Source organism: Spermophilus citellus, assembly GCF_964194105.1.
Source record: "Spermophilus citellus genome assembly, chromosome: 5".
In the NCBI taxonomy this organism is placed as follows: domain Eukaryota; kingdom Metazoa; phylum Chordata; class Mammalia; order Rodentia; family Sciuridae; genus Spermophilus; species Spermophilus citellus.
The window spans coordinates 64,915,410-64,987,498 of NC_138186.1; the positions used below are offsets into that span (position 1 = coordinate 64,915,410).

Genomic DNA, 72,089 nt, shown 5'->3' on the forward strand with positions numbered 1-72,089 from the left:
TAGTAGATAAATAAAAGAGTGAATGAATAACTGACATCTTTGAAACTTTATGTTTTCAGATAATCATTCCTGGTGACATAGGACTGGTAAGAACCAAGTGACCATAAATGTCAAATCTGCCATTTTATGAGTAAGAAAATTGTAATTCAAAGAGGTCAGGGATTTGGTGAGGATCGGATAACTCCATTTTTTAAGAGATTTTTTTTAAAGGTGAATGCAATATATTTATTTTATTTATTTATTTTTATGTGGTGCTGAGAATTGAAACCAGTGCCTCACATGTGCAAGGCAAGAGTTGTACAGCTAAGCTATAACCCCAGCCCCTCTGATAGCTACTTTTTAACAGAGGTGCAATTAAGTTCACTCCTCCTACAGTGCTCCTCAGACCACTTGTATTTACATAATACTAAAAGTTTTATAGTTTGAAGACTCCACTTGAGATGATCTTGATAAACTTCTCTAAAGATACTGATGATAATTTTCTTGAGCCAAGTCTTGAACATTTGAATAGTGTAAGAGAGGGGCAGCTACTGGGACAAAACAAAGGGCAGTGTTTCTTTGCATAGAAAATGACTGTTAGTCTCAAAGCCATCTTCCTAGTGACATTTATATTTAATAGTGTTGCAGGGAAATAGGATCATTTTTCAAGACAAAGAACAGAGGAAGAAGCAAAGAGTTCAATCAGACAAATGGGAACGTGATAGGAGTTAAATTACTTGCAATCAATTCCTTCAAATTGTTATATAATAAGAGGTAATACTGTAATAACAGGTCCTAGTCATGCCATTATTATTCCAACACTACAAATGTGGAAGCTCAGACTTTAAGAAGTTAAGTAATCTGGCCCAGATCACATAATTGGTAAGTAAAGAACTCAAGTGTGCCTGACTCCAAAGCTTTTAATCTGTCATGTGTTGCTAATTCCAGATGTTGGTGATTCACATGTCTGGCTTTCATTAACATAGCACCTAAAATTTGATTATAGCTGACTAACAGCCCCAAAATGTAGTCATAAATGTTTCTTATTGATGTACTTTTGAATATTTAAGGATAATTGTTGGTTATAGTCACCATTATTTTCTGACATATGAGTTAAGAAAATTAGGTCTTTTTATCTGCTATTAATTATTGAGAGAAGAATAATGAAATCTTTGAGTTCTCTGTCTTTGCATTTCTACATATTTTTACTTCATGATTTTGAGGTTTTGACATTAGAGGAGTATCTATTATTCTGTCCTTCTGAATAATTAACCATTTTATTATTTTGAGATTACATTTAATATTCCTGTTTTCTATTTTTAATCTAATTTGCCTCCATTAATATAGCTTTCCCAACTTTTAGTGACTAATATAAACAGGGCACATATTTTCCCTACTAATTTACTTTTAACCTATTTTTGTCTTTATATAAAATGCTTCTTTGAAGGCAGCACAGAGTTTGGTCTTGCAATTTTTTTTTATTCCATCCAACAATCTCTGTCTTTTAATTCAAATGCTTAGACCATTTATATTTAATGTGACATGGTTAAGTCATTTGTTTCTTATTTAGCTCATCTGTTCTTTCCTTTCTCTCTCTTTCTTTCTCATTTCTACCTTCTTGAGTATCTCTTTTTGGCTTCTTAGCTATAACTCTGTTTTGTTATTTTAGCAGTTGCCTTGGAGGTTTAGCACACAATATTAATTTATCATCTATCTTTTAGTGACATTATATGGGTTTTATATAGCAGAAGAACTTTAAAATAGCCTCCCTTCCTGGCCTTATGTTACCATAACTTGTTTATAAATCCCTTTTTTATTTAAAGAATCGAATTATACCATTAATAATAGCAACATCTGTTAGGAAGGACAGGGCATCTGGATGGTGTTTAAGGAAAGGGAAACTATCATTTGTTATTTAGAAAAAAATTAGTACTCTTAGATTTTTTTTTTGCCAAATACTTGTCATTTATGTGAATTATTTTTATAATTTTAGAAAAAGTTAGAAAGTTAAAAATCTTGTCATAGAGTTAAGAAAGCCAGAGAGAAAACTCATTAGTTTCCTCTGTAAATATCTGTAAATATATAAATATGTACCATTATTCATAGTAAATTAGGACTTTCCTTATATATCTGAGTGGATGGATTATGTTGCAGGTCAGAGATGAGGTATTAATTCTGGACAAGTAATATATATGCTACCATGCCTGAAAATTGATGGGTATAGGTGGTCATTGCTCAAGGCAGATGATTGGGGTAATATGTGATATTATTGCTTATGGTTACCATGATGATATTTACAGAGTTTACCATGTATTTACTGTATTATAACTATTGATGTGTATATACAGAATAAATAGAGTAAGCGCATGAGAACAGGTAATATTTTCACCATTCTTGGTAGAAAAACAAAAAAATATATTACATAAGAACTGGGCGTGTGTGGATGTGTGTCCAAATTTAGTCAGTCTGGCTCCAGAATTCACACTTTCTTATACTGAAGTACTATTGTCATAATCGAACCATAATCATACAACCTTACCAGCCTCCATTTCATCTTAGCTCTTGGGTGCTAAGACTAGTCTTAGGTGCAGAGTTAGTTATATATTACGAGCAAAAACTGTCATTTGACCATGTGCCTTAGAGGCTGAAGAGCCAACCCAAGTAGCTGATTCTGCAAGACAAAATGAGTTCCCAGCCTATTCAAGGGCCTTATAACCAAGACACTGTTACACAAAGTTCTGAGAGGGAAACACACAGTGAGAGACAACAGGATGAAAATACAGTAAACCTGGTAGCAGTAAGATGGAGAAAAGAAAGAGGCAGTGAGTGAGGAGAACCTGGAGCAATTCCCAAGTCAGAGAGGATGCATGTTAATTTTCTAGGGCTGCTGTAAAAAAAGTATGACAAAATGAGGAAACGAAACAACAGACATTTATTTTCTCACAATACTGCAGGCAAGAAGGTCAAGATCAAGGTGTCCACAAAGTTGGTTTCTCTCCTTGACTTATAGATGGCTCTCTTTTTTATATGTCTCCACACAGGGTTTCCTTTGTATGCATCCATGTCCTAATCTCTTCTTATAAGAACACTAGTCCTATTGTAATAGGGCCTATCCCAAGATTTCAGTTAATTTTAATTACCTGTTTAAAGTTTTATCTCTGAATATAAACATCATCACACCCTGAGATAGTGGAAGTTAAGACTTCAGCTTATGAAATTTGGAAGACACAATTCAGACTATAACAGATGGTTATAGAAAATTTAGGCACAAACAAGTAGAAAGTAATGGGTGGGGAGAGGGGAGTCATAGACCAGCCTGGACACAAACCACCAAGCTAAAAATTTCAGGGCAAAGTTGATGAATTAGGGCTGGGGATGTGGCTCAAGTTGTAGTGCGCTCGCCTGGCATGTGTGTGGCCTGGGTTCGATCCTCAGCACCAAATACAAATAAACATGTTGTGTCCAGTGAAAACTAAAACTAAAACTAAAACTAAAAATAAAAATAAAACAAAGTTGATGAATTATATGAAATGGCTCTAATTAGCTCTTTTCCTTTTCTTCATATTTAGGTATGTAAAAATGATCTCAAAGTTCTGTTTGAATTTCCTTATTTTCAAACAATGCAAGAACACTAATTATGCCTTTCTGATTGTATAATATACATATAAAGTTCATATATCAGCTATATCTCAAGCACTAGTACTTTTTAAAATTTAAATTATGTTAGTATAATAGTTAAATATTTGTAAAATTTAAATAGTATCTATTTTCTTATTACGTATTTTATATAGCTATGAAGTCAAAACAAATTTAAAAACTAGATTAAACAAAAAATCAGAAATATAAACTGCTTGCCTTAATATAACTTAATGAAAGTTAGACTTTTGCTGAAAAATACAACTCCCTTTTGCAAACTTAAATTCTTGAATATCACCAAAAATTCTTCTCCCTCAATCTTCACATATGATACTATAGTAATTAATTTCTGGACTTAAGGAGGGTCTGATATAGCACAATGATTAAAAGAGTTTGACCTTTGGCACTAAACAGATCTGAGTTTAAATTTAAGTTCTGCCTTTTATTAGTTTGCTTGTGGAAAGCTACTTAAATTCTCTGTGTCTCAGTATATAGTATTATCCATCTAGCATGTTTATTAAGGTTGAAATAAATATATGGAAATAATAAGATTCATTGATCAGTTGTCTCTTTGTTAATGATGGAGGGTGTTTTCTACCATTATAGAGAATCAGATTACCAAACTTCTAATTTTACAAAAGGACAATTTGACTCCCCAAATTTGATCTACTTTGGTGGGTTGTGGTAGAATTTATTATATAAATAGTTAATTTTTTAATAAAATGTGCTATTATTATTAATCTGTGTGTCTCCCTCCCAAGATTGTTCCTCAAAACTAAAATATAATTAGAATTTGGATTATCCATTAATCTGTGAATAGAGAAATATGTACCATTATTCACTAAGAAGGCAACTTGGTCAATAAATTGGAATCCCAATTATATTTATTGAGTCTTAGAAATATAGAGAAAAGTAAACAGATTAGGAAGAGTTGGGTCTGTAGGATGAAAGATTGGCATAAATGGATAATAAATCAGGGAATATTTTAGCCGGACCGGCCTATTGTCTGGAGAGGTTTCATGCTGGCTTGGGCTGAGGGTGGAGAGAACATTAACTAATTTGGTTAAGATTAACCAGAGGGGATAAGTAGCTCAGCTAATCATTTATGAAAGAATTTGAAACACCTGTGGTTGGCCTTGTCATAGGTAAGCCAGGGGACATCTGTGAATACAATTTAGGTCAGGTAGGAAGGGTGTATTTTGCTGAAAGCCATTTTCTGGAACACAGCAGGGTTGGGTGGATTCTTTTCACCCCTCACTATTTTTACAAGGGGTCAGGTAAAATTCAACATTGTTAAATCTCTGCCATCTAAAGTCTGGCATTTTAATTGAAAAACTTATTTAAAATCAATGAAAAGGACATAGGGAATAAAGGTACACATGTATGCATTTATTTACCAATCTCGTGTTATAAAAACGAAGTGTGTTCCTTTGAGTCTACTGATTAAAATTTACTATCTTTCTTCTGGCATGAACTACATAAAATTGGCATTGGCTATAAGGTCCCATTCCAAGTTCTTAAAAGAAGATAAAGCAACTTGATAGTATGAGTGAAGATTCTTTCTGGAGTTGTGTGTTTACTTTCTAAACATAGCACTTTACCTTGAAAAGGACCTGAAGTTTGCTTGTGAAAGTGGACTTCAGAAAGTTTGCAACTTGTGAGTTATTGTGAAGTGGTAAAAGGAGGGTTACTTGTAATCAGAAAGTTGTGACCCAGATGAAATGGATGTGGTTCTTAATACAAGAGATAAACGGATGGAGCTGGTTAGAGGTTTGTGTGCATATACATGCATAGGCACATTTGTGGACTGTCTTGTTCAGCAAGGTGCAGTTTTCTGTGTTCACTTTGTTTTTCTTGCAAATGAAATCATGCATATGTAATCATGAAATTTATGCCATGATTAATATGTTCCTTAAGATATCAATTGTACTGGAACAAATTCACATTTTCAAAACAAGTGTTATAACAATCCTCATTGTATATAGAATATTTATGTCAATGAAGAAATTATAATAGATGTAAATCTATCTATTCAAACACACATTTGTATTCCCTATCTCTGACAACAATAGAGAGGCCCAAGAAGAGGCAATGAGCACATCTACCTTGTAGAAAGAAAGCAGGACTCAAAGAAATGGCTGATGCCAGAGCTGGAGCAGACAAAGCACAAAGTGAAGTACATGTCAAAAAGACAAGAAACCAGCTGGAATAGACTTGTATGGGCCAAGTCTGGGACAATTTTCTCATCACAACAATCTTGTATTGTATTTTATATAATTTACTAAAATAAAAATCATGAGACTATAGTGATATAAATTAGTAAATGAATACATTTCAAGATTGAGGAGGAATAAGACATTGATATAGAACACTTCACATTGCTTCCCACAAAATAATATTAATTACGAAGGTAGAAAGAAGACTTTTTAAAGAGAAGAAATATGCTACCTTAATCAGTGAGCTAAGTGAGCAATCATCAATAACACAACAAGTTCAAAATCTGCTCCAACAAATAGGATATGGTCCAGCAATTACATTTCTTTTTGCAACACGGCTGGTAAATTCATATAAACTGAATCTAATGAGGAAACATCAGACAAATCCAGACTGGAGACATTTTGCAAAATAAGTGGCCTATCGTCTTCAAAAGGGTCAATGTTATGAAAAGTTAGAGAACCTAGAGAAAGGTTGAGAACTTGATCATTTTTGTATTTATAGAATCTGGAACAGAGAAGAACAAAAATTTAAAATATGTCCCTTTGCTTCTTTTTTATTTTATTATTTATTCACTCACCTACTAAACAAGCATCTAATTTATGTGCTTTATTCCAAATGTAAAGGTTATGGAAAAAAAATGAGTGTGTCAGTTCTTAAGAAATTTATTTTTCACACTAAAATGCCATAAGAAACATTTTTAAATTGTAAAATACATGAAATCTTTATATTTTATTTAAGTGGGGGAGATGGGAGCTTGAATGTGTCTCTTTTGATCTCATTCCGTAATTCTAATTGAACTATAGGATCTCTCCTGAGATAAGCAGCAACCATGCCTGGAAGATGTAAAAGTTTGGATTCTGTTGGCCATTTGTATGGATTCTGGGGAAACAAAAAACTATGTTGATAGAGAACTTTTCTCCTTTGTGTGGAGGAGAGTTTGGAGGCTGGAAGCTGTTGAAGGAGACCCATGAGGTAAAGATCTGGGTATTATTAGTTCTCAGAGATTTGTGAATGCCAATGGGTTGTTGATTTATCTTCTCAATTGATGTTTCTGGATTGGTAGTAAGTATTCCTGGTCCCCCAGGAGCTGCAGAAGGTCTTAAAAGAGACATTAAGTCACTTTCAGCCACAATTCTAGGAGAATGCTAAGCTTTGCTTGTAGAAAAAACTAGAAAACAGATTTTCTTGAGGTGTCAATCCAGAGGAAGTGAATTATGACCCCCAGGAAATCTCTCAGCATTCATTCAGAAATTGCTGTGCCTCTCTACTTTTTTTTTTTTTTTCTTGTTGCTGGGGATTGAACCTAGGAGCAAATGGAATGTGACTTATGACTGAGCTAAGTTACCAACCTTTGAGCTGGGATCTCACTAAATTGGTTAGGCTTTGCTAAGTTACTGAGGCTAGCCTCAAACTTGCTATCTTCCTGCTTCAGTTTCCTGAGCCACTGAGATTAAAGGTGTGGGCCACTATACCTGGTTTACATTTTCAAGACTTTTGCCCCCCTCCGGTACCCATACTTCAGCGCAGGAACTTAACTTCTAGTGAATAGATAGAAGAAATGGACAATCTACCTAGTAGGGTTCCAGCACTCAGAGTGTAAAGAATCAAGAGACTAGTAAGAGTTTGTTTTAAACGATAATGATTTCGAACAAAATAGAGCTTGTGGAGACTCCCTTTGACCCCATCAACAAAGCTTTCTTATCTAGTGCAATAAACAGCTTAAAGACTATGAAAACAAGGGCTGGAATAAGCCGGAAACTATCTCAGCTTTCACAAAACTTTCTGAAATTGCAGTTAATAATTATGGGCCAATCTTTCAGATTTAGACAAAGGAGCAAAGAATAACGAAAGCTTCCTGAAACCGATCATCTAGGTAGAACTTGAGATTTTAAATCAAAGCAAACAGCTAACAAACTGGTATTACTTGACATCTTAATATTTGCAGGGAATAGATAAAAAATAAATAAATTTAAGAGCAGGATTAGACTTTAAAAGTGAACAAAAATAAACCCCTCCCAATAAACAAAATTATGAAAGAAATTAAGGAAATTTAAGAACAGCACATATATACCTGTGCACATACACACAAAACTTTCTTGGATCTATAAAAATGGACAACAATTTTCAAACATGCAAACAAGCAAAAATGAATTAAAGCAGTAAATGAAGTGAACTAATGAAATAAAGTGAGAAAGATTTGGATAACAGATCCAACAGACTTTCCATGAGATTGATATAGTGATAGCAGAACAAAAATGAATAGAGGAGAGGAATTTTATTAAGTAGTAAGATAATTTATCTAAGAAAAAGATTCAGCTCTTCAGATTAAAGTGATTCAGTAAATCCCAGGCAAGATAGAAATAAAGAGGTGATATACTACTGTGAAAAAAGGATGTTAACTCCAAATTTAAAAAATAAGGCTTTGTTGTTGGTAAAAACTGCATTGCAGGGAGGCAGATCTGAGTGTTCTCAACCCAGAACGTGATGGCCTTCATGACTTAGTTCTTGAGCAAATAAAAATAATAGTTTTTTTTTTTTTCCTAGACCCGAGTATAGCCAAGACCCTCTGAGATCTGCCTTGTGATCAGCAGGGACTCAGGCAGTCTCAAAAGCCTTGCGATTATTAGCAAGGGAGGGAATAGTGGACTTACTTGTAAGACAGCACACTTAGAAGAGTTGTTTGAAGGAGGTCCTGGGTGAAAGAAGTCACCTGAATAGCCAGTGCAATGTAAGTAAATGATAATATATTTTCCCTGAAATAAAATATTAAGCAATCTACTCCTAGCTGTAATTTTAAAGTCCTAGCAGTCAGAAACTAAAGTTCTGTTAATTATGGTGGCGCTCAATTCCTCATTGATACACATTCTGGCAAAATTTCAGGACTTCAGGGATACAAGATAAATCTTAAAACTTTCCAGACAGAAAAAAAAAAGTTTTTTGATTTTCCTGAAAGTTTTCTTTCTTCATTTCTTCTTTTCTTTTTTTGTTTTAGATTGCTGGGAATCAAACTCCTGCCTCACATACACTGGGCATGTGCTGCATCACTGAGCCATATCCCAAGCCCTAAAACTGATTTTAAAAAACTTATCCTATAAGACAATTACTTGGTTTTAAAATACATTAGCAATACATTTAATTAAGTATGGATAAAATATGAGGGGGTAAGTGTGTGTGTTCGTGCATGTTACTAAAATGAATTTTTAACCAACAAAAAGGAGATTTAAAGACTAATGCTTTATTTTATAATTTTTAATTCTTTGAAATTTTATACAAAATGGATGGTGATAATATAGCATTTGAACTCTTTCTGAAAATACTAAATTTGCTAAAGGAATTAAAAATATTCAAGATATAATATTACTAATGTGATCTATTAAAATAACAAACACTACCCCCAAACAATAATATCACTGCTTATTTACAAGCACTTCTTTCATTTTTCTTATGTAGATTCCTTGTACTTATTGTTGTTTCATTGGCTTCCCTTTTATAATCATAAGGATTGAAGGAATTATATCAATTGTATTTACATTAAAAGTCTGACATGACTACTTCTTTGGGAAAAATTCAAGAATATACATCAATTGTCATTCTGAACCTACTTACTGGCAAAAGCATACTAAGTTCTGGATAGAAAGCGTTGACCATCTGTTTTATGAGCCATATCCCTTCAATTAAGCAATCATTCTAATATCAAGAGACAGCATCAGATATACAGACATTTTTACATTGGCTATTTGGGGATTAGCATCGGTCCACTCTGGTCCATATTCTCTTCACATGCTGCCTTTTTCTTTATTTAACCTTGACTGTATGTGATAGAAAAGAAAGCTGGAGCACAGCAATGGTATTAGGCTTCAGGTTCCAGCAGGTTGTGGAGTTGGAAGTGTCTGTCATATTCTTTCTCTGGAGGGACCTTTAAAGAAAACAAGATTCTTTCACTGGGTCTGACAGACATTGAGTATTGAAACAATGGTATTTTCTTAATTATTATCTGAAGTTAGAAAGATCTGGGAATAAGTTGGAGTTGAGGAAAAAATTAAAGAACAAAACTATTTATCTCATCCACTTTGACTACACTTCCTCCTTTCCCAAGCCTCTTCTCCCTGGAAGTCCTGCTGAAAAACGCAAACATCTATCTCACTTGAGTTTTATAAGAAACAGTAGAACAAAATGTCAATGGAGTAAATAGGCAGAAAGTGGAGAATAGAAAGAAGCTGATTTTGTTATTATAGGGCCTGTTGATGTGTACTCACTCAAGGTCTTCAACTTTACACATTCCATTTGCTTCTGCCTACTTTTACCTTTGGAATAATGTCTTACACTCTTGCTCAGGACTTATTTCTTTTTATAAGTAGCTCTTTTTAATTGTTATCAGAGGAGTTACAAGACACTTGTCAACTAAATTTTGTCTTTTCTTCATAAGTTTCTGCTTTGGAAAAAACTCATAAATTCTGATTTTATCTGGCTGGATGTACAGTCTCTATTTTTGTCTAAACGGGGATATCATCCATTTTCATCTTATGGATGCCACACAGACATGTATGCTTAAGATGAGCAAAACTTTTTACTAGTGGAGCTATCATTTACATTCTTTTTCTTTTAATTTTTATTTTTTGATACTGGGGATTGAACCCAGGAGCACTAACCACTGAGTTATATCCCCAGTCCTTTTTATTTATTTATTTTTTTTAATTTTTAATACATGGTTTCACTAAGTTGCTGATGGTCTTGCTAAATTGCTGAGGCTGGTCTTGAATTTGCAATGCTCCTGCCTCAGCCTCCTGAGTTGCTGGAATTAAAGGTGTGTACCACAGTTCCCAACTACATTGTTTAGGATTCTGTACAGTACCTCCCAATAAACAGAATCATCATAGCAATTCTGGTCAGATGGCTGTTCCCAGAAAGGTATCTTTAGAATTAAACCTGTGAAGGTAAAGGGAAAATAAATCATATTGTGAGGCTGAAGAGGAAATAGTAATTAAAACACTGTTACAAAATCACCTCCTTAAACTGACATAATTATTTTACAGCCAGAAGCTTAGAATACTCTGAATTTACCATTTGACTTGCTTATTAACCAGCTATTATCCAGAGACCATAGGGTACAGGGAAGTACTGACTTTTTTACTCACCTGTAAGAATACCTCCAACAATTGCTGTTCCAACGGAAGAACCCAAGGCAGCTGCTTGCATGGCTATGGTAGACCTAAGAAGACAAAAGAATTTTGTCTTTCCTGGATACCAGCCAAGGAATCTCACCTGCTGACAGTGGGGGATCCTGCCATCTTCAGGACAGAGTCCAGAATTACACACTAGCAAACAGACCAATATTTTCCTTTTGTACTTTTGATTTCTTTGAGACTTTTGAGTAGTGGTAGAAAATTCTTAAATAAACTTAAGAATCATCTTTTAATGCATCTTCAGGAATGATAAAAAGGTCTTCCCTAGAAAGAGTTTAGCACTCTCAAAAATTGATCCCTGATTTAATTTATTCAATAAATATTTATTAAGTACTAGCTCTGTGTCAGCTTCTCTTCTAGACAGCAATTAACATATTAAAAAAGCAACTGTTTCTCCATCACATTCTAAAGAAACTTATAACAGAATTAGAAGATCTATTAAAAGGCTAAATAATGCTAATTTTAGCATATGTGAGAGAACTCATTGAAGATTCTTTAGTAAATATCTGTGATCTTATAAGTAGTTACCTCAAAATAAAATTGATGAAAAAAATACCTTATAATTTTGGGAACAGAGAATGTGATAAAAGGTGACTGAAATGCTTCAGGCTGTTATATGAGTGACAAAGGAATTAGGAATGTGGGCGTCTCCTGGGCCTCTCTCATAGAAGGCAATTAATAGAGTTGTTGAAAGATGATATGAGTAATTGCAGGAAAACAAACAACTGAAAAATGAGAGTTTATTGGTGTTTCAGCTTCATGATCCAAGGGGAAGAATACACTAAACTCATTTTTTTCCTTTATTTGAAAAGTTTAAAAAATTTTCTTCTACATAAAAAATTGTGCAAGGAACAATATATCAATCTAAATATTAGAAACCACAAATGAATAAAAAGGAAAAGAAGACATTTAATATTCCTCAAACCCTATCAGAATAAAAATATAACGAATTAAAAAAATATATCAGTCCTGGTACTGTGGCACATGCCTGTATTTTCAATGGCTTGGGAAGCTGAGGCAGGAGGATCACAAATTCAAAGCCAGCCTCAGGAACTTAGCAAGGCCCTAAACAACTTAGTGAGATCCTGTCTAAAAATAAAAAATTTGGGGATGGGGCTCAGTGGTTAAGTGCCCCTGGCTTTAATCTTCAGTGCCAAAAACAAATAAATAAAATAATAAAATAAAAATGTATATAGCACTGATTTTCCCATTAAATGTCTGAAATATCCTTTCATGTTATCAAATGTAGAGCTGGATCATAATTTGAATTGCTACAGCATACTACTGCATAAAAGCCTATAATTATAGTCCCATAAGTTGATATTTAGTTTCCTCCCAGAGTTTCATATTTTCAAAATGTTGTAAGAACATATCCTCCTCTGAATATGATCTCAAACTTGTCCAAATATTTTCCTAAAATAAAATCCATTTTAAAAATGCTATTATCAAATATATATATATATATATATATAATGGATTTTTCCAAACAGATAAGTGTATAGTTTATATCTCCATTTCTCTTCTTTGACCACCTTTCAATATTATTATTCATTTATTCTTTATCAACTTGATTTGTGAAAAAACTGGTAACTTGTTTTAATTTGCATTTCTCTGATCACTAGTGAGGTTGAATATTTAATACATACTATTTATTTGATTTCATTCTTTCTAATTTATGTGCTAATTTTACAGGAATTTGCTAAGATCATTTACAGAGCTAAAAGGTATTTTTGATGAAAATTATTCTTTTATCAAATAGGTATGGAAAACAATGAGTTAAACAAAATTAATAACATCATTGGAGTTAGGCTGCCATCATCTGCAAAAATGTCTCTTAAGAATATTAACTTCCCTTTGTTTTTCACACACCAAAACCTGATTTGAATTTTAATATTCCAAATGGACACTTGTGATTGTCTTGTCTCTCAGGAAGGTTTTTATTTTAAATGTGAATTTTAGCCAGGTACATGAGCCTTCAAGGCTTGCTCCTTTCAGTTCCTTTGCCATTGTCCCCCCTCCTCCATAAATAAATGAAGAAGATATTACTAAACCTGTATATGCAAAGTCTAAACCCTTAACCAGGAGACTAACCCAATGTTTGGCCACCCAGTGAGGCCCAGCTCTCAAGAGCCGGATAGACTTGTTTTATTACATCTATGTTACAGGTCTGGGCATGATGATCAAGAATTCCCAATCAGGAGGCAGCTCCTAATGTTTTTACACCGTGTATAACACTTAGGAGTTGAGCTCATTGGCACATGCTTTTATCATGCTTGATTTGCAAAAAATATTTTTTTTTTAAAGAGAGAGTGAGAGAGGAGGGAGAGAGAGAGAGAGAGACAGAGAGAGAGAGAGAGAGAGAGAGAGAGAGAGAGAGAGAGAGAGAATTTTTAATATTTATTTTTTAGTTCTCGGCGGACACAACATCTTTGTTGGTATGTGGTGCTGAGGATGGAATCCGGGCCGCACGCATGCCAGGCGAGCGCTCTACCGCTTGAGCCACATCCCCAGCCCAGCAAAAAATATTTTCATGTTCATTCTCAATAGCTTGTTATGTCTTGGAGAGAAATGAAGCAAAAGAGTGAATATTTTGGGGGTTGTCTTTCGAATTTCAGAAGGGACTAAAAAATAACATGTAGATGAAAAGGGTCAACAATATGTGTAAATTTGGAAGCACAGTTTCTACTCAGAAAAAAGTATGATTAAATTTTAAAAAAACTTATTGCTTGTCTCAATAGGGTTAAATTTTAATTTGCTAAAATTGAAGAGATTTTTTTTCTTTTCCAATTATGCAACTCTAGTCAGTAGTTATCCTGAGACATTTCTAGATACGTGTTCACTTTTTCTTCATGCTTCAACTGGCTTTTATATTTTTATTTTATTTAATTTATTTTTTGGTACTGGGGATTGAACCCAGGGGTGCTTAACCACTGAGCCACATTCCCTGCCCTTTTTTATATTTTATATAGAGACAAAGTCTCATTGAGTTGCTTAGGGTCATTCTAAGTTGCTGAGACTGGACTTGAATTTGACTCTCCTGCCTCAGCTTCCTGAGCCACTGGGATTACAGGCATGGGCTACTGTACCTGGAAAAACTGGCTTTTAAAACTGAGAATTCTGCTTTTTTACTTACTTTCTGAGTGATCATATCAAATTATTCCAGTCTTGTTGCCTAAAAGTGGCAATGATAGCCTTTAGTATCACTTCCATTCTGGGCTTGACTGCTATTTTCCCTCTGGCCATTTAAATAAACATTTATGCCCCCTTTGGGTGAATCTAAGTCTGTTAGAGCTAGAAGAGATTTTAGAGATGAAATAGTCCTGTCTTCTTATTTTATAGAGGAGGAAATGGGGAACCAGAGAGGTTGAGCAACATGTTAAAAGTCACATAACTTGTTGGTAGCAGTCTTGGGGCCACACACTGCCTTCCAGGTTTGCTAGATCCAACATTAGGCTAACTCATCCTTGGTTGTGTAAATTTCCTGGAAGTGACTGCTTCAACTCACCACATGTGCCTCTCCTCCATTTTGGTGGGACCCCCCAAAAAGAGTAAGCCTACTGCGATCCAATTGTGCTTATCATATTGACTAATCTGTCTGGTGACAGTTGTCTATGGTACAGAAATTTAAATTAACATCATTAATTTTTAAAAAAGGGCATTAATAATTTGTTAAGTTGCATCTTTCAATACAATTCTGTTCTCTCATTTTGTCTCTTCGAACTCGGTAGAAACAATACAGATTTGGGCCTGAAATGCTAGAAAAACAAAAACCAACCAACCAACCAACCAAACCCAACCCAAACAAAATCCCCAAACAACCTTATTCTTCCATTAAAGGATATCTCAAAGAAGGAGAGAAAACAAGATAGTACCAGGAAGAGAACAAGCCATTCTTTGACTCACTTTTTAGATTTTCCCATGACTATGGCCACAATGCTTGCGAGGCCTCCTATCACGCCAGGTAAGCCATGCAGGTTGTGCACCCCGCAGGTATCATGGATCCTCAATTTAGCAGCAAAACAAGGCTATGATTATAAAAGGAGAAAGGCTTATTATTTTGCTAGATATGTTACATATGAAATAACCATGCAGAATAAAGATTTTATAAATTAATTTTTATTGTGTATCTTTAAAATACACGGCATAATGTTATGGAATACATATGAACAGTAAAAAAGTTACTATTGTGAAGTGAATTAACATCTCCATAGTTATCCCCCTTTTTTTGTGGCATGAGAACTAAAAACCACTCATTTACCACGAATTTTGCATATAGTACATTTTAAATTCTGTTTCACTCATGCTGTATATTAGATTTCTAAAGTTCTTTTTCCTACATATCTGCTACTTTGTATTCTCTGATCTATATCTTTCTCATTTCCTCCCTTGCCTCAGAAAAAGAAATCTTCTCTATAATTTGGTTCTCTATCCATATCTGAAATCCACCAATGTCAAATAATTTGAGGATATTGGTGGCAAAACCACCATTTCCATCTTTAGTGGGTGAGTTGGAATGGGAGTGATTTTAGATCCTACTCCTTCTCACTTTCTGATGATACCCTAAAGGAGTCTAGAATCCTTAATTATACAAAATCAACAACAACAACAACAACAACAACAACAATAACACAGTGGAAATTCTGTGGAGGAAAGTCACACACAAGCACCTGACATTAAATTCATACTAAATTATAAGTAACTGATGTCAGACTTTCTCCAGCTTCCACAGAGAGGTCAGGAAAGAGTAGAACCACTGGACACCTGAAATGTGGGTGGTATTTCTGAAAGGATGGCAAACATCCTCCAGGCAAGGAAAGGTACTTATGAAAGGAAACTTTGTGCCTTTTCTCTGCTGATGGGATAAGAGAAGATAACAACACAGATTCCAGATTTGGCTTAGAATATCTGCCATACTTACAGTCAGGAACTTGTATCCAAGCACGGAGACAACTCCTGCAATGCTTCCAATGATCATAGCCACATATGGGCTAATATCCATGTCTGCACAAGTGCCCACAGCAACTCCTCCTGCGAGGGTAGCATTCTGAATGTGCACCTGTGTGGAGAATCATGAGTGAGTGAGCGGAATGAGGGAGGGTTCAGAAGGACTACAGAAATGTGGAGTTCAGTGCTCACAGACACAGTCTTCAGCTGCAAGGGATACTGATACATACATACATATATATGCGTGTGTATGTGTGTGTATATATATACACATATATATTAATATTAATTGAGAGAATCATGTGTGTAAAAGATTAAAACAGAAACCACAGAATAACATGATTCATGTTAAAAATAAAAGAGGTAACTACAGACTTTTTCTCAAGTCTTCTACATTTGATCTTTCCAGGGTCCTTTGGTAGCAGAGGGGACCAGAGGTGGGAGGGATGTGAGAAAACCAAAATAATTTGTAGAAGGAGACAGGGTACATAGAGTTTAAAGTAAATATTCTAGCAGTGTTTTGCCCGTTTATGCAGATTTTGGAAAACATCTGTGTTTACCTCAATCCAAAAGAGTACTATGGCTGCAATGTGCCAATATTCAAACATTCAATATTCATTGTAGAAACATGGAAATATACACATTACATTGGAAAGACAACAGCATTTGCAAGTAACACTGTAATGAGAACATTTGGGGATGCAGAGAGGGGAATCAGTTTCTCCTTATTAGGATTTCTCCTAAACCACAATCTCGTCGTTTGCCTGAGGAAAAGAAATTATCCGCACATTTATTTATTTATTTATTTGGTACTGGGAATTGATTTAGGAATGCCTAACCACAGAACCACATCCTCAGGCATTTTTATTTATTTATTTTACAATTTTGAGACAGGGCTCAACTAAGTTGCTTAGGATTTCTCTTAGTTGCTGAGGATGTCCTTGAACTTGTGATACTCCTGCCTCAGCCTCTCAAGTTAGGGGTATTTTTTTTTTTGTTTGTTTTGGTGGTACTGGGGATTGAATGCTAGGATTTGTGCACACGAGGGCGCTCTGTCACTGATCTATATCCCCAGGATGATCTGTATGTTTTACAGTGAGCTGTAAATGTGTGATGTTTTTTCTTCTCATGGTTTCTAATTGCTTAGGGTTTGTAAAGAATTGAACTACATGACTTAATTCATGCTTTAAGAAATAAATTCTAATACCCTTTTCCTCCCCAGGCTAATGAGAAAGGAAGGTAGACCATCCATAGGCAGATAGGATAAGGGCCTTGGAAAAGGGAAAGAGGGAATGGGACCTTGACATCCCAAAAGAGACATTGGGTCTGGGGAACACCCTGTCACTGCTGCTGACAACTTCAATTGCAACAGCTCTTCCTTAGTTACACCTACTCCCAACCCTACCAATGGCCAGCTACACAATCTCTAAAGCACTACCTCTTTTGCCATCGAAACCTCACCCCCATCCTTATGTTAATAAAGGCTTGAAAAACTACACTCCTCAGATTTGTTGAGGAAGACAAAATAGAGAGAGTTGATCCTTTCTGAGTCCTCTATCCCACCAACCATAGGGACAGATGAAGCCCACAAAAACTCCTAGACAGTGGATGCCCATTATCATCTCTCTCGGGATTCCTCCTGTTTTGGAGGGCTCTGCTTTCTATTATTCTAATAAATCCTATTACTTTGCTTTAATCCTTGTGTCTGTGGATTTTTTTCTTCAAATGCGTACGACAAAGAACCCACCTGCCATCATGTTCCATGTTACACTACTTTTTCTTTAGCTTCACTAGCAAGAAACTCAAAATACCAGATAGGGTGAATTTTAAACAGTATATTCTTTTTTTTTTTTTTTTTTTTTTTTTTTTTTTTTTTTAGAGGGAGAGAGAAGAGAGAGAGAGGAAAAGGAGGGAATGAGAGAGAATTTTTAAAAATATTTGTTTTTCAGTTTTCAGCTGACACAACATCTTTATTTTATGTGGTGCTGAGGATCGAACCCAGGCCTCAGGCATGCCAGGCGAGCACGTTACCACTTGAGCCACATCCCCAGCCCAACAGTATATTCTTTTGAACTAGTTTTATACACGTTAAAGTTGCAAAAATACCGTAGGCATTTTCCTTACATACCTCACTCATCTTCCCTTGTGTTAACATCTTACATAACTATAGAAAAATGAAATTAGCACTGAGTTAATAATTAAAGATCCTATTTGATTTTCACTATTATTCCTACTAAGGTCCTTTTCTTTTCCAGAATCCTATTAAGGATCCCACAATGCATTTAGTAGTTATTTCTTTGAGAGGAATATTTAGTCAGGAAAATCCAATAAACATATGCCATTGCTATTCTTTTTTTTTTTTTTTTTTTTTTTACTTTTTGACAGGTCTTGTATTTAAAGAAGTTTTTTTTTTTTTTTAAGAACTTTGGAACAGTTAGGTCTATTATGAAAGAAGTATACTTTAAAGCTTTGATTTTTACCAAGTACCTTTCCTAAAGACTGTAAATCTCTTGAGAACACCTGAATTTGTCAGAGTACACATTTAATGAATGAATGAATAAACGTTATTACTTTTCTTTAAAACATTCTCCAAGGTGTGTGGTTTTGTGGTTTGTCCTGGTAGCTCAGCAGTTAGGCAGGAATGACTGACTTATTGGAGCAACTGCGAGCTTCACTGAGTGAAATTTGCACGGGGGTTGACAGGGCACTCACCATATTGAGCTTGCCTCCGTGTGTGACAAGGCTGGAGAAGGCAAAGGCTGTGAGCACACAGGCAGCAAGAGAGAAGTAAGTGTTGACGATGGCCCTATTCTGTTCCTCTCCAGGTTCTGCAATGGCTGAATTAAAGCTGGGCCAAAATATCCATAGAAAAATAGTCCCTGCAAATCATACGAAGGACTATTAGTTCTGAATGGGGAAGACCATGCAAAGGAGGCAGTTTGCTGAGGTCACTGACATTGTTTCTAATTTTAGGCTTAGTTATCTAGATTTAGGAGAAAAGAGGAGCATTGAGGCAGCATAAACAGAGTCGTCTTCAAAGGAGGTTCCTTTTTAAGCATCTTCACAACCATATTGAAGTAACTTTCCTGCATGCCTGACCAAAGAGACAAAAATCAGCCAAGTTCATCCCCACTCACCAATCATTGCAAACAAGTCCGAGTTGTACGTAGACTCTTCATTCCTATGCCCCTTTCTCAGGCCAGATCGATATAAGATGCCTGCTACAGCCAAGCCAAAGTAGGCCCCAAAGGCGTGGATGGTCATTGATGCCCCAATATCAGTGGCCTAAGGGGGAAAAATGGCATGCACATAAATAGAGGTGAAACCAAACTCACTACAGGAGGAATGTCAATGAAAGGACTGTTACACTGGTTACATAATAAACAAATAGTGGGGGCAGAGAGACAGACTGACTTGAAAGAACATGTTTTAGTTTCCTCTTGAGACGTGTGACATCAGTGTAACCCAGTTTTCTGCATTTCCTGCCTCTAGAGCAAAGCAGAGTGCCATGCCGACTTGGTTGCTCCAGCATTTATTTAGTCAGGAGAAAATACAAATTAAAGATTTTCAAATTGGGTTGAGGGGAAGTAAAAAGATTATTCTGGATGTTTCCATCTTTGATTGGACATGGATGGATCTCGTTCCCCTGAAGAGCCATACTTGGCTGGAATGATTCCAGGTGTCCTCATAGCACCTCTGACCTTTCTGTCAATCTTCAACACTGGGTCCCCTCCCAGTTGGGAAACCTTGCTAAACTTCACCTGGTGGTTTCAGGAGAGTAGGAGGCGGCAATTGATCCTGCTTGGACTCTACAAATATCACATGAGTCTGTGTCTCTCTTTAAAAGCCCACGTTACTTTTGGCAAAAGAAACTGTTCTGTTTCTCCTGCTGGAGCCACCAAATGTCTGCAGGGTCTTTGATTAATCTGATTTTCTTAACTTGGAGGCTTCATTTGTACCAGCCAAACCTTTCCCCTTGCTTTATTTTTATTTTTTAGGGTACCAGGGATTGAACTCAGGGGCATTCAACCACTGAGCCACATCCCCAGCCCTATTTTGTATTTTATTTAGAGACAGGATCTCACTAAGTTGCTTAGTGCTTCACCATTGCTGAGGCTGGCTTTGAAATCGAGATCCTTCTGTCTCAGCCTCCTGAGCCACTTGGATAATAGGTGTGCGCCACTGAGCCCTTTGCTTTAACTAGAGGTTTCCCTTTGGTTCCTCAATACCAGTTTGAGGCTCTGTACTTACTGTTACCTTGGCTTATAGTACATTTCTTCCTACTAGTTACTTGAGAAGCTCTCACCTCCCCTTCAGGTCCAGCTTAACTGTCACTTCCTCAGAGAAGCCCCTTCTTGACTCTACAATCTAAATTAAGTACTTTCTTATGTCCCCTCACCCTACTCCTTATTTCTTGTGCCTGTGGCAGGTGGGATGGATGTGTAATTATTTGTTTGATTTTTGTCTCCTTCACTAGATTTTAAGTTCTATTAAGACAAGAACCTCAACTATTTTGTTTCTCAATGAATCACCAATACCTGGGAAATTCAGATATTTATTTTTTTTTATATTTATTTTTTAGTTCTCGGTGGACACAACATCTTGTTCGTATGTGGTGCTGAGGATTGAACCCGGGCCTCATGCATGCCAGGCGAGTGGGCTACCACTTGAGCCACATCCCCAGCCCCAAATATTTAAAATTGCATGAAATGTTCAATAGATATACAAACGAAATAAGTAAATAATCTGTTTCTAAACCTTGGGGAAATCAATGAAATTTTCATGGAGAGAAAGAAATTTGATCAAGACCTTAACAATAGCTTGTATAAGGCTTTTTATAGGCTATTCTCTTATGTTTGAAATATGAATAGGAGTTAATCATTTGATAAGCAACAAAGTGTAATAAAAAGAGTCACGGAGTTAGAAAACAGTGAGTTTCAATCCCAGAAAGGTGTTTCAATCATTTAGCATTTGTGGTCATCATTTTATTTTATTTTTGGGTACTAGAGATTGAACTCAGGAGCACTTGGCCACTACACTGAGCCACATCCCAGGCCTATTTTGTATTTTATTTAGACAGGGTCTCACTAAGCGAGTTTAGTGCCTTGCTTTTGCAGAGGCTTTGAACTTGTGATCCTCCTTCCTCAGCCTCCTGAGCTCTTGGGATTACAGGCGTGTGCCACTGCGCCTGGCTTGGTCATCAATTTTATTGTGTGTAAATGGTCACAACAACTAAATATTGCCTTACGTTGTTGTGAGGATGGGGTGAGATGGTGTATAGAAACCCTCGTTTACAACATCACTCAGTAAGCCATGGCTATCGTCACTGCTGTGCTATCACCTGTCATTGAGGTTTGCCCCAGCAATAGAGAGGCTACCCAATACTTGCAGAGGTCAGAGCTCTTGGCTAGAGCTAGCTAAGTATAAACACTTTAATCCTTACCTGAAATATCTCACCAACCAGATATTCATTGCCAGCAAAGGCAGCAATTTCTAAAATTGTCATGATGAGCATTTGGATGGGACTTGTTTTTCCTAGGACAGCTCCAAAAGAAATCAGAACAGTGGCTGTACTGAAGTCTGCATTTATTATGCTGAGGGAAAGAAAGAATCAATTGAAAAGTAGTCCATACAAAATGTATGTGAGTCCTAAAGTGGAGCTACAGCACCACCCTTGCTGAGCACAAGCCCCTCTTCATTCATCCTGCATTCCTCCCAGGACCACTCTTACTGCCACTTACTCCCCCACCTCCTTTCCCCCATGTGCTCTTCGGTTGCTCTCACTTTTCTTTGTTTTAACTCACTTTTTCCTTTATCTCATTTAGAGTACTTTAGTTTTGTTTTGATCTGAAAACAGAATTATTTCCTAGAGCAATTATTGATAGTCTCACAACAAGAATACATAATTCCATCTAAAAAAAATCTTCAAAAAAAATCTAATGACAGATTTTTGTTACTCATAGCTGAGATGAAAGGAACAATTATTTTATGAATGGGGATTTCTCATTTTAAACCAGAGATGTTATAGACCTGACTGGATGACTCAGCTCAGTAGAGCAAGACACTGATTTGGACCCTCAGATACTCTTCTGTTGCCTAAAGAGACAATTTGCCAGATAATTTAGAGCCAGAGTGACAATGAACCAAACAGAGAAACAACTGATCTGAAAACACAGTGGTTGAAAAATAAAGGATTGTCTTACTATTCTTTGGTTGCTAGAATGAAATACCATAAATTGGGTAATTTATAAGTAACAGAAATTTATTTCTCATAATTCTGGAGGCTTAGAAGAACAAGATCAAGATGCTGACAGATTCAGTGTCTGGTGAGGGCTTGCTTTCTGGTTCATAGATGTTACTTCCAGCTGTGTCCTCACATTATGGAAAGGTAGAAGATTTTCTCTTGGGCTTCTTTTTTTTTTTTAAATATATTTATTATACTTTTAGGAGTAAATGGACACAACACAATGTCCTTATTTTTATGTGGTGCTGAGGATCAAACCTGGGTCCCCCTGTGCTAGGCGAGTGCTCTACCACTGAGCCACAATCCCAGCCCCTGGGCTTCTTTTTTAAAGGCATCTACCTTTATGGAAATTCTTCCCTCCTGAACCAATCACCTCCCGCAGAGCCCACCTCCTACTATCACTTTAGGGGTTAAGATTTCATCAGATGAATTTGGTGGGGAGGAGGCAAAAACATTCAGACCATAGCCAAGATACTCACTTTTTGATTCCAATCTGAATTTTCTCTCCATGGCTGTGTAGGATCCCTTGTATAATAATGCCCCATTGGAGGCCCAGAGCAGCAACAAATAGGTTGATACCCACACCGCTGAAGCCATATTTTTTCAGAAAGGTCATGAGGAAGCCAAACCCAACAAATATCATTACATGCACATCTTGGAATACTGAAAAAGAACAGAGGACAGTCTTCATGAGGGGAGTACAAAGAACGTGTTGTATCGTAGTACATAGCATTTATTAAATCAACCTTTACATAAAACCTTACAAGAGGAGAGCATCAACTGGGATGCAAAAGTTGACTTTGTTCCAACTTTTTGTGGCTACTTACCAGCCACAAGACTTTGACAAGTTATGCACAATTTGAATTTTTTTTCTTAGAAAACTACAAACTATAATACCAATGTAATTTTCATTCTCTCCCTAAAGATTTTCCAAGATTTTTTTTGTGTGTGTGATTTTGTGTGTGTGAGAAAAGCTTTCCAAAGCACACTATAAATATTACACCCTCTAGAAAGACTTTCCCAATATTCCAGAAAAAATTAATATTTCTTCTTGTTATTTACACAGTTTCTTTCTACACCTCAGTTTTATTGTTTGCCAAGTTGCATTAGCATTTATCTTGCATACATTATACTGTAATGGTTAACTAGTCCATGAGGTATTTATCTCCTACACTGGATTATAATCTTATTTAAAAAATATTTTAATGGGTATATTATAATTATATATAATACCACCATTGTGTATAATTATAGTACAACACTAAAAATATGAAAAAATAAAAAGTGGGATTTATTATACCTTATTTTTATGTTTACATAATAATAATTTGATCAATCTCTTTTCCCAATACCTTCCCTTTCCCTCCCTTTCTCCCTCTTTTTTCCTGATCCACTTGCTATACTGATCTTCCTTCTATTATTTATTACTCCAATTGGTGCATTATAGTTATGTATGTAAATGAGATTCATTGTGGTATATTCATACACAGATAGTGTACAGTAAATATTATGCAAATGAAACACATGGTCAAATGTGGTATAGTGAAACATAGGCTATTCCCTCAAGGAAACTAGAGTTTAGTTGGCTGAAACATGTGTTTGGATAGGCAAAATTGATATATTTTTTTGCCAGGCGCATAGCACATGTCTGTAATCCCAGCAGTTGTGGAGGATAAGGCAGGAGGACTGTGAATTCAATCAGTGAGATTGTGAAAGCAATTCGGTGAGATCCTGTCTCTAAGGAAAATACAAAATAGGGCTGGGGGAGTGGCTCAGTGTTCAAGTGCTCCTGAGTTTAATCCCTGGTACCTTCCCCTCTGACCCAAATTGATATTTTTGCACCAAACTTGCCACTGAAAATTGTCGACTATTGACAATTCCTTTAGTTCAGTATAGTAGGTGAACAAAAAATAATTAAATTGGAAGCAAATGTGAAACCAGAGGGAGAAAATTTTAGGTGTTGAATTAGTGTAATTATTGTACATGGAGGTGTAAGTGGAAGTGATAGCAGGAAAGACATGTATAGAAAATATGTCCCAGAGGAAGCTGAGATAAGAGGTCAATCAGTTTCATAAAAGGTGATGTCAGGATTGGAATTCGGGTCTGATTCCATGCATTTTTCCATTAATCAAGCATGGTGGGAGTATTAAGGTGACCACGGTCTGCTTGGTCTCCCAAGGCATCTAGGGGTGTCCGTTTGGCTCCTCTTCTGCTCCATCACAGGCTCAGGAAGCAGTGTTTCTGAGGGTGGGAGACCAGGGTACCCCACTCAGGCTAGCCTTCTGTATTAGACAGACCATGAGATTTCCTCTCAGAATCAAAGCTCTTATACCTCCAATTTGCATCAGCTATTCAGAGTGCTGCCAGATGACAGCACTAAACTCTGAATTCTCTCTGGAAAATGCTCTTGTTTTGCTCATGGTCACAGCTCTTCTCCAGGGTGGCCTGTACCCCATGACTGATTCACACAAGCATTCCCTTGTCTCAGGAGAATACCACCAGAAGATAGACAATCCCAGCCTCAGAGTCTCCCGTGGAGGAGCTGAGCCCTTCTCCTGCTGATCATTATGGCATTGACCCTCATCCCATACTTACCCAGGGAACCCCGAAGCTGGGATTGCATCTGAGCCACTGATGGTCACCTGTCAACTAAAACCAACCTGTGAAATATAGTTGACCATATATATTCATTTCTCTTTATAAATAGCTGCCATTCACTTTTACATGTAAATATGTGCTTTATATAATAGACTAAGTTGAAGGGCAATTTAGAGAATAAGCATGACTCTTATTAACCATGATTTTACTAAACCTTTCTGGGACTCCATTTCTCCTTTTCTAAGGAAGATTTGAATTAGATGATGTCTAAAGTGTCATCTAATATTTATTTAATTTGATTTTCATGTTAGGAACCTAAGGCCCAGAGAAGTTAGGTGAGTTACTTGTAAAAGACTGGAATAAAAATAAGGATCCTATAAAAATAAAGATTTAGTTTTATGTTTCAAGGTTCTGCTACTACCCACTTACTTCGCTGTTACTGTCATTACACAAAGTTGCTTTCCTAAACATTCTTTTCTTATTTCTTAGAGTATTCTTGTTCTCTCTATAATCTACTGATTTTAAAGTTTGCAGTAACCAACTAATTTTAAAAATTGTTTTTATCTAATTTTATACTGTGTTACACAGGGAGAAGTTACTCTTCAGATTTGTTCCCTTCTCCCTGTGATGAAAAACTCGACATTTTCCATAGGGGGAGAGAGTTTTCTGTATTAACTGTGCAAATGTTTTGTTTTTGTCCACTGGCTCCCATCTAATGCTTGTTACTGAATTACACCACAAGAGGGCACACAAACCTCATCTATTATTTGTATTATCATTTACCCCTGTTTTAAGAATTTGTGAGCCAACAAGGAAGAGGCCACAAATTTAGTTTCGTGCTAGTTTCTGCTGCTAAAAGAATGAACTGTGCATTGGTAAGATTTTCCAAAAAGTTTTAGGATTTTCAAGACTTTCCTAAATTATTTATTCTTAACAAAAGACACTTTTAGCACATAGCATTCACTTGAAAGAATCTGGAGATGTCTGTGGTTCTCACAATGTAAGGGGGTGGGTGGGATTGGGGCAGCTGAAGTCCTGAGGCTGGAGACTAGGGATGCTGCTACGTAGCCTACAATGCTCAGCTCAGTCCCTCACAACACGGAGCTATTAGGTTCAAAATGCTAGTAGTGTTGCTGTTGAGAAACCTTCATCTAAGTCATGTCATGATTTTATAAGGATTCAGAATAGTATACAACTTTGTTTTTCTTTAAACATTTTAGACTGAAGGAGAAAAGTCTGCCTCGATGTACCTGAGACTCTCTGCCTGGTACACGGCAAGTTTCACAGTTTGGAATGAGGATAACAAGGGTATGGAACCAGGGGTCTATTTTCTCTTGCTCCCTTCTCCCATTGCTTACTGCTTCCTGAGTCCACACCCCCCAGTGTTTTTATTCTAAACATTTTCCTGAAAATCGCAAATAGAAAATGGAAATACTGCAACATATAAAAGTGGAGAAATCTTAGTGGAGAATCCTACATTGTCCTTAGACTTCTCATGTCCCTGGTTGAGATGACTGTGTCTTCACATTTTAAGGAAGTGTCACACTCCTTAACTAAGTGCAACCCATGTTAGTGCTACAAAAAATAATAATTCAATACTCTATTTGAATTTTCAATGCTGTATGTGACCTTGGATAATCAATGGATCTCCCTGAATCTTGGTTTCCTCATTTGTAAAATGAATCTTGCTTTATATGTCTCCAGGAGGGCCTGGATTTTTTTTTTCTCTTTGAGTCTGCAGCACTGGGGACAGAGTACATTCTAAATACAGATAAGCATGTAAAACTCAGATGCATACAGAATACTTGGTAAGGTTTTATGTTTAGTATTGTTATGTATTAAGTAGACTATCACAATCAGGATCAGTCTTAAGGAAGGCCACAATAATTTAGCCATTTTTAAATGGTCAACCTTTTTTTTTTGCCTGTGTAGAAAATTCACACACACACACACACATACACACACGTGTGCGATACTTTAAGCTCACAGTGGTTTATTATGGGTATCCTCAGTAATTGCTTAGAACAGTACAATTTGTTCAAAATAAGGAAAATAAAATCATTCATCTTGTATTGAGTAAATTCATTATCCCACAAAGAATATCTTCTTGTTCTTTGAAAGTCGATGGATGTTTGTGAAGTTCAGAAAATACTTTAAAAATCTATTTGGGACAATACATCTATAGACAGATGTTGCCTAAATTCCAATCTGGTAAACAACACTGCCCATATAATGTAGTGGAGTGGTTAAAGCACAAAGTTTAGAGGTAAACAACCAGGGTTGGAATTCAACTAGACACTTTCTTTTACTAACCATCTGACCTTGGGCAAATTGCTTAATCTCATTAAACCCAAACTTTATCATAGGTGTTTCATTTTAACATGTATACTATGGTTCTTTTGAGGACTAGAAAAAAATGCAATTAAGCTTCATTATAATTAAGCTTAATTTTAATTATTGGTTTTATCATAAATTAAAATGTATGATCCTTTGCTATTACAAATGATTTGGATTTAAGGTTGGACACCAAACTAGCCAGGACCCGACTATTATCATCATCATCACCACAACCACTCTCACCAGCACCACCCCTTTCATTCTATTAGTAAAATTTAATTCACTTTGGTAATTTTCCTATTTTACTTCCACATATACCTTGCACACGGATGTATGGCAAGCCCCAATAACTCCACATGTTTTACACACAATATTGTTCTAAACCTCTACCACCTGAAACAAACAATGAAACGAAGCTCTCTTTTCCTTATGCTTCAGATACATGCCAGCTGCACAAATTGTCTCCTCCACCCACACCTGGAAGACTTCTAGGAATATTTCTACATATCCCTCTTCTTGCATTTAGTTTGTTTATATATCTGTTTTGTTTCTCTTTGTTCTCATTTATCATTTATTCAAACAGACTACAGAAAGAGCATATCCAGTGAGACATTTTCAGGGGAAAGTCAATGGAAGTCTGCAGGTAGGAATCATCAGATAGCTTGTGCAAAACTCCTGGCACTTGCAGCTTTTCAGGAAATGCCTCTCAGCTATCCCTGAATAAAGGGGTCACAGGTGAGGACCACTGGAAATTTCTCTAATTGAGACCATAAGGCTTTTATTCATAAAATGTGTTTGTAGGTCTACTGGTGAAAATTGCAAAGCTTCTTTCCAATTAGAGATTCATAGACTTTCCTCTTTCTTTTTTTAATGGCTCAGGGCTGGCAAGGTAAGTTTGCTGTACATATAGTATTTTGGCCTTGTGAGTCTCAGTCTTTTGAATCAGTAGAGTTGTGTTATGAGGTCATCTTTTCCTTTTTAAAAAGATGTCTCTATTGGTATATTATAATTGTACACAATATTGGGCTTCATTGTGACATATGCATGCACATTATTTGATGAATTTCATTCCTCACACTTTATTTTTTTCTCTTCTCTCTCTCTCCTCCCCATCTCCTTCCTTTATTCTACATTCTACTGTTCTCCTACACATACACACACACACACACACACACACACACACACACACACATATTAGTTCTAGGTAGACACAATGTCTTTTTTTACTTAATGTGGTGCTGAGGATCAGACCCAGTGCCTCACATAGGCTAGGTGAATGCTCTACCTCTGAGCTATAACCTCAGTCCTTCTCTCTATATTTTTAATTGCTGTGCTATAATTATGCATAACAGTGGGATTCATTGTGATATATTTGTACATGACGTAACTTGATTGATTTCACTTCCCAGCACTTTCCCTTTCCTCTCTTCTTTTTGATCCCCTTCCTCTAGTCTGCTGTTTCATTTTCTAATTTTATGAGATCCTTTCTTCTTATTTCCTAACTTCTACACTTGAGAGAAAACAGGACCCTTGATTTTCTCAAGTCTGGCTTATTTCATATAACATATCATATATTCTTTATCCATTCATCTTTTGATGGACACTTAGGCTTGTCCTATAATTTGGCTATTGCTGTAAACATGGGTGTGTATGTATTGTATACTATGCTGACATTAATTCTTTGGAAAAATACCAAGGAGTGGTGTAACAGGGTCATGTGGTAGCATTCCTACATACTCTTTTGAGGAAACTTCATACTAATTTCTGTAATGGTTGTACTAATTTGCAGTTCTACAAATAATGTACAAGTTGAACTCTTTGTTTATTGAGAGAGTAGTGTCTTTAGGGTAATATCTTCCCTTCCCCCTCATATTTCAAATATTTAGAAAAAGACAGTATAATGCACACTGAAACATACTATTCACCTACACTTTTTCAGTTATCAGTATTTCCTATATTTGCTTTTATTCTCTGTTCTGTACACACACACACACACACACACACACACACACACACACATTCTTCTAAACCATTTAAAAGTAAGGTGATATTTTGTCCCAAACTACTTAAGCACAAATCTCCTAAGTGAAAGTATGTCATTCCAAAAAACCACAATATCTTCACAACATCCAAAGAAATGCAAGACTGATTGATACAATATTATACCAATATATACAACATTCTTATAAATAATCATTTTGAATTAATTTCTGACCCTATAACAAAATTGCCCTTTTACTGAATATTTTGACTTGTTATCCATTTAAATAATCTCTGTGTGTTGTGTCTGTGTGTCATGTATCTTTCGACTCCCATGTTCATGATAGTTCTGAGATGTTGTTTGCCTTATTCATTGTGTTGATATTTCCACATCTGGTGAAAAACAATGGTGTGTAAAACTGCTTTGGCTTTGGCAGATACGAAAAGAGCAGCACCAACTGAAATAGCAGTCATGCTAGTCTCCACCACACACTTGCAGGGAAAATAAAAGCAAGTTTTACTTAAGAATTTCTTGCTGAAGAAGTAAAAAAATCACCAATTGTATTCATTTTAATCCTCCCACAAATGTCTTCTTACTGTTTTGTGTGAATCAGCATAGTGAAATGCAAATACACAGATAGCCCTTCTGAAATGCAATGGTATCACAGGAAAAAAAAAAGGCCCTTTTATGCTTATTTGAGTTGTTCACTGAATGAGCATTTTTTATTGGTTGTTTTTAGTTATACATAACATTAGGATTTACTTTGACAAAAGTGCAAAAGCATGGAATATAATTTGCTCTAATTAAATCCCTGATTCTTCCCCTTTCCCTCCTTTCTTCTCTCCCCTCCCCCGTTACATTCCTTTTTATTCTATGGATCTTTCAGGTATTTATTATTAGTTTTTTTTAAGTTAGTGTCTTTAGTGCCTTGTGGATATATATTCCATGACTGTGCAATTTACTGTGACATATTCATATATGTACATAGGAACATTAAAAATAGAAAAAGGAAAAAGGAAAGTCAGGTCAGATCCATTTCACTGTTCTTTCCTTATCTTGTCCCTCTTCCCTCCCCTCAACCCTCAATCCCCTTCCTCTACACCATTGATCTTGCTTCTATTTTGATGGAATCCCCCCTCCCCTTTTTCCTTTCTCTTTTGTTCTTTTCATCTTCATTTTGGACTAGTTTTCCCATATCAGGGAATACATTTGACCTTTGACATTCTGAGTCTGACTCAGGATGATAGTCTCCAGTTCCATCCATTTACCAGCAAATGCCATAATGTGATTCTTTTTTTATGACTGAGTAATACTCCACTGTGTATATATACACCATATTTTCTTTATCCATTCTTTTGTTGAAGGGCACCTAGGTTGGTTCCATAGCTTGACTATTGTGAATTGTGCTGCTGATTGAGAATCTTTTCTAAGGAATTCCATTGTTACTTGAAAGAAAGACTGACATATAAATTAAATAAGCCAAACTCAGAAAGACAAGAGTTGTGTGTTTTTCTCATATGTGGAAACTAGAGAGGAAAAAGGAAATAAAGATGGGGGATCTCATGAAAATTGAAGGGAGATCTGTACAGTAGAGAAAAAGAACCAGGGGAAGGAGGAGAGGAGGAGAAGAAGAAATACTGGGACCAATACTGACCAAATTTCACTTTTATTTTATCTGTATTTATGAATATGTAACAACAAATTCCACTATGTATTATTATAATATACCAATAAAAATGTAGAAAAATGATTTTGGATTTAGGCATTTGTCAGATACTTTTTACAAAATGGATGAAATGAAATTGCCATATCATTTAAAAGAATTGACAGTATTTGTTGCCATGAAATCTTCTGAGTTTTTTAAAAATTAGAATTTCAAAAAAATTTGTCACTACAAGCTTATCAAGTTTCTGTTATTTACTTCTTAATACTTTTCTGGTGAGATTGTTAGTGGTATTAACAAATACTTTTTTGACATTTTGTAATGCAATGTGTTAACACATGGAAGATCTGTATAACTCAGTGAGTCAATAGGTTTCAAATCAACAATGAACAATATTACAAAATTACACATAGGTACATGATCCACTGAAAGTGAATGAATATACCAAGGGATTTTAGTGTAACAAGAGTATGAATAGATCACTGACATGGTTTTAATGTCCCTTACATACTAATGACCCAACATTTGTGTAGTTTCTAATAGCATGTAAAGGATCCTCAAAGGGCCTTCTCTTAGATCAGCTCTAGTTTTCTCTCATTTGTTTATGTATTAGTAAAGATTAACTCAAGCTTCAGTCCTTGTCAAATTCTTGACTCAACAGAATGATCAACACTTTTGCAGGTACACAGAAGCCAAAAAACAAAGGATAGCTAGCTTCTGAAATGAGTATCTCAGAGGTCATTCATAACATGAAGCATGATATTCAGATTATATCACACTTCCACAGTTATGCATAGGGATGTGTGCAAATCCAAGGGTCACGTAACACTGTTTCTTTTCTTCTATTCAAAGAAGCATAGAAGAATATTAGTTGGCAGGGTTCGGGAGAACAAACTGGTATTCACTTTAAAGAAAGTAAAATATAAGTAATTATACCTATTTTCAAAAACAAAAACAAAAACAAAAACACACAAAAACCCCAAACTTTCACCAACCTGCAACTGAGAACTATTGTAATACATTGGATTTCTTAAGATGTAAATAGAGCTCTGTCACTATGCTTGAATCCCTGCACTTGGCACACTTGAATGGCACTAGGTAAGCACCTGAAATGTTTGCTGATTTGACTTGAACATTGTTTTCTAATAATGAATATTAACAATTTGTTCTCCAATGACTTATGCTGTTACATAGACTTTGTATAATTGAATCAAATGTAGGAAAAATATATGTTGAACCCACAATCATGTAGTTTCTCAGACTACAAGATATGTTAAACAGGGATAGTGTATGTATCTGAGGTGAAATATTAGAATGATCTAGGATTTTAGGTCTTGGGAGTCACTCTTAACAGCAGAGAGTATTGTGTATAGATGAGAAAATGAGCAGCATTTTGAATGGATGAAGGCTGCCTTGTGAAAATTTTACTTTGTGGCATCTTACTACCATCTAAATGTGTACATCTATATATTTAAATGTGCATGAAAATGCATTTTTTCTCATTTGAGTATCATTCCAGATGCACAGGAGACAATTTAATTAATTGCACCCAAGAATATTAGGACTTAGATCTCTCATATTACCCTGGATTAGAAAGGTTGAAAAGACATCCTTGTCCTGTTGCATTAGTTTTCCTAATCCTGTTTCATTTATAGCCAAGGCATTTTATTACCTTTCAATTGTGTGTGCACACGTGCATGCATGTGCACACACACAAACACACACCCCTTTGCCCCATGGAAACTATACTTCATAACAGTATGGGTTTTGCCCATTTTGCCTGTTTTAGTCACTGCCTAAGGCCTAAAGCCTTAAAAATTTTTGACAAGAAGTAGGAACTTAATAACTATTTTCTTAAAAAATTATAAAATGAAGGAATTTACATATTCCCTACAAGTAATAGAGTTGTGACTGTTAGAATATATGTGTAAAACAACTGTTTTAAGATCTAATTGATATACAAACATTATTATAAACATATATATTTAAAGTGTACCTTGTACATTTTGATATGTATGTACATTGTGAAATGATCATCATAATAAAGCTAATCAACATGTCCATGACTTCTACATAGTTACCACTGCAAGTATGTGTAAGTGTATATAGTCAGAAGATTACAGATTTATTCTCCTAGTAAATTATAAGCTTGCAATACAGCATCCATTATCATAAACATGCCGAACGACAGATCTTGAGATCTTTAGTAACTTCCCTTTAATTTGGCAACTTTTTTTTTTATCATTGGTCTTTCTAAAATTAATATATTACAGTGAAATGCATTACAATTCGTATTACACATATAGAGCACAATTTTTCATATCTCTGGTTGTATACAAAGTATATTCAATCCAATTCGTGTCTTCATACATGTACTTTGGATAATAATGGCAATCACATTCCACCATCATTTATAACCCCATACTGGCTCCCTTCCCCTCCCACCCCTCTGCCCTATCTAGAGTTCATCTATTCCTCCCATGCTCCCTCTCCCTATCCCACTATGAATCAGCCTCCTTATATCAGAGAAAACATTTGCCATTTGTTTTTTTGGGATTGTCTAGCTTCACTTAGCATTATCTTTTATTTCAAATTCTGAATTAAAATGTTACTTAGGAGATTAGACTTGGGACTTAGAAAGTTTAGTTTGTGTGACATAATTATTAAGGTTTCAATATAATTTTATTTGAATAACAATCTTGGATCATATTTTTGGCATTTTGCTTATTATATTTTATTTCATGTTTTTGCTATCTGTTCTAGCCAGTGGGGTTTTACAATTAAGGTACTGTATTTCTTTTCTCTTTGAATAAATTTGCTAGAGCACATATTTGATACTTAATATATTTATCTAATGAATAAATGAATGAATAAATAAAATATACCTAAGCATACAGAGTTGAGCATGATTCTGATTTTTTTCCTATTGCTCTTTAACCTGAAAATTATAAAGTTTATTTAGTCAAGAGCCCTCTTAGTTATCTACACAGTGTAAGGGCAACTAGATTTAGAGTCTGAGTCTCTGACCTATGGTCCTAACATGCTCTTAACTTTCAATTTTGTATTTTTTTCTAAGTCACTCTAGGTCCTAATTTCTACATGGGACTTCCCATGTTATTAACTCCTTCAGAAAACATAGGAATGAAAACACAGGTATTGTTTTTAAACAGCTTAAACACACTATAAATTATAATAAGCTTTGCTACTAATTTAAATAATTAAAATTTAAATTACTTGAACCTTATTTAAAAAAAATAAACCATTTATGTAATAATGACTATCATCTCCCTTTCTGGTCAGCAAGCTAATGAGTATGTATGGCTCATAATAAGCACTGAGTGACGTGTAGCTACCATTGTTAGCTGTTTCATAGCCTGCCCCTCCATTCTTGAAACCCAGTTTCTCCTCAGTCACCATTACCAGAGAAGGATTCTGCTTTTATCATGTGTCAGGTGTTCACAATTTCCTTTTCATCTCAAAGGAACAAAATGCTTTTCTTTCAAATATTATAAAACCTTGTGTATCCCCTTAAACTGAATTTCAGAAATTTCCTCTGTCATCGTAAATACCCCTTCTCACACCTTAGGACGCTGCCTGGGGCCCAGAATCCCTTTCCTATCACTACATTTTGTTTCCATTCTCTCTCCTACAAAGTTACCTTCAACTCTTTGTGGTCATGGTGAGGGGGTTTAATATTTTTATTATTTATGGAAAGAGTAGCCAATTCAAGGGACAAAGACAGTCATCTGGCAGTGGTAGGCACCACAAAAAACTGACCGATTATTTTAATTTTTAGCTTCTTGTTCTGACCCTTGAATAGACACAGATTCTACCAAACATCTTAATCACGGAGAGAAGAAGATCAATTGCCCCAGGAGAAAGGCACAATACTCTCAACACTTGCAACTGTCACATATTCTACAAGGAGCTCAAGAGCTTACAGTATTATAGTATTCAAAGATTTCACATTCTGAGAACTCAAAGAACCCCAAAACAAATAATATGAAGTAAATTGCCTACTCACGAGGATATAACTGGAAGAATCTCTCCGATTCTGTTATCTGGGTGGTATTGGGTTGGTATATCATACCATGATCCGTCTCATATTCTGCAAATAATCCAAATAAAACAATCATAGCCACCTCCAGGCCTAAGGCCATGAGAGGAAAACTGAACCTCATGTTTGTGGCAAAGGACAGAGACACACTGAGGCTTTCATAGACTGCAAGAAGTTGATAAGAACAGAGGGCTGAGCTCTGTGTGAAATTAGGCTGCATGTTCAAGGCACCCTGATGACATCACAAGAAAGAAAAAGGGCAATACTGATTAAAATGCCCCATGCATTAGAAAATTATGCTCTGTAATCTAATTATTATTTTGAATGTTGGTTTGAAGAACATACATTATAGATTGGAAGAAGTCAGGACTATTCTATGTTAATGTAGATTGGGATACATCAAAAGGTCTACTGTTGTGTACTTATGTGAATATATTACCTTGAATTTCATCTTATGTATAGCTATAAAGCACCACCTAAAAAAACTATAAATAAATAAAAGGGAGATTCAGTAAGTAAAGGAAGGTGAACGGGGGAGGGAGTAAGAGAGGGAAAGAGAACTAAAATGGAGCAAATTACATTTCATGCACATTTAATCATGTCACAATTAACTTGAATATTATGTATAACCATATGGCACTAATAAAAATGGTTTATTGTACAAGTGCCTAGAATTCTATTTAACCTAATGCAATAGAACTTTCCTAAGTGCTTATAACATGCCAGACACTACACACGGATGTATAAGAGACTCAAATTTAAGCAAAATATAGAACAGAACCATGAAGAAGACATTTGAAATTAGGAAGGCAGAAATATAAGGAAATGGTGGTAGAAAAACAAATAGTAAAAGGTCTACTGTTATGTATATATGTGAATAAATTACTGTGAATGGTGGTTATAAAAGTACTAGAGAACATAAATTATTATAGAGACTAACAACTTTAATACACTTTGCTTTGGGCCAAGACTACTAATATGTGAGGTGATATTGATATGGAAAATAAAAAAGTAATGAATCTTTGGTAGCAGGAACAGCACAGGTCTTCAAAGAACACGGCATGCTTGAGGAATATCGATGAGTTAAACAAAGCTGGAGCACAGGTGAGAAGTGGAGGAGTGAATATAAAGCTGTACTCTCAGCTGGGCTCAACTGTTAAGGGTCTTATATTCAATTTGCAGGATGCCAGTTGTTGAATAGTATCTCACTGGCAATGGGGAATAGATAGCACTGTAAAAAGCAGTTTTGTTTATTTAACACAATATTTTTTGACTTCTTACTCTGATTTACACAAATGTATTTACAAATAAACAAATACATACACACATACACGAATGCATTGGGATATACATTTTAGTCTTAAAAAAGGAGAGAAGGAATATGAGCAAGTACATAGTGGATCTATTATCCTGATGGTGTAAATAGGACCATAAGCAATTCAAAACTACTAAATGCATGGAGAGATTCCAGTCTCTAATCTGAAATTGCCCTCATAGCATAATAGGCTGTGTTTGAGAACTTAGAGCTAGCAGTGAAATAAAATTTCTCTCACTAATGCCTATTTCCAAAAGATTCTATACAAAATATGTAGAAGAGAGATACAAATGACTGGTAGGCTAGATACTACAACATAATAAACTTTTATTAAAAAAATAACAGCAAATGTGTGTGTGTGTGTGTGTGTGTGTGTGTGTGTGTGTGTGTGTGTGTCTCTTTCTGGTACATTTTCCCACAATGGAACAGAAGATATTAGGATTAAATGATCTCTGAAATTTCATAAATGTACAACCCAAAGACTTGAAAAAAATGGCTGTTTCCACTGTTCTTTATAATAGGCACGTCATGGGTGGACTCAAAACCCTAACTCTGAAAACTTCCATGGACATTGATACTTGATTTCTTCTTTTGTAGTGGTCTAAAGAGTCTTCATGAGAACTCCAGCAAGTCATATACTTTACGTATTTATATTAATAAACTGTACAAGTATTTGTGAAAACCAAGTAAAAAATAATACAGAGCAAAAACATTCTAAACAAAATCAAAGTGGCTCAAATAAATTGAAGTGGTAAAGTAACACAGGATCAATTACATCACAGTTTCTATGTGACACTTTCATCAGCTCAGTAATCACTCTGCACACGGAGGACAGAAGTTTCTATCTGGACAGGTGATAGGGTTGTTGAGGGATTTGACTTCAGTCTGTTCATTTGGAGGAGTTCAGGTTTGTTGCCTTTATTCTGAATGTAGACTTTCATATGCTTTATCATGTATGACCTGGAAAAGAGCTGTTTAATTTAGATCCTTGTGCATGATTTTCTCTCTAATTGAAACACTCTTTCCACAAGTTCTGTTCTCCTAACCCACACAAATATCCCTCTGTATTAGCTTGCCATCACAATAATGAAATACCAGAGACAATTAACTTATAAGAAAGAAAGTTTATTTTGGTTCACAGTTTTGGAGGCTTTAGTCAAAGACTGAGCAGATCTATTGCCTTGGTCTCTAGTGGGTATGTGGATGGAAGTGGGGAGTAAGTATATGGTGGAATAAACTGGTGGTCATTTATGGAGAAGAAAAAAGGAGAAAAAACTACCTTGCTGGACTGTTCAAAGGATTATTATAGTTAGCACATGAAAAGAGCTTGGTATGTATCAGGTGCCTGTGAATGTTAAAAATGCTATCAAATGCTTACTCGGAAGACTTATTAATGCCTAAGCTCATCAAGCTGAGGTATACTGATAAAATGTGGTAAGGAATGAGACCAAGTTCTAGAAAGGAAAAAAAAAAAAGTAAAGATCTGTCATGTTTTCCAGGAAGCCCTTCAGTTCCCACCTTATCTTTGAAAAGCAGCTTGCTCATGGCCACACCTAGTTTAGCTGACTTCTCTTTCATTTCAGCTGCACACTCCTAAGAGGCCAACTGCCTGGCAATTAATCTCTGGAAACCAGATGCAAATTTCTGCCGCCTGCCCTCCTCCAATGCCACCTTCTGTTTCTCTAGCTCCTCCTTCTTACCTTCTTCCACCTTGGCATTTAAAGACTGTGAGTTTGACTTTTGTCAATTGATTTTTTTTTTTGAAATCAGGAATTTTAAAAATCATGGGGGAGTTATGCAAAATGATTCATTGACATCAGGTGACTTGGTGGGATGTGTATCCTGACCATTGGGTTTCTAATCTTTAATTTTGTGAGCTTCCTGGTTTCTTTCTCATTTTTTTTTTTTTTTTTTTTTTTTTTTTTTTTTTTGCTTTAGAGAGGATTTGGTTCCTGCAGATTGTAACTAAGAAACTTATTTTGGTGAGTCAGTGTGTTCTCTATATCCTCCTTTAACTCTCTATTCACTGAAAATATTTATTGAGAACTTTCTGTGGACTAACAGAAAGAAGCAATATGTGATCTTACTGAACAAAATCAAGAGGTGCTCAGGAAAAACACCTTCATATAGGGAGACTGGGCTTGTGGGATCTGCCACTAAATTTATGGTGTTTATGAAAGTCAGAATCAGGAGTCTGTTTTTTAGAAATAACTAGGTGCAGTAAGAAATCAAATGCGTGCTGGAAAGCTGGTGGACAAGGCAAAACTTCTGCCAAAGGCTGTATTTCAGGAACCTGGCTAGCAAACACACCTGGCCAAACAGTCTGCCAGCTTCAGTCTGACCTAATGGCAGTGCTGCCCTTCACTCTGATTGGGGAGTTTGGAGTTACAATCCACGTGATTGGCTAAGGATTAGAATTAGGTCGGGCAAAAGGGAAGGGCTACAATTAGATCCAATTAAGGCTGAATACTATATTCTGAAAATGGACCACCAGACTTGGTATTTCTCACACTATTTATCTACAGACACATCTGTGAAAAAGAGTCACTTTAAAGGAGAGATTAAGTGTCTATTGTTCCATGTTTTAAAAAAGATTTTTTGAATGCAGTAAGCTTTCATTCTGGAACCACTGTACATGTAGGAAAAGCAAATCAGCAGGCATTCTCCAGTGTGTAACAACTTGGCAATCTCCACTTAGGTTTGCATTTATATGGAGACTCTTCATCAAGTGGGCACTGGATTATTTTTATGGCCAGAACTATTTTTTATTTACAGTAGTGTCTTCTTGACACAATGCATCAACCTGAGATCTTCCCACTCACAAATCCATTTCCAACTACCAAAAACAAAAACAAATGAAAAACCCCAAGAAAAACCTGAGGGTAAATCTGCTTACTTGACGTTGTTTGTTCTTAGCTCCCAGCATTAAATATTAGTTCACTTAGGACTTAAGCTGCCGTGGAATAATGGACACATTTATTAGGGTATTTTGTGGCCTTGAATGAACTGTTCAAGGTTTCTTGATTCTTTGCCTGTGCTTTATTTTGATTTTTCTTTCACTTCAGAGAATCCATAAACTCTGCTCCTATGGAGACAACACCACTCTGTGACCAACACCTAAACAGTCCTACTACTGAGGGCATCTGCTACCACTTTCTAGATTTGGATCCTAAACTACCATCCTTCATGAATTACCTAGCTAGTTCAATAAAATGTCCTTTTAAGCAGTATTTCCTGATGCTGAATGTACATTATAAGCAGTATCTAAAGGATATTGTGGCTTTTGATGGCCACTTTAGGTAGTTTTATTGCTCATTTAGGGCTTCCTTGTATTTTTTATATAAACCAGATTTCATCCATATTTAAATTTTGAAAGAAAGCCAATATACTCAATTATCAGCTCTGGTTCTCATAATCTCTAAGGCTGGTTCTGATCACAGGGTGAAAATTATATGAGTGATTAATTTGATTATCATTTCTGTGTGGTAGGATTATCAATACATGTAAATTTGACTCATATTTTTATGTAAATCTTTAAAATTTTATATGCATTATTTTTTTCAGTAAAAGAGATTTTAAATGTTTAAAAACATCGATGGGTTATACAGACCAATAGAAACATAAAGGATTTTGTCAATTTTAGTTCAAAAGGACTTTTTATTTCTCACTGGTGGTAAAAACCAAAGGCCTTAGAATTTAAAAATTGAAGAAAATAAACAGACAAAAAACAATAACTAAAGACATTGATGTTCATTTATAGTTCAGGGATACTCTAAACTTCTGAATAATTCCTTGGCTTGAAGTATACCTTTTTCATTGTCTCATTTCCAGTTCTGTAACACAGTGTACCAGTTATACATATAAGTCAACATATCAATCTATTCTTTAGTATTTAGTTTTGTAGGTACTTAAAATATTATATTTTGTGAACTAAGAGAAGACAAATTTTTTATGTTGATGAACACATGTATAATAGGCTTTTTTAGTTTCAATTTTCAATGTGATGGGTTTATCATTAATAAAAGATGAATAAGAGCATCTTAGAAAATATATTTATATTATCTTATTTACTATCATTGTAAGGTCCCTGCTTAGCATCTGGATGGCCATCTTAAGTGACAGCTTCCATTTAAAGAAAAATCTCTCTTTCCTGCCCAAGGACATTTCTGAGAAAGGCTTACCACTCCCTCATACCAACCCCACCCTTAACCACCAGTATTAGGACCCACCTGGCTCTAATCCCTGAGCCTGCCCCATAAAAGTCCCTAACCCCAAGCCTGTCTTCTCTCTCAGTCTATGGAGAGATATGCCTTTATTTGTCAGCTCTGACAAATAAACTCTGGTGTGTATCTCTGCTTGGTCTCCGTCTTTCATTTCTCACTCACTCATTTCTCTTTATTTCGCTTTCCTTTTTTTCAGTCATCTACACAAATGCAATATTGGCAAAATGCAATGTTTTTTTGAGGGAAGGGAGTAAATTTGGAAAAGAAATAGAAAGGGTCATGTGAAAAGCAGAAATGTTCCTGAACAATTTATATCAGGTATAAATCAAACATCACAGATTTGATAAATAAAGAAGAGACTGTTCTAGCTTGAGTATACCATGAATTAATATTTTAAAAGTCCATTTTGTAGATCTGTAACTAGAAAGGATTATGCATGAGTTGATCCTTTCTCAATCAAGAAAGAGCCTAAGTAACTAAATATATTTTTTCCTAAACAACAAACAAACAAAAAATCAATATTGTGAAGGCATGCATTTTTAAGTAAATGTCAGATGTTATTTCGTATGACTAGTAATTTTTAATAGTTAGAGGCAAGTGGATACGTAAAATTCCTATCCTTAAGTCAAATGAAACTCAGACAAATCTGAGCAGTTAGCAAGATACTTTTTACTTGCAATGTTTGCAAGGGAGTCTAGCCTTCAGAATGAGACCCTGTAGACAAAGGATATGATATTATATAAGGGGAAAAAGCAAACAAAAAGTACCAAGTTAGCTGTTTGTTAATTATTCTTATTGGTAGAAAAACTACATAAAGTGACCAATGTTTATTTAAACATTAAAAGAGGAATGTGTGTTTGAAAAATTATTTTTGATAATTATTTCTAAAAGCCAATGAAATCAATAGAAAATCATAAAGGAGAAAATAAATTCAATTTTGTAGCCTATGCCTAATATTACTGATGTTAGATATTATATAAATTTTGGTTAACAACTTAAAGCATAACTTTCCCAAAAGATGCTTCCATTCCACTATAATTGTGCCTGAAGATGCTTTCATTTCAGCATAATTGTAAATCTAAATCCTGGAATACATGGAAAATTGTATTTTATAATTACACAAACCATTCTGACTAAAAAATGATTATTACTTTATACACAAATGCCAAGGACCAAATATATATTATTTCATTGTGTTTACACTATCATATGTCCTTACAAGTGGTTTGCAATTCTTTGTCACTGCATTGATCTTGCAAAATATCATGGTTGTCGCCTTTATTGTGACAGCTCCATAGGTTAGCTGAAACAAAGCAGGAGGAAAAGTTATTATTCATTAATAACAGATAAATTATCCTTGTTTCAGTAAGAGTTCAAGGAGAGGCAACAGGTTGAAAATTGATCTAAAAGGCAGTTTAACACACACATCTGTTACATAGGCTGGCATATCGACATAGATGAAATTAATGTTCACTCAGTCATCTGACATTCGAGCAACAAACATAGACAATAATATTTTAGGTTATTTTATTTCTTTAATAAAAAGAGGCAAGTGATGTATGTTTAAATATGTTGCTATCACAACTAGTAATAAACATCTTTCGGAGCATGCCCTGAAGTGATTCTAAAAATATATCAAGCATCTACAACGTCTACACAATGTCTAAAATTGATGTTAACTGCAGAAATAATTAAAAATATTTACCATGCTTCTTTACGCTAAGAAGTACTCTTAGTGTCTACTGTGTATAAATTAACTAATCATATCAACATCCCTATGCTGAGTACCTGTGTACAGTTTACTATTATGATGTCACTGTGAACCCTGCAGAGGGCAGTAAAATTATATGTCTAAGATCACATAGCCAGACAGGTGAAGTCAAGACTGAAAGTGGTTGGTTTATTGGGCTGGGGATGTGGCTCAAGCGGTAGCGCGCTTGCCTGGTGTGCGTGCGGCCCGGGTTCGATCCTCAGTACCACCTCAGTACCAGATGTTGTGTCCGCTGAAAACTAAAAAAATAAATAAATATTTAAAAAAGTGGTTGGTTTATAACTGGCACTCTAGAGCTCCACTAATGCTGATATATCATGGAATCTTTTAAATTCTTCGTATGATTTTTATGTATAATTTAGTTTCTGTTATGCATATTCAATTTAAAAGTTGAATTTTTTGGAAAAAAATCAAATTCTTTGAAAAATAAAATTTTGTGTATAGCTCATGCTATATGGACTATTTGATTCATCAGAATACTCTTTAGTGATGCTGGAGCAATCAAAGTCACCTTCCTCTATGATTTCTTCTATATTACTGTATGGTATTCACAGATGGGTAGAGGATCATCCCCACTTCTGGGAAAACAAGACACCAGAGCTCCAGTGCTGTACTGACAAGCCATCAGTCACTGTGCTACACATTTCGCCCTAATTTATCTGCAAGCCTTCACCTCTAAAGAGAGGAGACTGGTTTTGTTGATGTATTAGGTCCTTTTATGCATCAAGGTTTTGGATTACTATAGAATGAACTTCATTATATTGTATGGAATCCAATGTATAGGTCAGTTGCAAAAAACAGATTATCGTACAATTAAATTCTTAATGTAATTATAAGATGTTCAATATACATGCCACTTACACCATTTATGTACCATAGAGTATACTTCAATTCATAATATTCTCATGTTCATTCAACTATACAAATTATTTTTTTTCTCTTTGCTAAGCTAGCATAATATATATGTTGCTATCTTTACTCTTCCTATCCTAGTGACAGCTATAAAGCTTCAGTGGATGTTTTTTTACTGCAATATGCTCCTTTTTAAAATTAAAAAATTGAACTAATTTATACTTCTGATGGTTATTAATACTTCTGGGCAGAATTATTTGTATAAATTGAAAACTCATAGAAATAATAACACACAAGAACTTTTTTGTAGGCTTTCAAACCTGCCATCACACAACTGGGGCAAGACTGGGGACCATGATGTATACTAAGTAAGTACTCACAGAATTGGAATTAGGAGTGAATTCAAGGGTTCAACGTATGGAAGCAAAGTGAAAAAAAAGAAGAGTGTGGAGTGCATCTTCTCCCTAATCCTAGTTTTATGCTTTATAAAGTGAACATTATAATAATTATCTCATAATAGATTGAATGAATTTTAAAGATAATGCTGCTTGCTCATCACAAGGAATATACAAATATTCAGAATGAGATGATGTAACAAGCTATGAGTGTTAGCATGGAGTCATCTTCACCTAAGTCCTTCTATATAATCAGCCTAAGAGATCTCTTCTCATTCAGCAGACTCATAAGGGACGTACCCCATTAAGACCTTCTGGAATTCTATATGCAAGTGAGAAGCTAGTCAGATGTGACCAAGTCTACTAAGAAATGCAGATTATGGTAAAATCAATGCCACTTCTTTTTGGTCATGTTATAAAATCTCTCTGGAATTAAACTATGATTTACTATATTTGGCTACATAATACTGAAGATTTAATAGCATATTTAGGAAGAAGTTAGCAAGGATTAGTTCACCTTATTTTATTGTATTAAGGATGAGCATACGGCCCTGAGGGGATGGAATACTGGACAAAAGGATGGTGAAGAAGTCAGGAGTGTGGAGAAATCAGACAGATTGACAGAGAAGATAACCATGTAAAGATGAGAGATCTGTGATCTTGGCAAAAAGGGACCAAAAAGTAGGAAAACATGACTAATATAGATACTAATGGTGACTAATGGGAGTAACAAAGGTGTGTGTGTGTGTGTGTGTGAGCATGCATGTGCTTGGACCTTGGGCATTCTCCTGTGCTGGAGATTGGCCCAGGGCCTCATTTTCCAGCTGAGAGTGTTGATGGCCCTTTCCTTGCTGCTGTATCTCAGGGTTGCTCCTTTGCATGAGTGTATCCCTAGTGGTCTCTCTGCAAGTAGGAGCAGCATTGAGATCTTGGGACTACAGCATGGCCAAGCCTGAGGTATCTGAAGCCCAGATTGGTGGGATAGAGACTTGGTTTGTGAGGCCTGATCTGAGTTTGGTGATCTTGAGGGCTGAGAAACTGACAGAGACAGTTTGACTTTCCAGCAAGATTTATTTTATTTTATTATATTTTCTGATTCACTAATCTCCCTACCATATTTGGAGTAGGATGTTTTTTATGCATCAGTGTGTGGAGGACAATGACATATGAATGGTGTTTTGTATTTTTATTGTATTCTTATGTGAAATATAAGAAAACAGTAGATGCCCTAGTGGGAGCTATCAGATTTAAGGGTATATATTGTGTACACTGGGTGCTGTTAATATTGGTCTCACCAGTAGAAGAGAAGCACTAGAAACCTTCAGGGACATTATAGGTCTATAGGGTAGAATTTATCCTGCCTTAGATCCATACTTTCAGATGGAAAAATAATAACAACATGAAAAAACAAGGAAATAAAATGTTCCAAACAAACCAAGATGCTTCAACAACAGAAACTACTGATAACACAGTAGAAGAAATGTCCAAGAAGGAGTTCCGACTATATATAGTTAAATTGATATGTGAAGGAAAGGATAGTAAGAGAAATAAAATCAAAGAAAAATATAGGAAATGAAAAACCACTTCAATAAAGAGTTAGAGATCATGAAAAACAAACAAACAAACAAAACAGGCAGAAATTCTCAAAATAAAGGAATCAGTAAAGCAAATTATAAATTCAATAGAAAGTATCACCAACAGACTAGACCACTTGGAAGACAGAACATCAGACAATGAAGACTAAATATATAGTCTTTAAAGTAGAATTGAACATGTGGAGAAGATGGTAAGAAACCATGAAAAGGACATCCAAGAATTATGGGGTAACATAAAAAGACCAAATTTAAGAGTTATCAGAACAGATGAAGAAGCAGAAGTACAAACAAAAGGAATGTACAATATTTTCAATGATATAATAGCAGAAAATTTCCCAAATATAAAGAATGGAATGGAATTTGAAATACAGAGTCTTGCAGGACCCCAAATATACAAAATCATAGCAGACCCACACAAAGACACATTATAATGAGAATGAATAACACAAAGAATAAAGATAAAATCTTAAAGGCAGTGAGAGAAAAAAATCAAATTATGTATTAGGGGGAAGCCAATTTAATCTCAACTGATTTCTCAACCCAGACCCCCAAATCTGGGAGGTCTAGGAATAATTTATTTCAAGTTCTGAATGAAAATTAATGCCAAACAAGAATTTTATATCCAGAAAAATTAAGTTTCATATTTGAAGGTGAAATTAAAACATTCTATTATAAGTAGAAATTAAAAGAATTCACCACTAAAAAGCCTACGCTATAGAGTGGGGGAAAAAAAGTGAAAACCAGTAAAGGGAGGATCTACACTAAAGGGACGTTCAACCAAATGAGAAACTAAGACAAATCAAAAACCAGAAAAAAATCAAAATGACAGGGAATACAAGTCATATCTCAATAATAACCTTGAATGTTATCGGCTTAAACTCATCAATCAAAAGACATAGACTGGCAGATTGGATTTAAAGCAAGATCCAATAATATGCTGTCTTCAAGAGACTCACCCATAGGCAAAGACATCCATAGGTTGAAGGTGAAAAGATGGGGGAAAAACTTATCACTCATATGGATTACATAAATAAGTAGCGGTTTCTATTCTCATTTCAGATAAAGTATATTTAAAATCAAAGTTAATCAGAAGAGATAAAGAAGGACATTTCATACTTCTTAATGGAAGTATATACAAGCAGGACATAACAATTATAAATATTTATGCCCCAAATAATGGAGCATCTATGTACATCAAATAAACCCTTCTCAATTTCAAGAGTCAAATAGACCATAATACAATAATACTGGATGACTTTAACACACCTGTCTAACTACTGGACAGATCTTCTAAACAAAAACTAAATAAGGAAACTATAGACTAAGTAATACAATCAATAATTTAGATTTAACATATATATATTTCATCCATCGACGAGCAAGGATACTTTCTTCTTAGGAGCACATGGCTTGTTCTCTAAAGTAGACCATATCTTTTTTTTTTTTTTTTTTTTTTTAAAGAGAGAGTGAGAGAGGAGAGAGAGTGAGAGAGAGAGAGAACTTTTAATATTTATTTTTTTAGTTCTCGGCGGACACAACATCTTTGTTGGTATGTGGTGCTGAGGATCGAACCCGGGCCGCACGCATGCGAGGCGAGCGCGCTACCGCTTGAGCCACATCCCCAGCCCCAGTAGACCATATCTTATGCCACAAGCAACTCTTAGTAAATACCAAAAACAAACAAAAAAACAAAACAAAACAAAACAACAACAACAACAAAAATAAAACAGAGATAATAACCTGCATTTTATCAGACCACAAAGGAATTAAATTAGAAATCAATGATAAAATAAAAAATAGAAGCTACTGTAACAAATGGAGATTAAATAACAAACAGTTGAATTATTAATTGATAGTAGAAGAAATCAAGGATAAAATAAAAAAAAATTCTTAGAGGTAAATGAGAACACTGATACAACATATCAAAATCTCTGGGATGTTATGAAGGCAGTACTAAGAGGAAAGTTTGTTTCATTGAGTGCATTCATTAAAAGAAAAAAAAGTCAACAAATAAATGGCATAACATTACACCTCAAACTCTAAAAAAAGAAGAAGAAATCAACATTAAAGAAGTAGAAGACAAGAAATAATTAAAATCAGAGCTGAAATAAATGAAATTGAAACATACAAAAAATAATTGAAAAAATTGGCAAAACAAAAAGTTGGTTCTTTGAAAAAATAAATACAATAGATAAATCCCTGGTCATGCTAATGAAGAGAAAAAGAGAGAAAACTCAAATTACTAAAATACAAGATGAAGAAGGAAATATTACAATAGACATGTCTGAAATACAGAAGATAATTAGAAGCTGTTTTGAAAATCTATATTCTAATAAAACAGAAAGTATCAAAGACATCAACAAATTTCTAGAGATATATGACCCACCCAAGCTGAATGAGAAGGTCAAGCATAATTTAGACAGATCAGTTTCAAGTATTGAAATAGAAAATGCTATCAAAATCGTACCAACCAAGAAAAGCCCAGGACTAGATGGATTCTCAGCTGAGTTCTATAAGACTTTCAAAGAAGAATTAACACCAATACTCCTCAAAGTATTCCATTAAATAGAATAGGAGGGAATCCTTCCAAATTCATTCTATGAGCCTAAAATCATTCTGATACCCAAACCAGACAAAGATACATCAAGGAAAGAAAACTTCAGATTAATATTCCTGATGAACATAGATGTAAAAATTCTCAATAAAATTCTGGCAAGTCACATACTAAACATATTAAAAAGATAGTGCACTATGATCAAGTGGGATTCATCCCAGGGATGCAGGGTTGGTTCAACATATGGAAATCAATAAATGTAATTCATTATATTAATAGACTTAAAAATATCACATGATTATTTCAATAGGTGCAGAAAAAGCATTTGACAAAGTACAGCACACCTTCATGTTGAAAACACTAGAAAAACTAGGAATAGTAGGAATATAGCTCAACATTGTAAAAACTTTATATGTTAAACCCAAGGCCAGCATCATTCTAAGTGAAGAAAAATTGAAAGAATTCCCACTAAAAACTTGAACAAGACAAGGATGTCCTCTTTCACCATCTCTATTCAACAACATCCTTGAAACTCTAGCCAGAGCAATTAGACAAAAGAAAAAAGTTAAAGGGTAAAGAAGAACTCAAATATTACTATAAAATGAACACCCACAAATCAAATGAATTCCTGTACATATGCAATGAATCCACTGAAAGAGAAATTAGGAAAACTACTCCATTCACAATAGCCTCAAACAAATAAACAAACAAAAACCAAACCAAAACAAAACAAAACAAAAAAACCTGGGAATCAATCTAACAAAAGAGGTGAGAGACCTCTACAATGAAAACTACAGAACACTAAAGAAAGAAATTGAGGAAAACCTCAGAAGATGGAAAGATCTCTAATGCTTCTAGATAGGAAGAATTAATATTGTCAAAATAGCCATACTTCCAAAGTGTTATACATATTTAATGCAATTTCTATGAAAATCTCAATGACATTCTTCATAGAAATAGAAAAGGCAATCGTTAAATTTATTTGGAAAATGAGAGACACAGAATAGCTAAAGCAATCTTTAGCAAGAAAAGTAAAGCAGAGGCATCACAATACTACAGAGCGATAGTAACAAAACAGGCATGGTATTGGCACCAAAATAGTCTTGTAGACCATTGTTACAGAATAGAGGACACAGAGACAAACCCACATAAATATCTCATACTAGACAAGGGTGCCAAAATCATTCACTGGAGAAAAGATAGCCTATTCAACAAATGGTGCTGGTAAAATTGGAAATCCATATGTAACAAAATGAATTTAAACCTCTATCAACCTGCACAAAAATCAACTCAAATTGGATCAAAGATTTAGGCACTAAAACAGAGACCCCCTGCCTAATAGGAGAAAAAAATAGACCCAAATCTTCACCATGTTGATCTAGGACCTGACTTCCTTAAAACGACTTCTAAAGTGCAAGAAGTAAAATCAAGAATCAATAATTGTAATGGATTCAAATTAAAAACCTTCTTCTCAGCAAATGAAATAATTAATAATGCAAGGAGAGAGCCTACAGATTAGGAGAAAATCTTTATCATGTGCACCTCTACAAAGCATTAATTTCTAGGATGTATAAAGAACCAAAAAACTTAATTCCAAAAAACCAAATAACCCAATCAGTAAGTCAGTTGAGGAACTGAACAGACACTTCACAGAGAAGAAATACAATTGATCAACAAATATATAAAAATGTGTTCAACATATCTAGCAATTAGAAAAATGCCAATTAAAACTAAGATTTCATCTCACTCCTGTCAGAATGACAATCATCAAAAATACAGACAACGATAAATGTTGGCGAGGATGTGGTGACAGAGGTACACTCATAATACGTTGTTGGTGGGACTGCAAGTTGGTGCAAACACTATGGAAAGCAGTATAGAGATTCCTTAGAAAACTGGGAATGGAGCTACCATTTGACCCAGCTATCCCACTCCTTGGTTTATACTCAAAGGACCTAAAATCAGCATAGTATAGTGATACAACCACATCAATGTTTATAGTAGCTCAATTCACAATAGGTAGACTATGGAACCAACCTAGGTGTCCCTCAATAGATGAATGAATAAAAGAAATATGGTATATATAGTCAATGGAAAATTACTCAGCTTTAAAGAAGAATGAAATTATGTCATTTTCAGTAAATGGATGGAGTTAGAGAATAACATGCTAAGCAAATTAAGCCAACCCCACAAAACCAAAGGCTGAATGTTTTCTCTAACATGTGGATGCTAATTCACAATAAGGCAGGGGGCACTAGGGAAGAATAACATTACCTTAGTTTAGGTAGAAGGAAGTGATGGGAGGGGATGTGGGGATTGGAAAGATAGTAGAATGAAACAGACATTCTTACTGTATATATATATATATATATATATATATATGACTACATGACCAATATGATTCTGCAACATGTATATTCAGTAGAGGGACACAGCCACATCAAAATTTATAGCAGCACAATTCACAATAGCTAAACTGTAGATACCCTTCAATAGATGAATGGATAAAAAATGGCATATATATGCAATGAAAAATTACTTAGCAATAAAAGAGAACAAAATCATGGGATTTTTTTTAAAGAGAGAGAGAGAGAGAGAGAGAGAGAGAGAGAGAGAGAGAGAGAGAGAGAGAATTTTTTAATATTTATTTTTTAGTTTTTGGTGGGCACAACATCTTTGTTTGTACATGGTGCTGAAGATCAAACCCGGACCACACACATGCCAGGCGAGTGTGCTACTGCTTGAGCTACATCCCCAGCCCCCCAAATCATGGGATTTGTAGGTAAATGGATGGAGTTAGAGAAGATAATGCTAGAAGTTAGCCAATCCTGAAAAACCAAATGCCAAATATTTTCTCTGATATAAGGAGGCTGATTCATAGTGGCATAGGGAGGGGGAGCATGGGAGGAATAGAGACACTCTAGATAGGGCAGAGAGATGGGGGAGGCATGAGGTTAGAAATGATGGTGGAATGTGATGGACCTTATTATCCAAAGTACATGTATGAAGACACGAATTGGTGTGAATATATTTTGTATACAACCAGAGATATGAAAAATTGTGCTCTATATGTGTAATAAGAATTGTAATGAATACTGCTGTCACATATAAATAAAAAATTAATTAAAAATTTATCTAAAGGAAAAGTTCAGGCCATTAATATTCACTTCAATAGCTGAATCTCTTTTTTTTCTGATGTAGGAGATCCAAATCAGGCTATTAATTCTAATTAAACAAGTTTTTTAAAATTTAAAAAAAAGTATACTCAGAAAAATGAGAAATTATATGCCATCTATGTATAATATATCCAAGTTCATAAATGTATTCTATTGTCATATATAACCAATTAAAATAAATAAAAAATTAAAAACATATATATGTATCTGTATGTATATGGGTGTGTGTGTGTGTGTGTGTGTGTGTGTGTGTGTATACTCACCAAGAAATAACTGCTAACCTACATTATCACAGCATTTTAGATGAAGGTAAAACAAATCAAACCCACAAACAACAATTTAAAAAAGTTAAAAATTCCTAGATGATGTGAAGTTACAAAATCCATTGAGAAAATTTTTCTAATTCTCCTGATATTTTATTGGTAAGATTTAAATATTTATTTTCAACTTAGTGATCTGTTTATTTCTGTTCTATTAATTTATTTATCCATATAGACATCTAGGGGACATGATGCCCTTGAAATTATCAGTATGTGTGTGTATGTGTGTGTATGCACACATATACATATGTATATATAACACCTACATAGGGCTGGGGTTGTGGCTCAAGCGGTAGCGCGCTCGCCTGGCATGCGTGCGGCCCGGGTTCAATCCTCAGCACCACATACCAACAAAGATGTTGTGTCCGCCGAGAACTAAAAAATAAGTATTAAAAATTCTCTCTGTCTCTCCTCTCTCACTCTCTCTTTAAAAAAAAAAAAAAAACAAAAAAAAACAAAAAAAAAACCTACATATATAGATAATAACACATATTGATACGTATATCTCATCTCTATCTTCCAGTTTTCTTGATAGTATTTATTTGTTTATATTTATTTATGCTGGAGATTAAATCCAGGAGTGCACTACCACTGAGCTTCATCCTCAGTTCTTTTTATTTATTTATTTTTATTTTGAGACAGGATCTTGCTAAGTTGCCCATGCTGACCTTGAACTTGGGGTTCCTCTGCCTCAGCCTCCCAAGTAGCTAGGATTACAGCTATGCACCACTGCATCCAGTTTAATTGTGTTTAGTTATATGTAATATGTAGGGAAGGAGAAGGTGACTTTTTATCCCAAACTTACAGCACAAACTGTGGCTGTCATCGGTCAGGAAAGGAGCACTCTCAGAGTCTTCATCATGGAGAATGGAGATAGAATTTGGCTTGTTTCCTCTGTGTAGTAATAAAATAAATAAAATAACAATTTTCATAGATATTAAATGATCTTATAATACAAAAGCATCTTGGAGATTAAATTCTTGCATTAAAATAAGCATTTTATATTAAACCTTGATTCCAGTTTTTCATGGGATTTAAGATCTGAGCAGTAATAAGAAAAGAAATACATAGCATTAGAAAAAAGTTCTGATTGAAGGGTAGAAGAGTTTAAAACATATGCCCTCATAGAACCCTCACAGTTGGTACAAAAATATTTCCAAATTAATTAAACTCATGAGAAACTAAAAGCCTAGAGGACTCTAATTCTTATTCCTTATGCACCTCTCCTGCAAAACTGGGCAACTTGTCCTAGGCTTTCTCAAAATTCTCTTCTTGAATTCATTTTTTTCTCTGCATCTTTCATGTTTAGTGTATAGATGAGAAACAGGGAAGTCTGAGGACTATAAAACTGAGTCCAGTGCTTCATGAGCTGTGTGTAACACCAGTGACGGCTGAGAGGATTTTAGGTGACAAATGAATGATGTGAAAGTGGCTATGTAGCCTTGGATCTTATAGACAAAGAAATCATTTATTTATTTATTTATTTTTGTTTTTCTTTTTTCTTAGGTTTTCTTTCCTTTTTTTTTTTTTTTGGTTCCTTTAAGATATACATTACAGGATTCCAAGATGGCCACGAATAGAGTGCATCACACCCCGTGTACCGCGTCACTGGGCAGGTAAATAACGAGTTAGAACGACAAAAAGCTATCTTGTTAGGAATTTACAGCAAAATTGGGGTGCACCTAAACCTAGAGGAAGGATTTCCATCACCAAGGACCGGTTTTTGAGTATCAAATGCGAGCCAACTGTGAGACTGGAGATCCAGGCTGAATGATCCGCTGTCTGCTATGTGGCCCGCCCCCGAGAAGCCACCAGCAAGCAGAGAGAAACGGTGCCACGGATTCTGTGGAGTTCTGCTGGATGCACTCTCACTGAGCACCAGGCTGAGTTCAGGGTTTAAGATGGGGAAGGAAGCAGTCCAGTTCTATCCCCCACAACAGAAAGTCCACCAAGGAAGCCAGTGGCCACCATCTTGGAGAGCTGACATTACCACCGCCAGTTTCCGACAGATTGCAACAATAAAACAGGTGTGTGTTACTCAGCCCATCTCCCATACAGTGGGGAATTCGCATAAATTCTCTCCCAGGCTTTCTGGGGGAGGGATTATCAGAACGAGCCTGCATAGAGACTTGGGGGAAGGTAGAGACACCTGGCCTCCAACTCCCCCTCCCATCAGTGGCGAAAATGAAACCTGTCTTGCCAGCTCTGGGGGAGGGGCAAGCGGAAAAAATCAAAACAATAGGGTGCCGGTTTTCAATAGCCACCCTCCACACCCAGCAAACTGCAGGCCCAGAGTACAGTTTGAACTGCCGAGAAGCATCACACAGGGTAAGGCTGGACTAGCAGGAGAAGCCAGGGGACGAGAGGCCAGGCCCGCCTGACTGAGCGGCTAGAGACTGCCCGCCCACCGGCGACCGACCACCCGCAACTGGGCGGCTGGAGACCGCCCGCCCTCCCGCTGCGACCGCTCGGGAAGTCCCTGAGGTGCGGCCCAGCAGGTATGGCGCAGAGACTCTAGGAAGAGGTCTATAGCCAGGCCTTCATGAAGTAGCCAACTGGGAGCTGAAACCAACCAGAGACAGACCAATCCCACCCCTCCCTTCAGACACCCCGGCAAGGAGCCTGGGGCCTGCCATAGCAGAGAGGTGACGTCAGTGGAGTTAGGCCGAAGGAATTCCTTCCCAGCGGAATCCACTTTAGCAGGCATAGTCTACCACCACAAAGGAGAGACAACAGAGATATACAAAACCAAAACAAATTTATAGGAGAGAGCAGAAACACAACAATCAAACACAGCTGGAAAGTAATGTGAACAACATGAAAAAACAAGGGAAAAAAGGATTACAAACAATGCAGGACAACTTAAATCTACAGGAGGACCTAGAAGCATTAGAAACAGGGATAGGGAAAGAACTCAAGGCATACCTAACTCAGATGGAATGGAATATTAGAGAAGACATGAGAGAGCAAGTCCAAGCAATGAAAGTATATTTTGAAAATGAATTAAACAAACAAATTCAAATGCAAAAAACGAGCTTTACCAGGAGATAGAGATTTAAAAAAAAAAAATCAAACAGAAATCCTAGAAATGCAGGAAACTATAAACCAAATTAAAAACTCAAACGAGAATATTACAAATAGACTAGATCAAGTAGAAGTCAGAACATCAGATAATGAAGACAAAGTTTATCAACTTGAAAAGAATATAGTCAACACAGAAAAGATGCTTAAATCTCACGAGCAATCTATTCAAGAGATATGGGATATCATAAAAAAACCAAACTTGAGAGTCATCGGGATAGATAGAAGAAGGTACAGAGGTTCTAACCAAAGGAATGGACAACCTATTAAATGAAATAATTCTAGAAAACTTCCCAGAGATGAAAGATGGAATGGATTGCCAAATCCTGGAAGCCTACAGGACCCCAAACATTCAAAACCGTAATAGACCAACTCCAAGACATATAATTATGAACATAGAAAACATACAGAACAAGGAGAGAATATTAAAAGCTATGAGAGAAAGGAGGCAGATTACATTCAGGGGTAAACCAATTAGGTTAACGACTGATTTTTCATTACAGACTTTGAAAGCGAGAAGATCCTGGAACAATGTATTTCAAACACTGAAAAATAATGGATTCCAACCAAGAATACTGTATCCAGCAAAATTAAGCTTCAGATTTGACAATGAAATTAAAATCTTTCACGATAAACAAAAGCTAAAAGAATTTGCAGCCAGAAAACCAGCACTGCAAAGCATTTTGAGCAAAATACTACAAGAGAAGAAATTGAAAAATAGCGCCCCAAACTAACAGTGGGAGGTATCTCAGTAAAGGGGGAGAAAAATAACCAAAGAGGAAAAACTAGCCAAACTAAAATAAATAAATAAATAAACATGAGTTGAAGTACAAACCATATTTCAATTGTAACCTTAAATGTTAATGGCCTAAATTCACCAATCAAGAGACATAGGCTAGGAACCTGGATTAAAAAAACAAATCCAACAATATGCTGCCTTCAGGAGACTCTATGATAGGAAAAGATACACAAGCTGAAGGTGAAAGGTTGGGAAAAATCATACCACTCATATGCCCTCGGAAGCAAGCAGGAGTGGCCATACTCATATCGAATAAAATCAACTTCAAACCTAAGTTAATCAAAAGGGATAAAGAAGGACACTATATACTGTTAAAAGGAACCATCCACCAACAAGACATAACAATTATCAATTTGTATGCATCAAATAATGGTGCTGCAACGTTCATAAAACAAACTCTCCTCAAGTTCAAGAGTCAAATAGACCACAACACAATAATAATGGGTGACTTCAACACACTGCTCTCACCATTAGACAGATCCTCTAGACAAAAGCTCAATAAAGAAACTATAGAACTCAATAACACAATCAATAACCTAGACTTAACCGACATATATAGAATATATCAACCATCATCAAGTGGATACACATTCTTCTCAACAGCACATGGATCCTACTCAAAGATAGAACATATATTATGCCATAGGGCAACTCTTAGTAAATATAAATGTGTGGAGATAATACCATGCACCATATCTGATCATAATTCAATGAAACTGGAAATCAATGATAAAGGAAGGAAGGAAAAATCCTGCATCACCTGGAAAATGAACAATATGTTACTGAATGATCAATGGGTTACAGAAGACATGAAGGAGGAAATAAAAAAAATTCTTAGAGATAAATGACAATACAGACACAACACACCGGAATCTTTGGGACACAAGGAAAGCAGTTTTAAGAGGGAAATTAGTTTCCTGGAGTTCTTTTCCTCAAAAACAGAAAAAGCCAACAAATAAATGAACTCACACTACACCTCAAAACCCTAGAAAAGGAAGAGCAAAACAACAGCAAATGTAGTAGAAGACAAGAAATAATTTAAATCAGAGCAGAAATCAACGAAATTGAAAGAAAAAAATTGAAAAAATTGATAAAAGTAAAAGTTGGTTCTTTGAAAAAATAAATAAGATCGACAGGCCCTTAGCCATGCTAACGAAGAGAAGAAGAGAGAGAACTCAAATTACTAACATATGGGATGACAAATGCAATATCACAACAGACACTACAGAAATACAGATGATAATTAGAAAGTATTTTGAAACCCTATATTCCTTATAGAAGATAGTAAAGATATCAATAAATTTCTTAAGTCATAGGATCTGCCCAGATTGAGTCAGGAAGACACACACAATTTAAACAGACCAATAACAAAGGAAGAAATAGAAGAAGCCATCAAAAGACTACCAACCAAGAAAAGCCCTGGACCGGATGTGTATACAGCGGAGTTTTACAAAACCTTCAAAGAAGAATTAACACCAATACTTTTCAAGCTATTTCAAGAAATAGAAAAGAAGGAGCTCTTCCAAATTCATTCTATGAGGCCAACATCACCCTGATCCCGAAACCAGACAAAGACAATTCAAAGAAAGAAAACTACAGACCAATATCTGTAATGAACTTGGATGCAAAAATTCTCAATGAAATCCTGATGAATCAAATACAAAAGCACATCAAAAAACTTGTGCACCATGATCAAGTAGGATTCATCCCTGGGATGCAAGGCTGGTTCAATATATGGAAATCAATAAATGCTATTCACCACATCAATAGACTTAAAGATAAGAACCATATGATCATCTCGATAGATGCAGAAAAAGCATTTGACAAATTACAGCATCCCTTTATGTTCAAAACACTAGAAAAACTAGGGATAACAGGAACTTACCTCAACATTGTAAAAGCTATATACGTGAAACCTCAGGCTAGCATCATCCTAACTGGAGAAAAACTGAAGGCATTCCCTCTAATATCTGGAACAAGACAGGGATGCCCTCTCTCACCACCTCTATTCAATTTAGTTCTTGAAATACTAGCCAGAGCAATTACACAGACAAAAAAAATTAAAGGCATAAAAATAGGAAAAGAAGAACTTAAATTATCACTATTTGTGGATGATATGATAATATATCTAACAGACCCAAAAGGGTCTACAAGAAACTGCTAGAGTTAACAAATGAATTCAGCAAAGTGGCAGGATATAAAATCAAAAACATAAATCAAAGGCATTCCTGTATATCAGCAACAAAACTTCTGAAATGGAAATGAGGAAAACCACTCCATTCACAATATCCTCAAAGAAAATAAGATACTTGGGAATCAACAAAAGAGGTGAAAGATTTATTCAATGAAAACTACAGAACCCTAAAGAGAGAGATAGAAGAAGATCTTAGAAGATGGAAAAATGTACCCTGTTCATGCATAGGCAGAACTAACATCATCAAAATGGCGATATTACCCAAAGTTCTCTACAGGTTTAATGCGATGCCAATCAAAATCCCAATGGCATTTCTTGAAGAAATAGATAAAGCAATCCTGAAATTCATATGGAAAAACAAAAGACCCAGAATAGCAAAAGCAATTCTAAGCAGGAAGTGTGAATCTGGAGGTATAGCGATACCAGAGGTCAAACTGTACTACAAAGCAATAGTAACAAAAACAGCATAGTACTGGTACCAAAACAGGCAGGTGGGCCAATGGTACAGAATAGAGGACACAGAGACCAATCCACAAAATTACAACTTTCTTATATTTGATAAAGGGGATAAAAGCATGCAATGGAGAAAGGATAGCATCTTCAACAAATGGTGCTGGGAAAACTGGAAATCCATATGCAACAAAATGAAGCTGAACCCCTTTCTCACGCCGTGCACAAAAGTTAACTCAAAATGGATCAAAGAGTTTGATATCAAATCAGAGACTCTGCGCCTGATAGAAGAAAAAGTTGGCTCTGATCTACATATTGTGGGGTCGGGCTCCAAATTCCTTAATAGGACTCCCATAGCCCAAGATTTATTTATTTATTTATTTATTTTAAAGAGAGAGTGAGAGAGGGAGAGAGAGAGAAAGAATTTTAACATTTATTTTTTAGTTATCGGCGGACACAACATCTTTGTTTTGTATGTGGTGCTGGGGATCGAACCCGGGCCGCACGCATGCCAGTCGAGCGCGCTACCGCTTGAGCCACATCCCCAGCCCCAGATAGCCCAAGATTTAATAACAAGAATAAACAAATGGGACTTATTTAAACTAAAAAGTTTTTTCTCAGCAAGAGAAACAATAAGAGAAGTAAATAGAGAGCCTACATCATGGGAACAAATTTTTACCCCTCACACTTCAGATAGAGCCCTAATATCCAGAGTATATAAAGAACTCAAAAAATTAAACAATAAGATAACAAATAACCCAATCAATAAATGGGCCAAGGACCTGAACAGACACTTCTCAGAGCAGGACATATAATCAATCAACAAGTACATGAAAAAATGCTCACCATCTCTAGCAGTCAGAGAAATGCAAATCAAAATCACACTAAGATACCATCTTACTCCAGTAAGATTGGCAGCCATTATGAAGTCAAACAACAATAAGTGCTGGCGAGGATGTGGGGAAAAGGGTATACTTGTACATTGCTGGTGGGACTGCGAATTGGTGTGGCCAATTTGGAAAGCAGTATGGAGATTTCTGGGAAAGCTGGGAATGGATCCACCATTTGACCCAGCTATTACCCTTCTCGGACTATTCTCTGAGGATCTTAAAAGAGCGTACTATAGGGATACTGCCACATAAATGATCATAGCAGCACAATTCACAATAGCTAGAATGTGGAACCAACCTAGATGCCCTTCAATAGATGAATGGATAAAAAAATGTGGCATTTATACACAATGGAGTATTACGCAGCATTAAAAAATGAAAAATCATGGAATTTGCAGGGAAATGGATGGCATTAGAGCAGATCATGCTAAGCGAAGCTAGCCAATCCTTAAAAACAAATGCCAAATGTCTTCTTTGATATAAAGAGAGCAACTAAGAACAGAATAGGGAGGAAGAGCATGAGGAAAAGATTAACATTAAACAGAGATGAGTGGGGGGAGAGAAAGGGAGAGAGAAGGGAAATCGTATGGAAATGGTAGGAAACCCTCAATGTTACACAAAATCACATATAAGAGGTTGTGAGGGGAAGGGGGGGAAAACAAGGGAGAGAATTTAACAACAGCAGATGAGGTAGAGAGGGAAGATGGGAGGGGAGGGGAGGGGGGATAGTAGGGGATAGGAAAGGTAGCAGAATACAACAATTACTAATAGGGCATTATGTAAAAATGTGAATGTGTAACCGATGTGATTCTGCAATTTGTATTTGGGGTAAAAATGGGAGTTCATAACCCACTGGAGTCAAATGTATGAAAGATGATATGTCATGAGCTTTGTAATGTTTTGATCAACCAATAAAAAAAGATATTTAACACCATTTCCACATTTTGGGCAATTTTGTAATGCACTATAAATGATGCTGATGTTATTGGATCATAAAATTAGATTTCCTTTGCCCTAAAGAAGAATAATTTCATGTGATACTAAATTTTCATTCAGTAAATATGACTATAGTGTTCATTCTGTCAGAATGGAAATCTGGGGAAGCAGATTCCAAATTTATTTTGTAAGAAACTATTTTAAGGACTCTCTATGAGTCCATGAAAACATTGCAAAACATAATGAGTTTTCCCCAATTAACTGAAATAACCAGCAGCTAATGGGATCTTAGTAAATGATTTTTTAATTTAAAATTTAAATATCACCATAGTAGTGAACTCTAGTTAAAACGTTTTGTGAAAGCTATTGTGAGAGATTTGTATAATAATAACTAAAAAAAAAGTCAAAATGGACTGCATTCTTCTGTTGTAACAAATAATCCTCAAAATCTTTGTAGTGCAGGGGGAAGGTTAGTTGTTTTCTTCTAAAACTTCATTAACTTGTCAAGAAATAAAGTGCAAGAGATACAGAATGCTAAATAAATAATTCTTGGAATGCAAGGTGCACAAATGTCAAATAAGTAAATAATTATTGAAGGCCTAATGTTTTTAAAGTAAGATGCCATGTGGTTTTACAGTAGAATGTTGATGTAATATTTAAGTGTGTTTCAATTTGAAATATATTTCATCCATGCTTAAGAGGTGTATTTCTAAAGAATTCAGAACAAAATGTTAAGAATATTATTATTTAAAAAGATATATTACACAATCTTCCTGAGACAAAAATTTATGATATTAATGGAAACCTATAAAAGCTGAGCAATAAAAAAGATATACATTACATAGTGTATTTTGAGTTATTATACATACATGGCATATAACTTATTCTAATTAGAATACCATTTTTGTGCGTGATGTGGAATTTCACAGGTTATGTATTCATATATGAACACAGGTGAGTTATGCCTGATTCATTCTACTGTCTTTCCTATTCCCATCTATCACTCCCTTCTGTTCATTCCTCTTTGTCTAATCCATGAATTTCTATTCTTTTCACCTCCACCTTGTTGTGTGTTAGCATCTTCATATCAGAAGAGAACATTCAACTTTTGGTTTTTGGGATTGGCTTATTTCACTTAGCATGATAGTCTCCAGATATTTTCAAGTACTTAACAAAATTTTAAGACTATATTCATGTTGTACTACAGTTTTTCTTTTACACTTTTTACAACTGTCTGGTGTGTGTGTGTGTGTGTGTGTGTGTGTGTGTGTGTATTACTGAGGACTGAACCCATGGTGTTGTGCATGCAAGGCAAGCACTCTACCACTTGAGCTATGTCCCCAGCCCCTGGGCTGTCTTTTTAAAAGTGAACAAATGTCTCCTTGCAAGAATAAGCAATGTACTACTTTCATTAAATTTAATATTTTAGTTTTTTTTTGTATTCTTAACCTACTTATAATTCTGACTTTCCTTTATGGTATTAGCATAGAATTTTGTTTTAAGTAAATATATTTTTAAAATAGTGTAAGTGGCTATAAAAGTAATACTTTTATCCAATGAAAAGTATTGATAAAGATTTTGAAGCTGGCACAATAATGATTAAATTGGTAAATATGGAAAAAAAGTAATTGCTTGAGGACTACCATTTCTGTATTCTCTGACTAATATGAACATTGCTTGATAAAGTCCTCGGAAGTTCCAATTTCACATTGCGGAACTGGCAATTAATATCAAATTATTTCACGAGGTAATGAAATTTTATTCTTGTCTTTAGCTCCTTTTCTCTTTTATAGGTTTCATATTTTCAATGTGTTTCTGCTGTTCCAAGGTTTTATTCTTCCTTTGATTATGCAACATTTTAATTCTAAACATGTACTTTTTTTATTGGTTGTTCACAACATTACAAAGCTCTTGACATATCATATTTCATACATTAGAATCAAGTGGGTTATGAACTTTTTTCAAAAATACTTTAATATGTTTAAGGGTCCATGGCAAAACAATTATCCAGTTCATGTTTTACTATCCCTATACCTCGGCCTTACCTGCCCTTGATTTTAGGTTTTTTGCTTATGCTTTTTTTTTTCTTTTTTTGGTACTGGGATTGTACCCATGGCCTTGTGAATGCTAGGCAAATGCTCTGCCGTTGAGCAATAGCCCCTGCCCTTGCTATGGTTTTAATCAGCATCATTACAATGCTCATGAGGCAAGACATTCCTTTGATCTACTTTAAACATAGAATCAGAAAGAGTTTTCAAAATGCTTCTTAGGTTTCATGACTTCTCTCTGTTAGTAATTGTGGTTATTTTGTATACATTCATTCAAGGTTATGGGGAATATTTCAAGGATAGATGTGATATTGGCATGAACACTGAAATAAATCAGACTTTGGAAGGTATTCCAGACCCAAGGAACTGTTCTATAATTATTTGCTCTTTTCTAGATCATGTGATTTGGTGTTTTGATGATTCTAATAATATCAAGGACTCTAAAAGGCTGGGTTGTTTCAGAATTTCTTGGGGTCCTACCAGGTCCTAACTTAGGAGAAAGTGAGTGGAACCCAGCCCTTGACAAGGAATGAGTCTGAAAGGAAGGTCTTTTTTATTTCTAGAATATATTGACATGAATTCTCTAGAAGAGAACCTATTTACAGAGCCTATTTACTAATTAAAATTAGTAGTTTAAAGATTGTATCCTAGAAGTTAGAATTCCATAATTCTGAAATTTTAATTTTGTTTCTGTGTAGTGCTTGCATTTTGATTCAGAATCCTTTCTCATCTTCCTCTTGCTCTCCTGTTTTAAAATTTGGCTTTACATCATGAAATATAATCTCCTTACCTGCCATAGCAAACAATGCAAATGAAGAAGAATCAATCATTGCCTCTGTAGTAAAGAGATATGAAGAATTGATATGAAATAAATCATATGTCCAATGAGTAGTAATGACAGGAATGGAAGTATTCATCACTTCGGCTGTGAGCAATACCATATCCAATCTCATGACTGCCATATGGTATCACCTAAAGATAAATGCATTAGGTTATACATATTGGCTACATTGTCTTGAAGCCTTCCTCTATTTTGGTCCCACTAAATTTTCACCATTATATTTTCTTTGTTTTTTTGTGAGTGCATGCCTGCCTGCAGAAAGCCTAATGGTTACTATCCTTCTTATAACTTTCTCTCTGCAAGATTTTCTTTCTGTCTGGCTTTTCTCCTACTCTCTCATTTCTGCCGGACAGTTTAAGATGGGAAGCTATCAAAAATTAAATGGAGGAAATTGCTAGAACTAACATTATAGCTTCTTGCTCCTTTCCCTCCATTTTCTTCCTTGGTCTTTCCATACAAAACTCCCAGTGCAGTAAGAAAAGGGCCATATTCCTTGATTGGTAACATGAATCCAGTTCCATTCTCATACAGTTGCCTGTACAAGCACATCATATCATTTGTTATGGAAGTAGACACCGTTTAGGGGCACTTGTAAAATGTCAGTGAAAATATCTTCTCTTTCTTCCCCTTCCATTTTTTCCATTCGCCATTCTTCCAATCCAGATATTTGTATATTGACATTTTACCTTTTTCTTTTGTATTTAAGATTTTGAAACCAACTCCTATAATGCAAATATTGTTTGGCAATTTGTTACTTAATAACTTTGATCAAATTATTTTTATTAACCTAGCTATAGAATCCTTACCCTCACTTTCATGAATAAGGTTGCAGTTGTAGGAAGAGGATAAAAATGTACCATAATTTAGGGTATTCAATCAGGCAAAAAGTTCTATAGTGGAGAGGCATAGGAGGGAAATCTGTAGGATACAGAGATGATAATTGGGATAGTGCACTCATAAAAGAGGTAATTGTGCAAAACGTATAATCCTATATTTAAATCTCTCTCCTGCATAATGTTTCTGTGACCTTAATGAAATTACTTAAGTTTCTGTGAACCTCAGTTTCCCTATCTAGAATGCGGGAATTCTAATTTCCACACAGTACATAGCATATATAGCAGAGGCTCAGGAAGTGTGTGCCTAGCAAAACATTTCAATATATGGGGTAAAGAGACGATATAGATGGAAAGGCTTTCAACTAGATGGAGAAGTTTACAAGGTTTATACAAGCAAGACAAATGCAACCTTTTTCTCAGTGTCTAATTCTAGACACTACTGATGTCTAAAACTATTATGTTATCAAAAGTGATAAACTTCCTTCAGAATGACGTAATGATGATTACAGATGTTGTTGCTAGGCATTCCGAAGATCTTTTAGATGTAAAGAAAAAACTTGTTCAAAGGAGTGATATCTTCTATTGTGAATATGTATGTGTGTGTGTCTGTGTATTTGTATTGGTTGGTTGGTGTGTGTGTGTGTGTGTGTGTGTGTGTATTGGTTGGTTGAAGGGAAAGCAAAGATGATTTGGTTGTTAAGGCTGGAGTATTCAATGGTGACTGAACTCCTGAATTCCTCCCTTCATACCTGGGCGCAAGACTGGAATAAGCCTTCTGCTGAAATGGCTTCAGTATCAGAAAGGAACATAGCAATCTGTATGATCCAATCAAAGATGACAGATCCCCAGGAGAGAGCATCAGGTGATTGAAATATGTTTTCAATGTATAGTTCATCTGAATAAAAGATGAGGTCCATTTAGTTCCCAAGCAATTATCCTACTGATAATGATGTGGACAGTCCTTCCCTGGCCTTGCTATGAGTTGTTGTCTGTCTTTCATTTCACATCCCCACATTTTACACTAATAGGAAAATAATCTTTCTAATTATTAAAATAATTCCCAAGGGATAATTAGGATTCTTAAGTAGGTTGTTTTCATTTTTGGATCAAAAAGCATTATAATAAAATGGATACATTGATGGAATTTATCCCTTTGAAGTCAATTTGCAGTAAATAATGAGACTAGGAGGGCTGCAAGAACTTTTAGGTTTGAAAATTGAGAACCTTCTTTATTTAAAATCAAGAAAAAATTTGAGGCATATGCATGGATTTTTTTTTTTTCAGAATAGATAGTCAGTCTTTGGGAAAGCATAAATAAATTAGAAAATGTCCAACCATAGAAAGGTTGTAGATAAATATCCAATGCTTGACCCAGATTGTATGAGAAATCTCCCTATCTTTTTCATTTTTTCCTTCCTTTTGAATTTACATGTCATAGTCCCACAAGAAAGAACTATTGTGTTTCTTTTATCCAAAAAATTGTAAACATTAATATTAAGATAGTAATAGAGGTAAGAATGTAGAAAAGATATGTGAATGAGCAATAAGGAGGCAGACACAAGTTCACACTCTTACGTGACAATGAAAATCACATAAGGTTGAATTAGTAGGAACTTTTTGTCTATTTGTAGATGGAGGAGGAGAAATTTGCAAAAGGGGAGATGTTGAAAGTAAGACAGTCTGGAGTGCTTACAATGTTCAAATGTGATCAAGCATAAAGATGGAGAAAAATGTTTTGGAAGGTGTAACAACAACTGAGTATTACTTTAAAGAATGTGAAGCTTTTGAAAAAATAAACACTTCAAATCCCATGGTTATTATTTCTTTTTCATTTTTGCATAGATGGTGATTTAATTCTTTGAAAGCTGATTCTTACATGGGAGTGAACCCCAGAGGAAAGGCGAGGTGGCTTGAGGAAAACACCATAATGTCCACAGAGAAACAGCAGACAGTGTCTGCCACTGTTCTGAAAATGACTCTCAGTGATAGAACCAGCCTCTCTGGGTATCAGCCTACTTCTGGATATGTGCAGAAATGACAGGGAGCCACTGATTCCCTTCCAGGAGGGTTTTTTTTTTTTCTCAAGGCATGGTTAATGATCTGGGAAAGTTTTATGTCTTACCATCCACTTCTCTTTCATTTAGCAAACAGTTTTCCATCTTATGTGTATCTGCTGTGCTTTGAACAGTGGTAACATCTTCACAACTCCATTCCTCAGTGAAATACAGAAATGTTTTCATTACGCATTATTTACCAAAAAAGTACACTATTGACAAATGACTCCACTCTTTTCATATCTCAAGAATTAAATAAACTAATTTTTTATTCTTCACATGCCAGCCATGTTTTATTCTCTGGTGTACTGTCTTGCCCCTCCTCCCCCTTAAAGTTCTGGATTCTGCTACTTACTTTTTAAACTTTCCAAGATCTGGATCTTGTTTACCTTATCAAGTCTTTCCATGTAACTATCTCTTAGGCATGTTCTCCACAGTCAAGTTGGGCTAGAGTCACTTCTTTTTCTCAGTGACTTTTGGTTTTGATCCACCTTTTACTCCTACCCCCTTTCCATCACTGTATTTGCTAAACGCTAAATCCCATCCACTCATCATTAGCCACTGCAATTTTCATCTCCCTGAATGGCTTTCCTAACTCGTTAATCTCTCCTTTCTTGCTGTATTCCCTTTTCAGTATCCTTCAATTTTAATATTTAATCATTATCCCTTGTATTGCTGACTATTTTATGTATATATTCAATGCCACAACTCTGTTTAAAGCCTTTAAGTAGCAGAATAAGTAAATGTTTTGGTCACCTAGGACTAGATAGTAAGTATGGTGTTCCAAAGAATGCTAAAACACTTTTGTGTTTCTGGTCCTGTGAAGACCACTGGGCTCACACTGATTCGGTGAGGTGGGGCAATTTGTAGGATGAGGCTAGGCCAGAGACTCCTAACCTCTTTTAGGCCATAAGGACTGGAGAATCTTATGAAAGATATATATCTTTTCATGAGAAAATATGAAGCATTTCTATCTGCAATATTTTGCATCTACTATCAAAAAAATAATGAACTTACAGATTAATCTTTCTATGGACTCCAGCCTAAAAGCCTGTGGGGCAGATCAGAAAGTGAAAAATTCTCGCCTTTATAATCATTAGGCATAGAGTGAAATTTTTCTATGTATCGTGAGTCTACATAGATATTATCCTGCTTTGATTCAGCATTGTCTCCAGATTCTCTCTTTTTTCTTGGTGATGCTGGAGATCAAACCCAGGGCCTTGCACATACTAGGCAAGCACTCTGACATTGAGTTGTACCCCAGCCCATCTGGATACTCTTTGATATCAAAGGTTTTATTTATTTACTTATTTATTAACATTGACTGTAGAAGCAACTTCTCTGTTTAGGTGGCATTCCCAGTTATAGATGCCATAGAACACTGCTCATCCATATAAGGTAGCTTTTGTATTTTTTTAAAAAGTTTTTTTTTCAAGATGAAATGACAACCAGACACATGTGAGATTAAACTGTAAGAATAGTGTAACATTTTGTTGAGTGCTTTTAACTCTATTGTCTAATAAATACTTTCCCTGCATTCTCTTGCTTAATCCGCCCAACCACTTAACAAGATAGGCACTACTTTACTATTTTTTTTTTAAGTAAGGAAACTAATGCCAAAAACCCCCAAGAAACTTGCCCTGTAATACATAGTTAGTGAATGTTGGAATTAGAATTTGAACTCATCCAATTCATCTCTGTGCCTACTCTCCTGAGCATGAGGCTGCTTGCATTATCCTCCACACTTACAGAACTTGTGTTTGCACAGGAAGTGGGTAGTTCATTGTGCACAATCTCTTGACAATTTTTATTCTGGAACTAAATATTTAGGAATTTGGCATAACCAGTGTATCTTGGGAACTATGAAATATTAATTCTATTTGTATGGTTGGAAATCACTTTTTTCCTAATCCATCTCTAGTGACAATCATTTATAGCCCTTTATTTAATATTTACAAAACAGTGCTGTTATTTTTATTTCCAAACTGGCCTCCGCCAGAGTGAGAAAAGGAAAGAGATCAGAACTTGACTCCTGAAAGCATATCAGTGCCCTTTAACGCTAAGAACACTTCCACTTAACAAACTTATTATATTTTTCCTTTCTCTCATACAAAACTATGCAGGAAATATTACCAACTTTTAGTTAAAAGAGAAAAACATGCAATAGATAATTGAGAGGCCTAAGATTGACCTAGGACACCTGCCTTTAAACAACTTTTATATTCACCAAATTTTATTCAGTATTACTGTTTTTGGAAGCTCTGAAGAATACAGAATATTTCCAAACTTTGATACAGAAATCAAGAGTTAAATGACTATTCTTGAATGTGTTACAGATTTTGGTATATTCAATGGTTTGCATTTTATGAATCCAGCTCTGGGTTATAAATTATAGTAATTGTATCTTTTTAAACAATTTTTATTATTGGTTGTTCAAAACATTGTATCTTCTAAGACATAATCCTTGAGGGTCAAAGGTGTTCAGTAAATTTTTAGAGAATATATGCTATATATACATTACTGTGTTAGATACAACAAGAATAATATGAGTAATTTGCTGTTTCATAGTAGGCCCACATCAAATTCAAAAACCACCACAACAAAAGGGAATAAGTTAAGTGTTATTGGAAAATTTAAAGTTTTAAATGGAGAATTCAGAGAGCAATCACGTTAACCATCCTGCTGCCTGCCCCCCCAAAATCAGCAGAGATATGTTATGAGAGCATTCATGTAAAAGAGAACATTTTAGATTGGCTTCCAAAGACCAGTAAGATTTCCTTCAAGCAAGGTGAGGTGAGGTAGAAAAAAGTGGGATATTTCAAAAGGACAGAATGGCATATGGAAGTCTTAAGAGTTTTTTAGGTAAGTAAAGTTATAGAATGTAGCTGAAGTTTGTGGGAAATCTCATGCAGTAGTTAGCAACAAGCTCAAAACAATTCTTTTTGGTTTGAGGAGAAGCTGTGGTGAAATATTTTAATGCTTTTCCTTGTGTGTGTTGATCTTACCCTTTTCAGCACATTACTTACTGATGGTATCACTGATGACCTTGATTCATTGTGAAGATCAAGGATTATATTTTGTATCACTTCATTTTCAGGGATTAAGTCAGACAATGATGCATCAACCTAAGCAAGAGATACATAAGGATGAACACAAGTGCTCCAGTCTTTTGATGTAGTACTGTGCTCTGAGCTCACTCATGAGGCTTCTACAGTTATCGCTCAAAGATACGCACTTTCTTTTTCTTTCCCTTCTGGACTTATTGAGATATAGTTGACAATAGAAATTGTATACATTTGAGGTGTATAATCTGATGTTTTGGTTTGTGTTTTTATGGTAAAACAATTATCACAAATAAACTAAGATATCCATCACATCACATAACAATGGTGCTTTCCTCTTTCCTTCTTCTTTTCTTTCTCTTTCTCTGAAACAAACACCTATGATCTACCCTATTGACAGATGTCCAGCATACAATGCAATATTGTTGATGACAGTCCCATGTTAAAATTAGTTTCTAGGACTGTTTCCCTTTGTTTATTGAAACTTTGTAATCTTCAACCAGTACCTCCCAATTCACCCTCCCCTGGAATCCATCATTTTGCTGTTCCTATGAGTTTGATTATGTTAGATTTCACAGATAAGTGAAATAGTTTTTTTCTATGTCTGGCTTATTTCACTTAGATAATGTCCTTCTAGTTTGTCCATGTTATCAGAAAAGGCAGGGTTTCCTACTTTAAGGTTCAATAATATTACACTGTGTATGTATAACATTTTTAAATTGATATTTTAAAATTATCAAGCTAACCAAATAGGAATGTGCTTGGTAAAGTTGAAATATAAACCAAAAAATAATATTATTCATTTCAGTAAGAATTTCTGAATATCTGGTTTAAAATCTAGTACTACTTTGTATTCTATTTATTAATTTGCTGTGTAATTTTCCTTGTTGCTTTTAAGTACAAACACTATATCCACAATAGATAAATAAATAATAACTATGCATAAACAGCAAAAAAGATTGGTAAAGGAGAGGGAGGAGGGAGGAGGAAGGAGAAGAAAAAAATAAGTATAAATATGTACATTTTTATTCTACTTTCACTCCTTATGGTCTTTTTCTTGTTTTCCTTCACAGATTAATAAAATATTCATCAGGATTAGGATAGGGCAGAACATTTTCAGGGACTTCTTATGGTTCAGGGAACTATGTGCAGAGACAGTTTCATTCTGTTTTTCTGTGCCATGTTTATGGCTCCTACCTGTTGCATGGAGTGATGAAGAACAGAGTCCAGACATAATAGCAAATGGAGCAGATACATCCTTAAAAGAGTAAAAATCTGTTTCATTAAATGTACATCTTCAAGAGTAATGCTGAACTGTCATCTCCCAGGAACAAGCTCTGACAATATCCTTCCTTCAGGCAATGCCATTAGTCACTCACTTTAAACTTTTAACCCCCTACAATCAACTCACCTTATTATTCTTTACTGAGGAGTAGGTTGACTTATTATTTTTAATACCATCCTGGTATTCATAGCTTAACTGTGGGTGTTTTTTTTTAGCATTTGATTCAAATGATCTTAATAAACTCTGACCTCACTTGCACCTTATACAGTGCAGTGTTTCTCAAAACACGATCCACAGAGAACCTACATCCACCACATCCAGGATGCTAGCTAAAATTCACATTCCTAGATCCTACATAATCAGAGTCCTTGAAGGTGACAGTTGAATCTCTGAATTTTAAGCAAATCCCTCATGAATCTCTATATCTTCTTAAATCTGATAGCTCTAGACCAGTACCTTCAGATCTCAGCATGCTTACCTCCCTTCATGTATCTCTCTCAACCATAAAACCAATTATATTAGCATGGAATTTGCAGTGACTAATCTACAATCCACATGGGTTATGTTTTGTATTAATAGGAGAATCTGAAGCTTACCATTTTTCTCACAGGTTTTGTTTTCCTTATTTAATTTATTTTCCAAGTTAATGCATTTTTTCTTGAACATATTTCTTGGAACTAGGCATGTGCTAAGGACTAGTGACATAAAAATAAACAACTACAGTTTACTTGGGAATGTTTTTTAAAATAAATCCTATTCCCCTTTCCAGTAAACAATGCTGTTGTTTTTCTGTGTTTCTAAAACAACATGGGAAATAACTTGAGTGACTGGAAGCCTAAATGTGAAATTTCTTGATTATACAATGAACTGGATATGTATGGCAGTAGCCTTCAAACCATAGTTTCATAACCCCTTAATTAATGAAGAACACAAGCAACTTAAGTTTATGTGAGTTACAGCTATGAGTACTGAACCATATTTGAACTTAAAACTATTCTATTAACTATTTGCATCTCTGAAGTTTGTAAAATTCATATTGTTCTAAGAACAGATTGAAGAGAATAGTGATACCATATATATGATATCAGCTATTATATTCTAATTTATTTTTTTAAAATTCTTTTTTAACCTCCCATATGAACTTCTTTTTTATTTTATTTTTGCAATGAATGTATGTGTGTGTGTTGGGTTTGATAACCAGCACACAATGAATCTGCTTCATAATATCAGTATTCATGGATTAGAAGACAATATTATTAAGATGTCAAGAAGACCAAGTGAACTTTAGAGTTCATGCAATCTCTTTCAAAATACAAAAGATGATATTTTGTAGAATTAGAAAAATTCATCCTAAAATTTTTGTAAAATCCCAAGGGATTCCAAATAGTGAAAACAATGTAAAAGAAAGAAAAGAGTTGGAGAGCTTATATATTCTGATCTCAAAACTCACTACAAAGTTACAGCAAACAACACAGTATGATATGGGCAAAAGAAAACACATGTAGATCAATGGCAAAGAAAAGAGAGTGCAGAATAAACTCATTTATGGTCAAAACATTTTCAACAAGAGTAACAATACCATATGATAGAATAGGGCAATCTTTTCAATGAATGGTTTTGAAAAAACAGGATTTTTATATATGAAAGAATGAAGTTGAGTCCTTATATATAAAATTAATTTAAAACATACCATCATGTGCCAAACTTAAAAAAAAAAAAAGAACCACAGAGTTATAGCTACAAAAGTCTTAAGGAAAACAGAGGACATTGAATTTAGCTATGATGTCTTAGATGATATCACAAACACAGGCAACAAATGAAAAAGTAGTTAAATTGGGTTTTATCAAAATTAAAAACTTTTGTCTGTCAAAAGACACTGTCAACTGAGGGAATAACTACCCCCATCATGGGAGAAAAATATTTGTAACTCATGTATGTAATACAGAATTAATACCTAAAAGAAATAAAGAATATCTATAAATCAACAAAAACCCCAAACTATCTCTCTCTCTATATATCTATATCTATATCTATATCTATATCTATATCTATTCTATATCTATATATATATATCCTTTGTTTGTGTATATAATACACACATATACAAGAAAAACACATTTTTACCAGAAAAAAATCTAATCAGAAATAAGTGAGATAATGAGCAAAATATTTGAATTTCTACCAAAGAAAACACTACTTAAGATTGTATCCTCTAGTGAAGCAGGAGGCATCACAATACCAGACCGTAAACTGTACTACAGAGCAATAGTAAAAAAAAACAGCAAAAACCCCAAAACAGTGTGGTATTGGCACTAAAATAGATATGTAGACCAGTGGAACAGAATAGAAGACACAGAGACAAACTGACATAAATATGGTTATCTCATACTAGCAAAAGGTGCCAAAAATATACATTGAAGAAAAGATAGCCTCTTCAACAAATGGTGCAGGGAAAACTGGAAATCCATATGTAGCAAAATGAAATTAAACCACTATCTCTCACCATGTACAAAACTCAAATCAAAGTGGATCAAGTACTGAGTCATTAGAACAGAGACCTTGAGCCTAATAGA

At 35.2% G+C, this 72,089-nt stretch overlaps 1 protein-coding gene across 1 annotated transcript; it reads right to left on the reverse strand.

Moving 5' to 3' along the window:
• Positions 1 to 9,682: 9,682 nt before the first annotated feature.
• RHAG (Rh associated glycoprotein) lies at positions 9,683 to 34,963 on the reverse strand (the record flags this gene model as incomplete). The annotated part of the gene is made up of 10 exons (XM_081295875.1): positions 9,683 to 9,748; positions 10,685 to 10,758; positions 10,968 to 11,041; positions 14,919 to 15,040; positions 15,934 to 16,071; positions 18,672 to 18,838; positions 19,097 to 19,244; positions 21,403 to 21,553; positions 22,683 to 22,866; positions 34,807 to 34,963. The coding sequence occupies 10 exons, from the start codon at positions 34,961 to 34,963 to the stop codon at positions 9,683 to 9,685; spliced, it is 1,281 nt and encodes a 426-aa protein (XP_081152001.1).
• Positions 34,964 to 72,089: the final 37,126 nt, after the last annotated feature.